The sequence below is a fragment of the Lygodium microphyllum genome, chromosome 14 (genome assembly GCF_053477565.2).
Source record: "Lygodium microphyllum isolate KBCC chromosome 14, Lygodium_microphyllum_v1.1.10, whole genome shotgun sequence".
NCBI lineage: Eukaryota > Viridiplantae > Streptophyta > Polypodiopsida > Schizaeales > Lygodiaceae > Lygodium > Lygodium microphyllum.
The window spans coordinates 1,227,002-1,299,090 of record NC_141148.1 but is presented as its reverse complement, the minus strand read 5'-3'; the positions used below and the strand labels follow the sequence as shown (position 1 = coordinate 1,299,090).

Genomic DNA, 72,089 nt, shown 5'->3' with positions numbered 1-72,089 from the left:
CAAAATATACGCTAGGTGTAATACATACTTGATATTTTGCATGCTTTATGGCCGTGTGCTAAGAAGAATTGCAAGTTGCTACATTTGATCTCTTGTGGTTCTTACTTTCACCAAAATATTGATGAAACTCATGGGATGGCTAAACACATCCCATACTATTGCTTGATTTCACAGAGATTTCATGTAAATGAAAAAAGCCAAAGGGATCCTTCAAATTTACTCTTCCTATAGACATATATCAACTATTCTATGCAACAAAATTGAAGTCCTAGACTATGTAGAGTGAGAGAGAGATATAGGAGAGTACAGAATGGTGATGAGTATAACCCATAGTCTCACCTTTGATTGTAGGTATACCAATGATGGTTGAGCTCCTTAGTGCTAGTTTCGAATTGGTGGATTAGTCCATCACTTGTATTTGGTAACCATAGCTACCCTTCTCTATTGAGTAAAGAACTTTATTACTACTATTACACTTTCAGACGTATTATTAGTACTATTGTCACTGTTTTGCTTGTCTCATTTCCTCTTTCTCACCAAATTTTCTCATGAATTCCTCAAATTTTAAGCAAATTGAGCATCAAATTTAAATGTGAATTTTGCCAATTTTGAGCCTGGGCTTGGATGTTCTCCTTGATGGTGGTGAGCTTGGTCTTTAATCTCAAATTATTTATCTAAGTTTCATTTTAGCTTAGTTACTTTGTCTTCTTCTTATTATTTGGGCGTTCTTTCTTCTTATTTGGGCATCCTTGGCTTAGAATTAAGAGAAATTGGATGTTGTTTTTGGTATAGGCCTCACAAGGATTTGTATACTACTCTATTTACGCTTGGGTATTTCAATTTCTTTTGATGGAGGAACATAAGCAACAACTGAGAGCTCCTATTGGTCTGGATCCTAGGTTATGGATTAGGTAACTTTGTTGATTTGGTGATTTGACTATGTTTTTTGAGCAAGAGACATGGGCTCTTATTACTTTGGTTGCATTGTCAATATTTACTTATGTTTGTATATTGCCATAGGCTTCATGGGCTTCTAAGGGGGTGTAGTTGAGTTTCATAGTTTTGGTCTTTATCCATGCTATCCCTTGGGAACACATTTGAATTTAGGCTCATACCACACAGATAATTTGGCAGTTTGGATGGGTTTGAATTTAGGTGATTCCCTTGGTAACATGAGTTTTGTGCTTGTATTTTATAGCATTGGGAGGTTCGGGTTTGATTTTTGTGTCAACTTTAAATCTCCTTTTGGTTTCTACTAGTATATAGCAATCTTTTTGTCCTTTTATATAGGTTTGGACTTACTTATCAATTGTAAGATTTTCTCCTACACATTGAGCAACTTTCATAGTTAGTTCTTGCTCCCCTTACTAGTTGAGGTTGTGGGTGTTAGGGCCAAGATTATTTCCTTCTTTTATCCTTTAGTCAGACCTAGATTTGAAAGCCAAGATGACTCTTTCTCTTGAAAATATTGAGTGAAAATGTTTGCCTACATAGTCAACTTTGCACTTCTCCTAATACTTAAAAGGTCATTCCAAGATAATCTCTTTGCCAATATCTTCCCTATTTAGAAGAATGTAGGAGAGTATAGAGATGCTTTCAATCTCCATAGGCATAATTATCAAGACATAATTAGCTTTTAGTCTCCATAGGCATAATTAGTTTACACTTTCCTAGCAAGGTACCTACAATGCCATGACACAAATTGAGTTTCGTGTCTTTAAGGGTACTAATTTTGATTTTTCAAATTGGTTCCAAAAATAGTAAAATAATGTATTGAAGTTGATAGTGAGATATTAGCATTGACTTTGTCTTTATAACTGATCTGACTCAAAGATATGCAAGTGGAAAGATTAATCCATCTTCTGAGTCAAGGTTGTTGATTGTCACAACCCTGAGGTGAAATTTTGATACTTTAGCTTGGGGCAAGTGGCTCGGTTGATTTGTGTCAGTTCAACTTATTGTTCCAATTACAGATATCGAGTTTGTTTTGCTATTACGATGGGTCTAACTATAATGTTAGGATCATCCATAAGAGGTTGCTATTTGAACTTTCCTAGGGGGTAACATTTTTTTTTTTTTTCCATTGAAGTGTCCAATGCTTTCCCTTTCAAGGGTCTCTAGCTCCACATTTCCTGATTTACAGATAATGCAGACACTGTAGAATATGAGGCCTCCAAATTTCATCTATTGTTTATTGTCCTTGATCAAGTAAGGTAACAGCAAATTGCCTCTTTTAAAGTTTATATACTATGAGAGAGAGAGAGAGAGAGAGAGAGAGAGAGAGAGAGAGAGAGAGAGAGAGAGAGAGTAAAAGCGCCATATAAAAAATAGACAAAGGATTGATTTATAGAGTCCCATTCAAATTAGATTTTTATACCTATCAGTGTTGCTGTAGACTAGGGATTGCTATACTATAGTAGAGCAAATTCTTAGATACACATTAAGCATGCATGCACAAATATAACATGTATTGTTTGTTGAATAGAATATATACATGCCACAAAACAAAATCATACTATAAAAGAAAAGAGTACATTATATCTAATGCCTAAGTGGATTGAGGAACACTTTATACTCCTAATGACTTTGGGGGGGGGGGGGGGGGGGGGGGGGGAAGGGGGGGAGGGTGAACACCATCGCTTTACAAGCACCCTAAAGCCTTGAGCTTGTGCTTAGAGGTTTGTGTGACGGTTAGTTTTGTCGTTTTGTAGTTGGATTTTCTGTGTTTGTCTAGCTTAGGATTTGTTTTTGTTATAAGTGTGGAAACTTGATAGGCTTTGGGGTTTTTTTTGGACAGGTTGGAAAAGGAGTTTGTTAGTGGCTGATGAACATAATTGAACATGTAAGTTTTCTCAACTTTTGCACATCAGAGGGATTATGGATTCACGTGCACTTCACGTTGCACTTGTCGGATGCACTACAGTTGGGGGTCGTCTCTTGATCTTTTCAAATACTTCCATGCCATGGGTTGGGTTAATGCATGTTTTGCACCATTGTTGAGCATTAGCATGGCATGAGGCCCGCTGCAACTATATGTAGTAAACCATAGTTGCATGCATTGAGTGAGCACCTTCAATGAGCACACACTATTACTTGCATGCACGAGATTTGGGATATTCATAATTGAGTTAGGAAACTCTGGTTGAATGGGAAAGGTGGTTGGGTGAGTTTGAGGGTCGTTAAGGACGTCACTAGTTGTGAGATGGGTTATTTTTCTAAGTTAACATCTTGAGGACAATTATTTTCTAGAGAGATTGTGAGATTTTGGGTGGGAGGAGCGGAGTACAATATTGTTTTCTTTGTTGAATGTTAAGAGGCGAGGTTAAGGCTTTATTTTAATCAAGGAACTGTGTTTGCATCTTGCATGATGCACAGTCACATGTAGATGGGCTAGGCACTCTATTTTCCAAGTGCATCTAATTTTTTTAATGGAGCATTGCTTGTATGATTCCATAGCATGGATTTAACTTTGCTTGTCTCGTTCAAATCATGTGTGGTTGGGCATGGCGTACATTTTTGAAGCATGTTTCTACTAGGTCGTATTGCATGGAAATTTGAAATCAGAAGGACAAAAGGAGGGTATAATCAGAAGAGCAATTACATGTGATATGAAGGCAACAAAAAATTGGATGATATATCAATGACAAGTTTGGAAGTTTGGGAGGGCATTTTTCCTTTGTGGATCTTGAAATTCAAAGGTGCAATTCATTGTTGTTAGTTGTGGGAGGCCATTTTATCGGGTTTAGAAAAACTTGGAATGGTTGCACCGACAAATGAAGTTGTGGGTATTTATGCAGAGAGCTTAATCAGTGAAAAGAATTATCAACAAGCAAGGCATTAATGAGATTGAAGATGCATAAGCATTTGATTAGGGACTTGATGAAACAAGTAAAGCATACATCACTATAGCTCCTCATCAGAAAGAAGGAGGAAGCCTTGCTGACCTTACCCAAAGTGTTCTGGTTGTCTTGAATCCGTAGGATTACCATGGGTTTTATCAGTATTTGGTTATTCTCCGCTTTATAAGAGTATTGGGGAAGAACTTATAATTCAAATATTTGGACTGTGGAAATACAAGCATACGATTCGCGGCTCTGGTTTCGAAGGTGTAGAAGAACTATTCAAAGGTAAATACGAGTTATGAGGGAAAGCTCATTTATTGTGAGTTGGTGGACATAATTTTTATGGTCGGCTGTTGCTGTTGATGTCTATGCAACCCTGCGACTCGGAGCAACGTTAAATTAGCAGCAATTCAAGAAGGCGAATGGAGAAATGCCGAAAGCAGTCAGAAGCACCAGAGTCGAGAGTCGAGAGAGAGCATAAGCAAACAAATAAGAAGGAAGACAAGACATGCAGTGAACTGTGTCAGGAATCTGTATGACTCATGAGTGTTAGCGGGTCCCGTTCAACACTTCAATGTTGAAATAAATGCAAAAGGATGGTGGAATCAAATTTTGGAACACTGAAAGCAAAAATGCACCTATGATTGGCAGCGTGTCGAAATCTTCAATAAACAGTGTGGATTCCGGAAGACGACGATTAATGTGAAGAATGATGGAAAAGCAATAAAGCTTTTCAATTTTTAAGAAGCATTGAACGATTCGAAAAGTTTTTAAGGTTTCAAGCCGAAGGCTTTCTAGTTTTTTAAAAAGCTTTTATGAAAAGCATGGAATGGATTGAAAAGCTTAGCTTTCAAAAAGCTTACACAAAGTGTATATGAATAGAAACCTATAAAAGGAGGGCGTGAGAAGTTCTAGGGGCCCTTACCCTTCCCTCACTATACAAGTTTGTATCTAATGTGAGGAGTGTTGAGGGTCGCATGCAAGAGAATGGAGTCTTGCCATGTTGGTCAAAGAGATCAAAGACTTGAACGTTGAAGTATGGAGTGGTGTGACAAGGTTTTAAAGAAGTATGAAGTGATTATTTATTTTTGGACTCAATATTTTCATGTTTATGTATACTCTACCCAAAAGTGTATTCGATGCTTTTTTGAGCTACAAGAGGAATTGCTGGTCAATTGGATTCGTCACTGGGTTTTTTGTAGTGTCCGTTAAACATTAAAATTTTTTGTTTTGAGTTATTCATCAACAAAGTCAATTTCACTACTGGCACCCCCTAATGTCTTGTTATTGGGTTCTGAGTGAGGCTTGTTCTCAATCGCTAATCGTTGAACATCTCTTTTTTGGTGCCGTGGTGACTGAGGAGTGCCGAAAAAGTTGACTTCATTTGTGATTTGTGGATTGATTTCTTGTTTGAGATTACTTTCTGATGGCTAGTTCTTTTCCTAAATTTTATGTTGAAAATAAAACATTTTGTTGACAAATTACACGAAGAGATGAGAACAAAATTGGAAATTAAGGAACCAAGTACTTTTGAGGAAGCTGCAATGATTGCCACAGAAAAGGAGAGAAAATTTGAGAAAATAAAAAAGAGAGAATCATTTAGAACACCTAATGTAGAAATGAGTGATCAAAATTGGCAAGGGGATGTAAAAAAATTTTAGATTCTAACGTGACAAAATGCTCAATCAGCACTGAAGGTTGAGGATCAAATGTTAGGACAAATACAAAATATGAGATTAGGAGCTTTGAAAGAAAGACCTTTGGGAAGAGAAAGTGGAAGACTAGTAGGACAAACTAGTCAGGTAGTTGGGTCATGTAAGCACAAATTGTCCTTATCCGCCTAGAGCAAGAGGGGATATGTATCCTTTACCTCAAAACTTGCCTAATAGACAAAATGATTTTGGAATAGAAATAAAAAATGATTCTACATCTCAAATTCCTAGGCTGACCAAAGAGGAGAAATGAAAAAGTGCCATTAATTGTATTCTTCTAGAAAATCAGAATGAGGAAAATAACAGAGTTGATGTAATACATGCAATAAAAAGGAGAGATGTTGAGAGAGATGAGCCTCAAACTAGTAAAGCTAGTGAGGAAAGAGGAAGAAAAACAAAATGAGAAGGGAAGAAAGAAGGAAATAAATCGAGAGTGTCTAGAAAACATTATCATGCTGCTCATATTCCATTGGGGAAGGAGAGAGTGACAATGACCTTAAAAGGGATATAATGGGTAAGAAAGCTAATGTATCTTTTGCTCAGTTTGATGGAGTTTTGCCATAAGATGAGAGGACAATGGAAGAAACTAGTGAATCCGAAGTATAAAGAAAAAAAGAAAGGAACAATGAGAGTTTTGAATGTAAAAAAGTACTTTTTGCCACCCAAGGGATTGGACAAGGCATGGTGCAACAAGCATCTAAATTCAAAAGAGCCAAAGGCTCAACACACATGTAGAATCAAACTTCTTATGCAACTTATGAGTCTACTTGCCATAAAAATAATGATGAATCAAATTAAGAATAATTCAAGGATAGAAGATATTGTAAATAAGTCAATACTTTCATTCCTTACAAACACATGTGCCCAAGGTGACGATGCCATAAAGTTACATGCGAAAGATTAGTCACATCTAAAACATGGTCAACATACCCAGAAACAAACAAAGGGTAGAGGCTACCAATGGTGACATCTCTAGAAAAAACAAGACTACCATGGGTGATCTTCCATGAAGAATCACCAAAAGATACATGATACATATATCCAGCTAAAATAAGGCTTTTTATCAAAGCCGAGATATGATGTATAACATGAAGCATAAAAGGAGCACTCATACCAAACAGTAGTCTAACATCACCTATGCCAATTATATCAAATGCAATGTCATCCCCCAATCTAACAGAACCTGTAAAACAATATGGTAGCTATTAAACCAATGGCAATGCAAGGTAACATGGAATGAAGCCCCCTGAATCAAGTAGCTAACATTGATAGTAAGTGGATGGAGTATCAATTAACTAAGCAACATCAAAATTGATGAAGAAATAAGAATGTAATCATCAAAAGTGTACTCCAAGGCATTTATCTCCTCTATCTTCACATTGGACTTAAGTACAATCTCAACAGACTTTGCATTTTCCTACACTTTCCCTTTGCATTCTCTCATTGCATCTATTATTGTGCATTTTATGGCACTATGGCCTCATGTGACCCTATTACTCACAATAATGATATTTTAAGGAGAACTTAAGACCATATGACTTATTATAGAATTGCCTATGAGATAAGACTTGCCCTTATTGGGTTGTGAGTCTCTACCATGGGTATTATTACTATTTCCACAATTTCTACCTCTAATAGTAAGTGCATGAGAACTGTGGGATGCATCAACATTCTTTCTGTTTACTTTTTTGTAAGTAAAGCACTCTCTACAACACTATATTTAAAACTCTCTTCAGGAGGATTGGCACTCATAGTAGTACAAAATGTATCCCATGACTCTAATAGTGTAACAAGCAAGAACAAATACTTTATGTTTTCCTTAAACTTAATGTCCTATGAGATAAGCGAGCTGAAAATAGAGTGGAACTCGTTCAAATGAGTAGACATAGGGGTACCCTCCTTCAAGCAAAGGTCCACAAGATTATTTAGCCAATATAATTGAGATGTAAGACTCTACATGTCATAAAGTTCAAGGATCTTCTCCCATAAATCATATGCATTATCCTCAGTAGAGATAATATTGAAATATATTTTCCTAAACAAAGATAATATGATAGTGGACTTGAATAACTCATCAAGCTCATCCCAATCATCTCTATCCCAACCTTCTAGCATTATACCCTTGGTTTTCAATGGCCTAACCTACTTCTTTTGCACCAGTACTTGCCACATTTGTGTGTTCCAATATTGGAAGTTATTACCATCAAGCTTTTCAATGTTGAAAATAGCACCATTAGTTGATGCATTGGAAGTACTTGCCATTATGACTATAAATGATTGCAAAGTACAAGGGTATGGGCTGTTATAATTATTCTAGAATGTAAAGTGAGCAAGCAAAGCTCAAGACATTAGTGTCATAGCATCCAAGAATCCCAACTACATCATAAATACATTTGGGAGTATATACATCCAATATGCCTTCAACCCGCAAGGGAATAATCACTAAAGCAATTGCCCAAAGCTCAAATACATCTGAAGATCAAAGTGCATCATAAGCATATCTGGGCACATACATTAATGCCAAGCATCCATGTAAGCATGTAGAGTACCTAAAGCACTTATAGCATCCAAAGCATAGACTTGCAACCTATAAGCTTGCTAGTTATTATGTATTCTAGTAATAAATCTTCAATGGACTAAGCAAAAGAACCTCAAATCAATCCAAAAGAGTATCCACAATTATCTACCATGATCCTAGCATAAATACATAGGTATATTAGTTATTGAAGCTCTACACAATGAATAATATGCTATCCATTGGTAGTATATAGCAAATTGTTTGCAACACTGAGGCTATGACTGAGTTCTCCTACTCTAAGTAGTGCCCAAGCTAAAGAAAATGAGATCTAATAATGTCCCAAAATATTTCCCAAGTTCTAGGAGACAATAGGTAGGAGAGTAGCAACTAACTGATGAAGTACAAGGTCTTGGAAAATAGGCTTAGTGTACGTGTTTGCTATTGGTTGCCTTGTAGCTAATGTTGAAACTCAACAAGCACTTGGTAGTGTTTAATGCACCCATAGAGAGGTCTTGGGGAAATGTAAACAAGGCAACATATGGAGAAACTCAATGCATACCTTGAATGAGTGAAGCAATGGTTGCCATGAAAAACTGAGTAGAAGCTTCTTTTCCAAGCTTAAGTAAGGACTGATGAAGCTCCTTGAATGCCCATTGTAATACTAGTTGAAAGGGGGAGTGGAAGTGGAAACACAAGTGGAAGTAAGAAGAGAGCAAGAGCTATGGAGGTTCAAGTAAGAAGAGAGAGACTGATGTGTGGGAACTCCAATACTCACAATGTGTGACCTACCTTCCCTTATTCTATTGCCATTAAAAGAATAAAGAATAAATTGATAGTGATGGGTGCTAGCTACGTGCAATGTATAGGTATACACATATTGTATACAAGTAAACTTAGGTGGCTAGGTATAGGTAGCCTTTAACCCCCAACATGGGACCTAACCCTAGAAGGATGTGTTGTGATAGTGTGTGTGACCAAGAGGGAACGTAAGGTTAAGTGTTTGCAACTACATGTGTCAGAGAAAGTCCCAATGTATTTATTAACCCTATCTAAGGCTGCATGTGAATGTGATAAAGGTAGTTTCCTAAGTTCTAGTGTCTAAGGTAAGTGTAGTATCCTATGTGACCTAGTGTATATGACCCAAGGCTAAAGGTCTATACTTACAAGACCTAGAAAATGATGTTAGACATTTAGTTGGAACCAAAATCCCACTAATCTAAGGGCAAAGCCTAAGGGATGAAGATGCAAAAATTTTGATAGAATGAAGTTTGCATTAGATGTAATTGTTTGGCATCCTTGCCATTGTCTTGGGAAGATGGATATCCCAATGTGGAAAATCAATGGTTTAACCCTTGTTTCTTATGCATACAAGCTCTTATGACCTTAAGGCAATAAGATTTGTGCCTTTAGCAAAAGGTTGTTGCACCTTAGGCAAGTGGTTTGAAATGTGACGTAAGTTGAAAGATTGATGTACCTACGAGAAGATGGATTTTTAAGTGACCAATGTTAGCCTAAAATCAAACTTCTAAAGTTCTCTACTAAGGTGCAAAGATCAGTAAATGTGGTATGTGGATTTTGTGACATGGGATGTATGCACAATTAAGTGTGAAAGTGGGTGACCTAAGGTGCAAAGGTGTTTTTCTTATGCAAAAAGGATGATGCTAGCTTTGTGCTCTAAACAAAGTGTGTATATGTGCCTAAGGAGTTGGGAAATTTGTACATACTATTATTAATTGCAGTATTGTCACACTTATAGATGCTTTTATGTACCAAAGATCAAGAAGAATTCACTGTTAGTTTCTACACCTACCAAGGTTGGTTCGATTGTGAAGTTTGTTGATCATAGATGCATAGTTCGTGATCTCTCTTGTGGTGATACAATCATTGTATCTTTGGTCCACTATGCTATGGGCTATATAAGCTCAATAATTGTGGGAATGTGTGTGGAAGACATGGCATGTGCAGTTGCAAATTTGCAAGCAGTTTCAGATGCAAGATTGGCATCAGAAATCTGATATGATATTTTCATTGCCTACACTTGAGGCACCTAGAAAACATATTTATGAAGGCTATATATTTGGTAAAATGCAACATGAAGATTTGTAGAACTTATATTTGAAATTCCAAGCCATGCTTTGGTGGTTCTTAGTCCTTAGATATTGTATACAAGCCAAACTTTTGCTTTAGGTAAACTCAAATTCCAATTATAATGCAAATAAGAATATTATTTTGCCAATCTCTTTTTTTTGTCCTTCAACATTTTGTTGTGTCAAGAAATGTTATTGTGAATATATTTTAATAAAAATTGGATTATGTTCATATAAACAATACACAATATCATGGAAGGAAGGGAAAAAATGGTTATTTAGTATGGTTCTTAGCCCACTCTGGCTAGAAGCTTGGTAGGGTAGCCACCAAAATCCCCCCCCCCTGTGGGAATGTGTGTGGAAGACATGGCATGTGCAGTTGCAAATTTGCAAGCAGTTTCACATGCAAGATTGGCATCAGAAATCTGATATGATATTTTCATTGCCTACACTTGAGGCACCTAGAAAACATATTTATGAAGGCTATATATTTGGTAAAATGCAACATGAAGATTTGTAGAACTTATATTTGAAATCCCAAGCCACGCTTTGGTGGTTCTTAGTCCTTAGATATTGTATACAAGCCAAACTTTTGCTTTAGGTAAACTCAAATTCCAATTATAATGCAAATAAGAATATTATTTTGCCAATCTCTTTTTTTTGTCCTTCAACATTTTGTTGTGTCAAGAAATGTTATTGTGCATATATTTTAATAAAAATTGGATTATGTTCATATAAACAATACACAATATCATGGAAGGAAGGGAAAAAATGGTTATTTAGTATGGTTCTTAGCCCACTATGGCTAGAAGCTTGGTAGGGTAGCCACCAAAATCCCCCCCCCCCCCCCCCCCCCCACAACCACAACTGTCACTATTTTTCCTTTGCAATCATCACTGTTTTTATTGCAACCATCACTATTTGTGTTGCTTTTAACATCACGATTTGTATTGCTATTAGCATTGTTTTATAGTGAGGCTAATAGTGACACTTTTAGTGACAATGACAGGATGCATTGACTTGTATCTAGTGACAACAAGGGGAGAAATGTGTCATAGGGTTATGACCTAACTTAGCATGATATATGTGGGATGCATTAAGCAAAGTGAGAAATAATGTGGACCAAGTAAAGTAATGTCATGTAAAGACTCCACTTCACTTGCAATGAAGCATTGCTCAACCAAGACATAGGGATCATGCACATCAAAACAAATTGCAAGACTTCAAGAAAGCAATTCAAGTAATGAAAGTATTGAACTTTTATAGAGAGTAGTAATTAATACCCTTTACTCCTTCAGCCTCCAAGTTGCATTCTACTTACACAAAAAGTACCATGTGGCTCTTGCTTTCGTTCATGCATGCAGGTGGAGGTAGCTATGCAAAAGCACCCTCCAAATCAGCATGGAGGTGAGTTGTAGAATGGGCAACAAGATTAAAGAGGTTATGGAGTTGGATTTCCTTCATGCCAAAAAGAATGATAACCTTGACATGCAAAAGTTTGGACAACACCTATGGAAGGATCTATCTTGCATAATGGTGTCCATAGGTCCAAGATTATTAAAAGTAAGAGGGACCTTAGGGCACCTATTGCCTTCTCTCTTTCTCTTACTAGTGTATGCATTTTTTCATGGGTAAGCCTCCTACTTAGAATGAGTTTTGGAGATATTTCATCAAAGACACCATGAAAAAGCTATCCTTTGACAATACCTCTTTGTTGGCCAAGGTCTCTATTTAGGTCTTGTTAGCTCTCAACAAGAGACATAGTGGATCCTTGGTTCCTCTATTGGGTACAAGGGGAAAATTTTTTATATCCTTATTTAGAGCTCCAATTTCATAATTGAGGATGTCCCCTAGTGGTTTGGGCCATCTTGCCACATTGGATAGACAATGAGTTAGGAAATAATTAGGAAGAGTACTTTGTGTCTCTTTGGTTTTCAACAACACTAGAGTCCTAATAGGTGAGAAAATGGTGTGTATCCTCTCAAATCAAAGGGAAAAAAATTTCTTGAGGGGTTGGATCTCTTTGACTATAATGGCATTGAGGTCTTTGTGGAATGCAAATTTTCCTATTTTCAAGGCACGTGCTTTGTGTGTACAAAGAGTGGCCCCTATGCACAACATCACTACATGAAGAAGATGGTTGTGGAGGAGGAGAGGAAGGATCTTCATAAGCATGACCTCAACACTTTTACAATAAGGTATTGGGCAAGCCTAGCCTTTAGGATAAGCAATCAACTCCCTTAGCTTCAAGGCAAGATAGTAAGGATGATAGGGATAAGAGTCTTCAACACATAGGAGTGCAACCAAAGCTTGATAAGAATTATAAAAATAATAATTCTTTACCAAAAAAAGGGAATCTAATCCCTTGCATGTACGAATCCAATCAACTGAAAGAGAAGGTGGAAATAGCAATCAAGAAACTTACATGGATCGTGCTCATTGATGAGAATTTCTACACTGTTACGAGGAGGCAAGGAGGAGGATGTTGGCTTAAACCTTTTTGCACATGGATAAAACTTCTAAGAAAGTCACTATGGTCTCTTAGAACATAGGTTCTCTATGAGCTAAATAGCAAGTGCAAAACTTGATGTAGCAATGCTACAAGAAATAAAACTAGGTGATAGCGAGAAAAAGTATCAACATGCCTAGATATTCTACATGTTTGAAGAGTACAAAGAGGGAAAAGGTGTACAATGTTGCTAGTCTCTAAGTTTTTGAAGATGTTCTAAATGTGGGAAAATGAATTTGTTAATGCTTTGGTAGTTGAAACATCTTTGAATAGAGTTGATGTAGTGGTTTGCTCAATGTATCTTTCAAACAACTCTTCTACATGTGCTAGTCTTTGGACAAGGCTAAGGGGTAAGATTAATGATAATCCCTCCCTCCTCTTAAGACGATTCTATCAAAAGGTGACCACTTGCATGCATTGCGCTCTATGATTCTTGAAGAAAGGAAGAGTAGGTGTTTATTTGCATTGGACTAGTAGCTCTAAAATTTGGCCATGATTGAACAATTTACCTAGCACAAAAATAAAAAGAGAAAGATCTAGGGGAGACCATGCTTAGATAAGATTTATGCCATGATTGAGGCTTGATGGCTTACCACAAGTACAAAGTTTAGATTGTTGGTGTAGGTTGTCAAATTTTTATCATTACCCTATCCTAGCCTCTTTTCTTATGGTTACTCCTTAAACTCAACTTCATCTTTCTTAGTGATCCTAAGATCATGCAAAAGGTTCTTTAGCATTGGACTAGCCCATGGGAGGTTATCATTTTGCCACATGAGTAGTGGATCCACCATGTTGAGGTTATAACCTATATCTTCATCGGCCACATCTCAAGGTCATTTAGAGTAGGATCATGGTAAACCTATGACGTGTAGATTGAATCTCTATATGCTTTTAGTATTTCATCCCCATAATGAGATTTTAATTAGGTAGTTGCAAAATCTACAAGATTTCCTTAATGTTTTCAAACAAGTTAGAGTTCAATTTTCTATACCACGATTGAGAGGCAAGCAGGAATTTTTCATGATGCTCTAATCTTTTTCCTATAGGACCTTAAATATTAGAGAAGTAGATAGAAACTATTATGAAGATTGAGGGTGAGGTAAGAAACTCCTTCACAAATGGCCATGGACTTCAAGAAGCACCTATTAGCCATTCTTAGCAAGGATGATCTAACTTGTTTACAATGAAAAATCAAAATTCTCTAAGGCTTGTTTACAAGGAAGAACCTTATTTACAATGAAAAATCAAAATTCTCTAAGGCTAGATGGGTTGAGTGCTAAATTTTTCCATGAAATTTGGTAGGTTTATAGAGATGATCTAACCCAAGTACCTAATTACTACTAGATAAGTGGTAAGTTATTAGGGAATATCATATTGGGTTTGATCAAATCAATATCAAAGTCTCTCAAAAGGATGAAATTGTCTGAAATAGGGATTCCTAAGTATGCTCAACTTGTCTTAATAGATCATTACTAAAGCTTAAGCCCTGAAATAAAGGAAATCATTGTGAGGAAGAAGGAACTTTGCAAACATCCATTGAATTTTTCTCTTCTTGGCAATGCCATTTCCTTCATTTTCAACCTCTTCTGGTACTCGTTGATGGCAAGTTTCCTCGGCTGCGCACAAAAAATATGGAGCCACAAGAGGAACACCAAGGAAAAGGGGATTCTACTGCAAGAAAATCTATCTTGTAACATCAATAAGATTTTATTTCATTCTTTTGATGGCCAAAACAAAGAAAACAGCAAATCTTCACGCAGCATCATAGTAGATATCTCCCACGGATTTGATAGAATCAACCATAATCTTCAACATCTTCATAGAATACTTCAATAGAACAAAGAACACAAAAGAATACACCATCTTTGAATGGAAATCAATCACATAGTATTCATCTTCAATGTCTTCATAGTTTTCTCTCTCAATCTCTCATATACAGTTACACTGTTTTGATAGAATTCGCTATCTTTGGCTCTCTCTCTCTCTCTCTCTATCAATAGTACATCATCTCCTCACTACAATACTCTCATAATAACTCTCAATAATCCTTCTTAGGTTGTGGATGTACCTCCCAAGAGGTATGTCTGATATGAAGAGTCACCAGAGCCACTACAGTGTCTTTTCACAGCTCACTACTGTCACTGTCACTTCAGTCTTCTCTTTAGTCTTCAGCAACTGCTTTTTCCATTTGTTTTAGCTCTTTTGGACTTAGATTCATCCTTTCCAAAAGCTAGATAACTTTCCCAAAGTCACACATACATTCTACAAAACACTTATAGAAGGTCTACAGAACAGTTACAGTACAGTACCAAAGCAGCTACAGTACAGTTAAGGTCATCAGAACCTCATAACTCATACTCAAACCATTCCAAACTAGGTCATCAGAACCTCATAACTCATACTCAAACCAATCCAAACTATCAAAAACTATTCAATAAGCTTTCAAAAGATCTCAATCTTCATCAATCATTAATCCATGCTTCATACATAAGAAAATCAAAACAAAACAGAAGCTATACAGAACCAATCAGAACCTCAACAGAACCTATAAGAACATTACAGAGCTTCATATCTCTACTGAAAATCATCATGATCTTCCAAAACATAATCAATATCATCCAAAACACTCTCAAATACTTTCATTAACAACCATACATCACTCTAAATCCATCAAAAATCAATCTTTCAGACCTCAAAAACAACAAAAATCAGTCAAAAATTCAGTCTTTTTCCACTCTCAATACTAACCTTCAAAGAAGCTAATAGGATATATATATATATATATATATATATATATATCTCTTAAAAGTTACTTTTTCAAAACTTATTAAAAAAACCCCAATCGCATGTGATGCCACATATGGTGCATTCAAGCAACTCTCTCTCTCTCTCTCTCTCTCTAAAGTTGTCTCGCCTTAAGGGGTGTTGTGCACCCTCCTCCCCCTTCTCCCAAGGCATGGCCACCTACATTTGGAAGGCTTGCACGCACGCACACACACACACAAGCTATGTCATGTACTCAAGGTAGCCCCTCTGTTCACGATTCACTACGTCCATGAAAGTTGAATTGGTGTTAAAACCCTCGAGAAGCCAATCTGTATAGTAAGTCCCTCTCTCCAAGGAGAACAAACCTTAATAGATTCTTAACAATGATACACACCAATCAAGGAAGACTATAATTCCAAGGCCTTCCCATGGCATCGCGAGAGAAAGAAGGAAAAATATCACATACCTTGATGAGTTGAGGAGTAGGATGTTCAACCAGTACCCTCAACTTCGAGTGTGTAGACATGAAGCTGGAAAGAGGATCATGCCACAATGTACATTGTAAAGAGTTGGTGCCAAAAGGCTCTCTCTTTGTCCCTTGGCTTCAAAGACAAGGTAGATGCACACACACACACACACACACACACACAGAGTGTGTGTCTCAGAGGAGATGGCTATCTATATTTGGAAAGCTTGTATCTCTCTCTCTCTCTGTCTCCCCACTTCTCAGATCAGCTTGCACATCTTTACACTCTCCAATGATAACTAAAGCTACTATACTCAAGATGCTTCCTCTTACATTTTCACTATGTCACAGGATGCTAGGAGAGATGGAGAGTTCAATGGATGTTGTGAGACTATGCGAGGAGACGAAGGAATGGACGTTTCTCATGGTAGGAAGTAGGTCACATGTGTGGAAAGTGCATAATGGTGATGTACTATTGCATCATTGCAATACTAAGGAGAATGTTTGTGACACTTTTACTAAAGCTCTAGGGAGAAAGCACTTCTTCAAACATAGAGAAGGACTTGGCATGATGGAGCTTCCTTGGAGAGAAGGTATTTGAGGGGTAAGGAAGGCTCATCATGAAAGGATTCAAAGTCCTCCTATCATTCATTACTTAGCTCTTTAGATTTTTTTTTCATCTTACATTTTTCGATTGTATTAAGAGATGTTGGTGAAATGGAGCAAAGGTATGGAGAGAAAGAGAGAGAAATGGTTATTGGAGGTGGTAGTGGGAGGAGGTGGTGGTCATGGTCATGGTTGCAACAAAGTGTGGGACAAGTGAACTATGTGGAACAAAAATTGGGAGGTTACCAAACTAAGCTCACTCCAAAAGCTTGCTTCTTGCACATGCTCCACTATGGATATATGTTCTAAGCGCTACCTTGATAGAATTAAAGGATATGTCACTCTTAAAAGCTTACCCAAATCTTTTTGTTAATGGATTCCACTCAATGAGACTACGGAAATGAAAAAAGATACATGGGCTACTTTTTTGGTATGTAGCAATGAGTGCATCACTAAGTTTCTACAACTAGAGTTGGGGGAAATGATGTGGCATTTGCAAACACTTTGGTAGAGATGAACCCCCTTTTTTCTCCAACTTAAAAGAAAGATGGAAGAAGCCCTTCTTGCTAGCTAAGTTAGAGACATGGGAAAGGAGATTTGGGAGTGCTTGGAAGACTCCACCTTTTGCCAGGCTAAATTTTATACTCTAGCACACACTGTAATTATATCTCCCCTTCATGCCCTCTTTGCAAGCTTGAAAAAGGATTAGTTAATAGACTTTTTTGGGATTGGTGAAAAACGAAAGCACTCTGGATAAGTAATGTATATTTTTCGAGACCAAATTCACCTTAGGCTCATCTTATTTGGAGAATTGCACAATATGGATGAGGAATCTTTGAGATCATGGCATGTGATCCAAGCTTGTGTTATTAAGTATGTTTGGCCTTTTTAGAAATTCCAAGCTTTTCAATCACCCCAAGAGCTTCATTACTTGGTAATTTGCAAATTTCTTTATTTCTCTCTCTCTCTCTCTCTCTCTCTCTCTCTCTCTGTGGAAATGCTTGCTAACGGTGTTTTTTTTCTTTAATTACATTTTTCTGAAAAGGTTGTGTGCTGTGCGGTAGGGTCCACACAAGTATCCAGATTCCACATGCTGTTTGCTGTGAGAATCCCTGCATACCAAGTCCATGTACTTAGGCGTGGTGGGGCTCTAAGAAAACAAACAGTAACTTGTAAGTCTTCTAAGCTTATCGCAAAGACTCGTAACTTGTAAGAAGCATGGATACGTCTTTTATTTATTCTCGAATGTGGCATAGGAAATTGGAATAACCGACTTCAAGAACGCTAGGCTGGCAGTGGGCTCCTACCGTAACGAACTCTAGTCTCTTAATGATTTGCAATCGCCATTTCAGCGGACACTGGCAGTGGCAAGAAATTGAGCAATGAGGCGTTGCTTTGTTTGTGCGTCGAGTTGCAGACAAGTTTCTTTTTGTCTTCTACTTCCCAACGATTCCTTCTGTCTTGTTGCCGTGGTACTACTATTACGTCTCACGCTTATTTTGCGCAGTTTCCTTCGCAAGGCTCAAGGTCGCATTAAAATTTCTGAACATCACGTTTCTGGTGACGGTGTTTCAATGACAATGGCTTGATTGTGAGTTGCAACTTGCAAGTCAACAGGCAAGATTTTGCATAGCTTTTTTGGATGTGTTTGTAACTTGTAAAAAAGAGAGAGAGAGAGAGAGAGAGAGTGTGTGTGTGTGTGTGTGTGTTGGATTCAGAAAAACTCCTACATTCATGATTCCGCACTGTTATTTAAAAAACGTGGGTCAGCAGGCTAATAAAACAATTGGCTTAAATGGTTGTTGCAACTAGGGCTGCTTACCCACCATGCAGACGGACAGTTTTAAGGAAAAGAAGGTGTCTGTACTCAGCCATGTGTCACAATCTTACAGGTCGTGCATTTCACGGTTGCCGAACTCTTTTGGGCGGGAGGATCTCCCCTGCCAAAAGACAGCACGTTCACATTAAAAAATAACCTTTACATCTTTTAAGAACCGAACCTTCACCAACATCAACCTCAATACACAGTCTACAGACTCTAAACCACCAGGCCATCCATTACTTATTTTATTAAGTGTGGATGCCATTAAATATGTAAAGGGATATGCGGACAGTTTGCAGCTGTGTATTTCTTTGTCGATAAAACAAACTCATAACAAAGAAAGTAGACTCATTTATATGTTCACTGCACGGTGACTCTACTATTATCTAAAATATCTAGCATGGGGCTACTATGAAGGATCTAAATACATCATAATGGCATCTCACACACACACACACACACACACACACACACACACAGACTCACAAGTGTTGCCCTACAGTCTATGTGCCTGTGTGTAATCCTTGTCGTGACCCTTTAGCCTTATGCCCTTGTTCTCCTGCCCTTGTAGTGTGTGCCAGTCCTGACACCTCTGTAGCCCGTATTGATGCTTCTGCACCCTACCTATATTGCTGGCTGCTGCCCAACACGCAACTTGCTCATCGCTTTTTGTACTTGCCTCACGTACTATGCCAGCTGTAGACTAGGTAGAATGAGCCATTAACAGCTTTCGCACTTTGATGGCGGGCTTGAAGATGGATGACATGGATCAGGTCGTTGAAGCCTTGGGTCAAGACATGGGTGTAGAAGAAAATGCAGTGGAAGAAGACATGGTGCCCTGCACCGACGAGATGGCTCCATCCCCACATGATGTTCAACCATCTGTCAAGCGCAGATTCTCCTTTGCAAGATTTGCAAGAACCAAATTGGAAACAGTTGCTCAAGTTTGTGAATACTCTCTTGGGTGAATATATTGAGCATAATCATTGAGCTACTCCTGTGTGCGCGCAGGAGGAGGTTTCGGATACACTCATGGCGTCGTCCATTGGCCGATTTCCAATGTTTATCCAAGTAGGAATGCTTTGTATGGGTCGAGGTGGAAAGTTTCTCGATTGTTTATTGGGCCCTTCTCAAAGATGCAATTGTTGCCATCGGCTATGTGTTGGCACCCCCAAGTTTGAAGGGGCAACCAATAGAAGCCTGTTGTGAATGCTATGGGATACTACCAAGAATAGACCTAATCGGTTGCACCTCAATCGTAGTGGAATGCAGGGTCATGGGGATGTGAAATTTGTAAAATGCTTTAATCTTACGAGTAACATTTGATTAATTTAATAATCACATGTTCCATGTTGTGAGCTACATGTGATGCTCATGGCAGTTATTTCATGGTAATAGACCAAGGACCTCGAGGATGCAGCGGGTGTCAAAGGCAAAAGTGATGACAAGTTATGTCAGCTTGGCTTTGGTTGTTAACTGGTGTTAGTTTTCAGCCGAGGACAATTAATTGACCATTAAGTGTCAATGGTAGCAATATAGGGACTAATGCTGGTCTAAGGGTCAATTGAGGTTGAACCACTTCAGGTTACAAATGACCTAGCCAATTTAATTATGGATGGGTACATTAAATTTTGGGCAGGGTTAGAAGGGTTGTAATGGGATTAGAAGGTTGCCACTTGGCAAAAATACCCATGTAAGTGAGAAAAAAGTTTTTCGGATTGGCAAGAGTCATTCAACACACTCTGCTTGTGGGAGAGAGGAAGGTGTGGCTATTGGTTTGGTTTTCCTCCATTGGAGGACCTTTTGGGGCAAAAAACAACATGAGAAGACTAAGCAAGGGCAAGTGATTGCAGTTTTGAAGCTCGCAAGTACAAGTGCCAGTAGCTAGGGGCTAGTGACAGCATTAAATGCTCCTTGTGGGAGTGGGCAATAGCATTTGGGGCTGATCCAAGTAGGCAACAGCCAATTTCAGGATTTTCGTATGAAGAAAATCAGGGATTTCTCTCTCTAGTATTCTTTCACCTTGTCTAGCCAATTCTTAGGTTATCTCAACATTTCTTAGCCATTTGGAGAACATCACCATGAAATTTGGTGGATAGCAAGATAATTTTGGTTGTAAACTCTAAATTTTTGCAGAAATTAGGATTTAGCAGTAACCTTGGAATTGTCAAGGATTTTAGATGCTAGCTTATCCATTGTAAATTGGGGCAGCATTTGGCCAATTGTGGGTCCAATTTGTACAAGTCCTAGGTGAAATTTAAGGGGAAAATTGCTCGAAATACTTGGTGATTAGTTTGGACAACAAGGTCTTTTGGATTAGTGGAGGTGATTGTATAATCTCTACTGTAGTCCATCCAATTGCAATATAAACTAAAGAAATACCACAACGGGCGCGAGTTTTGGGGCCAACACGGTGTCTATTGTCCAAGATTGTTAAGGTAAAGTGTGCACTTTAATTTATGCTCATTTATTGATTGCTATAATTAAGTGCCTAATTAGGTATTAGCACCCTATATGAGAAGAAAGGCTGGTTTCATGGTTCCATTGTCAGGATACTACTCAATCCTTTGATTTGGTGGACCCGAGGCACTTGATTCCAAGCCAAGCCTTTGTGCTAGTGCTGAATTAATTTGAGTATGGTTGGAAATGTGCATAATTCTATATATGGCAGCATTGGTTTGATGCTCCAAGCACAAAGTGGCATGTTTGGTAATGCAGCTGCATCCCCAAATGCTTATGGGACTCATGGAATTAGTACTGGTAATGTAAATGCTTCGTTTGGGCTTGGTTATGATATAAAATGCGCCCTTTTTGTAGTAGCCAGTGTATGACAACTTGACTCCGAAAGCGGTAGTAAAAGACCATGATGAGGGTGGAAAAGGAGTGAAGTTAGAGTCCTCTAGTGGTGCACAAGATAAGTTGAAAGCTTGGACTTCCATTCAACAGTTTGATGCAGCCTATCAGGGGGACACTTCACCGAATCCTCTAAGATTCGGAAAGTAGCCACTTTCTTGAAGGGGGAATGCATTGCAGTGGTAGTTTACACTCTTAATGTAAGGAAGAGTATTGTCAATATGGGTACAATTTAAGCAAATGTTTGCATCAAATTGGTTGACAAGTACTTTTAAGGTGGACATCATGACAACTTGGAATAACCTAGATTCAAAGGCACGGAAGAATTTAGAGCAGTGCTATAAGAAGTTTTGGAATGTATTATTGCCCGTCACTTCTTATCATCCATTTTGTCTTCATGAGCAAGTGAAAAAGTATATTTGTGGGCTTCTTAGAGGAATCAAAGAGTTTTACATAAACTCCATAGTGTCTAGAATGTCTCAACTCATAAGAGATTGTTGCTATAGCAGATACTTTGTTGCATGGAAAAGATTCGGGCTTCCAATAGAGTGGAGAGAAGTTGAATAAAAAGTTATCGAAGGTTAAGAAATGGGGCAGATTAGAAAATCAGCATGAAAAGAGGTCAAAACAGTAAAGAAAGGACTAGAAATCACTTGCACGTCGTACAAAATTTAAGGTTGTAAATAGATGTTGTATTTGTGAATAGGAGGGTCACATTGCAAGGGATTGTCCCAACAGGCAACAAGTTGGAAAATCACAAAATCAAGGAAATCTCGAGGATAAGAAGCCCAAAATATCAATTGGATTGGTGCTCAATGTTGTTAGTGATCAGTCCAATGCTGATTCTATTGAGTTATGCAGAGTAGGGACAAAATTAGAGATCCAGTATGATTTGATATTCTTTGATTATGGCACACGAGGAAACTTAATCTTTACAGATATGGTAGCGCATCTAGCATCAAAGAGAATGAGATGGGATCCATGGGAAAAGTTGGAATGGTATACAAAGGCCATTTAGAGCTTGTCACATTGTCCATTGGAAAGCTTCAGTTGCACATTCAGGGACATGTGGACAACGGAGAGTTCTTTATTGCTCCACTTGAGGATTGTGATGTATTGCTTTGTATCACAATCCTCAAGTAATGGAAAGTCACCTTTCAGTGTACTTGGTTTTTACTAAGAATAAGGTTGATAATGAGAATGTTGGGAACATATCAAAGTTAGAGAATGATCACATCTCATTTTTAAAAATGTATATTGATTGCTTCTCTCAGTCACTTTTACGATAGCTACCACTTGAAAGGCTTGAAGATCATGGCATAGGTCTTATCCTTAGAAATAGCCTACCGAATAAGCCACCCGTAGAGGTAGTGCAGCCTAGCAAGAGGAGATTGAGTCAATTGAATGAGTTGTTGGAAAAAGGGATGATTTAGCCTAGCTCTTGACTATTTTTTTCTCTAGTGCTTTTGGTGCAAAAGAATGATGGTTCATGGCGTATGTGTATTGGCTATCATGCTTTGAATAAAATTGTGATAAAGAATCAGTTTTCAATCACTTGGATCAATAATACTACGGATAGATTACAAGGGGCCGCCATATTTAGCCGTATAGATTTGAAAAGTGGATATTATCAGATATGCATTAGATCAGAGGATGTATCTAAGATAGCTTTTAGGACATCTTTTGGATTGTATGAGTTTTTTGTCATTTTTTTGGATATATGAATCCTCCTACCACTTTTAATTGTTGAGATATTTGCAATCACACCCACTATGACCTCTTTGTATGAGGTAGTTTTGAGGTTAGGACATGTAGGCAGACTGAATCCCGTATGCACCGAAAGGGAAACTACTACCCTTCCAACAACTATAAAGCATTGTACTTCAATACCACTTTTTGATATATGATGAATGCAATATCATGATGCTTTCCCATTTCAGTTAGTGTCTTGGTCATTGTCAGTCTTATACACAAGATTGTGTTTATGAGTCCAAGTCTCAATCTTGGAACCTAATTCATTTGTGTAGCAGGTCAAGTCGTGTCTATGTCATCATGAGCTTAATCTTTATCTTTGATCCACCATAGCCATTGCCATGATCTAGATTTCGTGTCTTTTCACATGGTATCAAAGTCCAGTCGGGCATGGCTCAGCTCGGTTTAGCTCTTCTTTGCTCTCTCTGAGTCCCTTCTCAACTCTGGCCAGCTCAGTTCCAGCCCATGACTTCATCTCTCAACTCTATCTTCACTTGAGCTTTCATGGTAGCCATAGCCAACTGCACCCTGTCAGCTTGAAGCTCTTATATCTCACTCCACAAGTCAAATCTCCTAGAGCTTCCTTCTAGAAAAGTGTTCTCGTACTTCCAGAGCTTCTTCTTGTCACCTCAATCATTGACATCAAGCTACCATAGGCTCAGCATTGTCAAAATTCTCAATCACTACCATAGCTTGCAACTTTGACCTGCAGGATATACCTTGCTTGGAGTTCCTGGATCTCTTTGTACAAAGTATATCTCCATGATCTTTCTTCTAGGGATCTGATCCTTGACTAAGGGCGCTTCACTATGTCACATAAAACCACAAGATTGCTACTTCGTCTCCCTAGCATTGCGCGAGATTCGCTACGTTGTTCAAAATTGCACCTGCCTGCTGTCGTACTGTTGGCGCGCTGCATGCATGCCACGATCTTGCCCAGAATCATAAGGCTTTGGTAGCCCATGAGACAAGCTTTATTCCCACATAAAAATTTTTAAAAATGATCAAGTATAGCTCTTACAATGTCAAAAAAACCAAGTCACTGTCAAAAACCCTAACTGTGACTCCATAGCCATTTTCATCTAAGCTCAAAAATCTTATCATTTCTCTCTATTGCCACCTAGAGCAACCTATTGTGACTTTGATCTAATGTCCCAGCATCAAATCAAGGAGAGGAAGGGCTTGGAAAGATTGAAGAAGGATCGATGACCCCGAACTAAGAAGATTCAAGTTTGACATCAACTCAAACATAGTCTTTACATAGTGTGTTTTCACACTGTCATTACTTGTGTCTCTTGACACAATGTAATCTGCTCTTTCATTGATAAAATCTGAGAATTTTGGAGTTGATTTGCTACTGATCCTTGGTCATGACAATGACGAACAAGAAGATCTTAATGCGGATGCAAAGCAACATTACTCTTGTTGCTTACTTGCAGTACATAGAAGTCTTCTTTACATCACTTGCAGGTAATGTCGGAGCTACCTACACCAAAGAGCAATCAATGATCTTATCTGAAGACCTTGAAGATGCTCTAGACACTCTACTCAACATGCCAAAGAATGAGATGTCTTTGCTTGAGGGGGATATGGACATGAAGGCTGAAGTTGCAAGCAAAGTAAAGAACAAGTACAAGATCAAAAAGAGGAAGCTGGACTACACCGACAAGAAGACCTGCAATGAATTGAAGATCTATGTAAAAAGAAATGCTGAAAACTGCAAGGATCTCACAGTCCTTGACCTAATTTTTTACTGACTTTTTTATCCTTGTATTATCTAGCCCAAAATGCTCTTATCATAAGCTTGTAAACTCCTCATATAGCCTTGTACTATAGCCTTTGTACACTTTATGAGGCCCCTGTTACAGCCTTTGGATGTCCATCATGTTTATGGTACCCACACTTAGCCTTTTCTGCGATAGCCTCTGGTGTTTTTCCATGTCTATGGTGTGCCCACACTTTACAGGTGATGCTCTCACTAAAGCCTCTACACACTTTGTACTTTCTGGTTTTGATTGAGGAGGGGTGTTAAGATATTTACAATCACATCCACTATGGTCTCTTTGTATGAGGCGGTTTTGGGCTTAGGACATACAGGCAGACTAAATTCCATATGCACAGAAAGGGAAACTGCTACCCATCCAACAACTATAAAGCATTATACTTGACTACCAACTTTTGGTATATGATGAATGCAATATCATGATGCTTTCCCATTTCAGTTAGTGTCTTGGTCATTGTCAGTCTTATACACAAGATTGTGTTTATGAGTCCAAGTCTCAATCTTGGAACCTAATTCACTTGTGTAACAGGTCAAGTCGTGTCTATGTCATCATGAGCTTAATCTTTCTCTTCGATCCACCATAGCCACTACCATGCTCTAGATCCTGCATCTTTTCACATTAATTAGATGACGCACTACAAGATACAGACCTTATACCGACGTTTGAAGCGACGAAAATACAAACAACAAAATTTGCCCCCGTCGTCGCAAAAAGCGTCGTTACTAATGATGCCATAGAAACGTCGCTATCAGCGTTGCTACGCCAATAGCGACGCTGATAGCGACGGCAATAGCGACACGAGCAGTAAAATTTGCGACGCTAATAGCAATGGTAACAGGGATTTAAAAAATTTTGTGGCAGGGCAGCGAGCTGCCCTGTCACATATAGCATTGTGTGCTGTATGAGAGCCATACAAAATAGTTTCTGCACTATTGTATACAAAGCACTTGCAAACAAAAAGAATGTATACTAAAATCATAAAACTGATACATAAAATAAATACATGATTGCATAAAAAGCGATTGGTATAATCATGACAGGATATCACTAATACATAGAAAATGTCTACATAGATCAGGTGACTAAAAAATAAAGGTGTGTGAGCTCCAAGGATCCAAGGGCGAGCTACAAATCCTCGTCCCCCGAAAGCTCGTCCCGCTGCAAAGGAGCATCGAACGGACTCTGCAGAAAAAAAAATAACACATCAATCCACATACAATAACGCATTCAAATATCTCATGGTAACTACGAACAAGAAAGATGAGTGACTTATAGGGCCGCCGCGTCTACACAATCGGTCGATCAATGCATTGAGACCGTGCCTGTCTATATATCGAGTCTCAAGGCCTATCGGATCTCGATTTGTAATGGAGTGCTGCAAATAAAACAAAATGCTAACTGTTAGAAACATGATTGTCAGTACAAAGAATATTTCAAAAAAACAAACAAGCAAAACAAAAGAAAAACTTACAAAGTTCTCCAAATATGTCATGTGGCAGCCACTCCCAAGATGATGAACCACTCTGGCCTTAAGTCGTTCCCTCGCCGCCTCATGCTACTGACTCCAACGTCCTGGAGAATCTATAGCCTCCTCCCTCAGTCGGCGCCAGTCGTCTCCATCTAACCACTCGAGCTTTGCAGCCCCATTCAATTGCCTTGCGTGTGTCGGATCGTCTGTGTGACATGTATGCATGCATGCAATCCATCATCCAGCCCGTAGAGAATCTATATGCTGCAGTTGACACCGAAAACTCCTCGTGCAAGGATCCTACTATATAGTCCTTGCTCCCCTCCGATACATTCTTCCAATGATCTAGGACATTGTGCTGAAAAACTTGTTGGCACAACTCTCTCATGCGAGCCATCACCCTCCTCCCCTCATCATTCATGATGGTGGCTCCTGACCTACTATCGACCAAATATCCATAATCCCTAGGAGTCTGCCTAAGATGGGTCCTCTCCCATATGCGTCCACGCTCCTGGGCATATCTAGGAGACCTCTCTACATCCGGTGTACCAACGGGGGTAATCTCTCTTGAAGTGGCACCCAAAGGGGTGGCACCCCACAGCGCAAAAGCCGGAGTAACTAGAGTAGACGTCCCCACAGGTGTGACAAATCCTGGAGATGACGCAGCTCCAGCTGAACGATGAGACGAAGACACCACATCCGTGTCTCCACAGCAGCATCCCCTTGATCCCGATGCACTCCCTCCCTCTAGCCCAAGTCGTGAGCGTCGAGATCGTCTGCTCAAAGTCGAAGCATCCGATCGCGCTGAAGCAGATCTAGCAGACTGCCCTGACGAAGAATGAGACAGCTCCTAGTCTGCCATCTCTCTAAATCTCGCGAGCTGGTCTGGAGACATGCATGCGAAGATGTCCTGCAACTTCTCATCGCTCATCCCTCAACTCATCTTGAAAATGTTACCTGCACAGATAAAAAATTATGTTAGAATAATCAATTTAAATCATACAAAGCACAGTAATATAAATCATTTTTAAAAAATCTATCTTAAAATGCATGTCTTATGTACGTTTATAAGAGATTGGTCAACAAATTGAGTAAGTGGATGCTCCAAGTATGAAGTATCCTATGGTCCCATGTTAATCTCCTGATACAACTCCACATACACTAGAAGGTCGATAGACATGTCACTACAAAAGAATGAGTCCGCCTCGTTCTCAAAAATTTCTTGGACTCTTGTATTTCCATCATTGTTAGCCGATGCTGGCTCCAAGCTTTCAACGGCCTCCACCCCTTGTAATATCGACCCCTCTATTTGCATATTATCTTCATCTATGCTCGGAACATCGCTTTGATCATATACTCTCGTACTTCGGGGAGTTGAAGGTATAACATACCACCATCGAGGTTGTCGAGGATTTGGATAGAAGATTACCTATTCACAAACACGTACAAGAGAGTTCAAACCATTGTGACATAAACCATGTCATAATACAATTACCAAGCAAATGACTCCATGCACCTGTTCACAATGGGCCGGCAACACAAAGGTGTCGCGCAAATCCGTTCATTTTTTTCGGAATCTATTTCGAGAAATCCAGATGGACCTCGTCGAACTGTTGCTCCAGCTCCTCCAAGTACCACTTTGAACCACTGCACATTGAATAGTAAGATGGAGAAGCTACGGTAATCTACCATAATAATACTTTGCAAGTTTCCAAAATACTCCATCTCATCCACAACCGTGTTTGGATCCGTTGCTCGTCGCCGGCTCTCTTGCTCGAACCTTGCCATGACACCACAGTCCATCGTGGAGCGCATTTTATCAATACGCTCCACGTGAAAATGCAGTCCCCGCGACCACGCTGCACTATATATTTTATACTGTACATTGAAACACTCAAATTAGATGTCACATATAAAATTTATATACGAAAGATTCTAAACCCCTTATCACCTTTGGACTACATCCCCTCGAGAATTCCCACTCCTCCATTGAGACTTCTGTCCCTTCGCGAGATGCTGCAGTCAAGGCTCCATGCAACCATCACGTTGACATAAACCGCGGCATCTCCTCCATGACTTTGGGATATCGAATCGGTCGATGACGTGTACTACGTTGGAATTCAGCTCGCACTTCCTCTCGATCTTGCCTTGCAGTCTGGTACTTGGCGAGCCACGTCTCCATGGAGGCATGGTGCAACATACAAAAGCGATTCACCTTCTCTTCCATTGAGGCATCCATTCTTTTTTCTACCCCATTTCCAACCACCACATCTCCAGTCAGTCTATCATCGTCCTTCAACGTCCATAGCATTTCATTGTCTGGTTCTACCGTTAGTAGCCATTATGAAATATGCACTAACGCCTCTGACACCAACCAACCTTCGGCCATGCTACTTTCTGGCCGAGCTCGTTGTCGCACAAAGCCTTTCAGGGTTTTCATGAAACGCTCCAGAAAAACATCCATCGCATATGGACATGTCCAGCAATCTCCACTTCGTCCACAAGATGCACAAGAAGGTGGATTTGTATCGTGAGCATGCTAGTGGGCAGGTATTTCTCAAAGAGATAGACCGTCTCCACTACTCCCCGCCTCGCAAATTCAATAGAGGATGTCTTAATCTCTTTCTGTGAGATCCATTGCACCAAAGTTGACAACTTGTAAATGGCCTCGCAAATTTCTGGAGTAAGGCATCCTACGATCGCGATCGGTAGGACAAACTGCCATAAATGGGAAAGCATTATGAATAATGGCCACTTTCCACATTGCAAAATGCCCACACTAATTACAATCCAATCGTAGCACAAACATGACATATCTTATGCCAATCATGGGATTTTAGCCCCGACAATTGGTCATCTTTAGAAAATGCGGACCTGAGAGAACGCATCATACCCGTCGGAGTGCGGATAGACTTGATTGCTTCCTTCACAATGCACTCTTCTTTAGTGGACAAAACCCAAGGAGCGCGAGGAAGCTGCACGCGACCATCAGCACTCGACTGTGGCCAAAGCCCCTCCATCTTACCTACCTCCTTCAAATCCATTCGTGCCCCTATAGTGTCTCTCTTTCCTGTGATGTGGTCCCATAGCAAGCTGCCCACATTCTTAAAAATATACATGGGATCCAACAAGTGGTTGACATATAAGTGGGTCCAATATGGCAACTCATAGAAAACTGAAAACCGTCGCATTCCATTTGGATGTGATTCCGCGTGGACCATTTTCAGCTCATACCAGCTTGCGGTGTTCATACGTGTTGGAGGTCGTCCAAGGAAACCTTCCCTGAGTTCATGATCCTCCGACAAGAAAGTGGCGTGTCCTTGATATACCATCTTCTTCATGGTTCGTGACCTTCGGGAGTCTAACTGTGGCCCGCACAATGGACATGCATGATAACCTGAGGTAACGAGACCTGTTCCAACACCACGACCTAGTGAATACTTGATTGAATGAGATAAAATATAGATATTACCAGTGAGAACGGAGGCATGCTCACCTGAGCACTCTCCCGATCCCGAAAAGTCATGCATCGTCCACATGAGAATGGCTCGAATATTGGCTGACCGCCGACCATCGCGCCTGCTCATATATTGCACAATGACCCCCTCCTCCCACAAAATATTAAGCTCATCAACTAATGGACGAAGATACACGTCATATATTTTTTACTTTGTAGCGGCCTGGGACGAGCAAGCTAAGGATGAGATGTCCTTTCTTCATAGAAAGCCATGGAGGGATGTTATAGTTGACAAGGACTATAGGCCACACACTGTAAGAAGTTGAGCGCAGACCGGATGGGTTCATGCCATCCATTGTGAGACCAAGCCGAAGATTCCTTGGCTCTCGCACAAAGCGTGGGAAGGTAGAGTCAATGTGGCTCCATGCGCGCGAATTCGCTGATATTTGTTGAACTCCCTCCGTGGAGCTATTCTGCACATGCCATGTTGTCAAGCTCGCCATGCCAGACGTACGAAACATGTGGTTTATGCGGGGGATGAGCGGAAAGTGTCTGAGAACTTTGAGGGATGGTTTGCCCTTGCAAGTCCTGTCGATACATGTGAGCACCACACTTTGGACATGTCTCCATAGTCTCGTATTCTCGTCGAAACAATATGCAATCGTTGATACATGCATGGATGTTATTGTAGTCCATGCCAAGCTTCTGTAAAACATGTCGTGCATCATCACGAGACTCAGGCATGGTATTTGCATGTGGTAATATATGATATTTCAATAACGTAAAAAAAATCATAAAACACCTTGAAAAAGCACAAATTTTTGTAATAATAGTGTCAAAAAAAAATCAATGAAGCCTATGTGCAAGGTACATGAATAACTCGGTCACACTCGTATCGCTCCATCCGTATTTTGCTTGCACACTTAAGAGTGCAAGCAGGGTCTTCAACCGAGATACTCGGCACCCATAATATAATGGTATGGATGCTTCCTCTCTAAGCGGATCAAAACTCTCGACATCCATGAGAATCAATGCATCGATCATTGCCTCCATCTCAGGCTCCAAGATTGTAGGTAGGTCTGGAAGGTTGTCTGTCTCCTCTGGCATTGACGGTATAGATTGGCCTTGAGAGTGGTGGATTGGCTCTTGCACTCCATCCATCGCATGCCCACGAACTCTTCTAATTGGCCACAAAGGGTGCACTCCCCCTTGGGATGAGACATCACCTCCCTGGATAGAAAATTTGCCAGCAAGACCCAATCTTATTGTATATGGTTTTCAATTAGCTTGCGAGTACAATGCATGATTGATATTAACTTTAAATTACCGTTTGCTGAAAATCCGCAATCGCCTAATCAATTATCTCAGATTGAAACTCGCCAAATCGCCGTACGTGTTCTATAGACAATCAGCGTTTTCGTCTAATTGCCAACTTGCATTGAGAGCAAGGACATGGGACACGCTAATTAAGATATGCCTCGTGATCTTGAACAACAAGACCTTCTTTGTTTTCCATCTTATCTACATTACAACAAACAATTTAATGACTTGTAATACAATTTGGGAAAACGAGGCTCAAATGGATAGCTTTATGGAGAAGTATGTCAAGTTGCAAGTTGACCATAAGCTCTTGCTTGAGACGTTTTAGTCTCTGCAAGAGATTGAGAAGCAAATTTTGTAAAACATTGAGGTTGATATTGATGCATCCATGGTGTTGAAATCTAAACTTCAAGATATAAGAAATGCTTTACTTATTGATGTAAAGAATGCATGGGACATAGTAGTTGAGAGATTTATTGATGTTATATCTCGGCCATATACCATGCTCAAGGATTTGTTTGTCTCGGTAGATAACTATTCATTATTGTAAAAAAAAAAAGCATTGGTTCATAAGGTTCATGAGTTGAAGACTAAATGTTTGGACTTGACTAAAAGATTGGATAATGCCTTAGATGCTAAAAGGAACAGTGATGAATATGTTACTTCATCATTGCAACAAAAAGATTGGTGACAAGGATGCTATGATTAATGAAGTTCTTCACGAGGTGAATATAGAGTTGAAGGGGATGGAACACGATTCTTCTTTGGGATTTAGTGGTGATCAGTCAATTATTGAGGTGTCTTCTTGTATTGCCATTATACCTTATATACCTAGCTACGGTCTCTAGGTTATGTACTTTGAGTATCTTAGGGGGGCTCTACTAGGATTACTTATACAACTGCACTAGAGGGCTTTGAGTATAAGTAATCTTAGTCAACAAAAATTATGAGCATCGTTGAGGATCTCTTAGTCTAATAATAAATCAGTCTCAACAAAAAGCATCTTAGTAATGTGGTTTTTTTGTCCTAGGTCCATGTATAAAAATTAATGTCATCTATGAAATTTATCAACTATAGTTATAAAATTTGTTCCAATCAATTCTACTCATAGTCATAACATTTGAAGAAAATATCCTATGCTCAATTTAAGGGATTCTTCTTCTATAGCAATACTTTTGGGTTCATTTTGATGAAGTACCATAATGACCATTAGCTGGGGTATCATTTTCTTTTAATCCTTCCGTTGACTAGTTGGCATGATTACTAATTTGTTATGCCTATAAAGTTAATACAAAAACAAGGAATTATGCATATCACAATTAGATCCCCTACTTGGACATTATGAAGGATATGACCAATTTTAAGCCATCTTAAAGAGCCACCAATGTACGTGGCCCATGGCAAAGCACATTGCATACCATTATCGATAAGTCTATTATCGTGCATCTTAAATCTCCTAATTAGACTTTATAAAGTGTATGACCAATTTTTAGCCCTCTTAAGGAGTCGATGTAATGGTACCCATAAAAAAAGAAAAGTGCATACCATTACCATAATCATGGATATGTTATCGTTCCAATATATACACACACAGGTGGACTACATCTTGGGTAGACAAAAGCTATCCATTTGAGTAGACATACATCTCCATAAAGCTATCCATTTGAGTATACATCTCTTTCTCTTTCTCTCCCTCTCTGTCCCTCTCCCTCTCTTTCTCTCTCATTTCCTCTCCCTCTCACAATATATCCTAACACTCTCCAAAAGCAAAAGGGAGAGGGAGAGAGAGAATGCACTCTCCCTCTCTCTCTCTTTCTCTTTCTCTCCCTCTCTCATTTCCTCCCCCTCCCTCTCCCTCTCCCTCTCCCTCTCTCTCTCTCTCTCTTTCTCTTTCTCTTTCTCCCTCTCTCTCTCTCTTTCTCTCCCTCCCTCTCCCTCTCTTTCTCTCTCATTTCCTCTCCCTCTCACAATATATCCTAACACTCTCCAAAAGCAAAAGGGAGAGGGAGAGAGAGAATGCACTCTCCCTCCCTCTCTTTCTCTTTCTCTCCCTCTCTCATTTCCTCCCCCTCCCTCTCCCTCTCCCTCTCTTTCTCTTTCTCTTTCTCTTTCTCTCTCTCCCTCTCCCTCTGTTTCTCTCTCATTTCCTCTCCTAAACAAGCAAAAGAGAAAGTGATTTAAACCTTAAACAAGCAAAAGAAGGAGAGAGGGAGACTCACCGATGAGATATGGCAAGTGTGGGGCGGCTCCTCTTTGCGATGAAGGCTCCTCCTCTCCTTCGCGAACAATGGTGGTGGCGGCGGCGGTGGCAAGTCTTCTTTCTCTCCTTCTCTCATGATGGTCGCTCTCTCCCTCGCTCTCGCTCTCAAAAGACAAAACGCGAAACGCCGCTACCCGCCGTTGCTATAAGCTTAAATCCTTGTAGTGATGGATCGCATCTTCAGGCCACATAGGGGATCTGTGAGCACTTTCTTTGATGACATGATTGTCTACTCAAGAAATGAGAATGCCTAATCTAAGGAAGTCATTTGTGATTCAATGTGATGTATGTGGAAACAACATTGGGACTATTTTAATGCAAGATGGTTGAGTTGTGGTTTATGAGAGCTGACTTCTCCACGATACAGAGAGGAATTTGCAAGTCCATGAGAAAGAGCTCTTGGCTGCAATTCATGAATCGTCTTTGTGGAAACTGTCAAGATTGTGGGAGAGAAGGAAGGAGTCTCACTTGAAGCTTTCTTGCTTGCACAATGGGGGAAGACACACAAGAGTGGAGGCTGAAAACAGTTTTCCTCTTCTTAGTTGTGTAAGCCAAAAGAACTCAAGTACAAAGAAATAGAAGAACCCTAGATATGGGTCTCAAACCAAACTCAACTAACTAAGGTAGCATACTAACTGAGCCACGAACTAGAGTAGATAAGGATAGCTATCATGTAGCTATTATTCAGGGGCGGTGTACCAACCGCATCTACAACTGACAAGTCGGTGACATAAATACACAACGGTCACCCTGGCGTATCACGAGTGGAGCTCGATATCTCAACACTCCCCCTCGAGCTCAATCCCAATTCCTGCACACCAAGCAGGTCTCTGAACTTGCGCAGCTTCTCTGCGCCCAATGCCTTCGTGAATATGTCAGCTACCTGATCCTCTGTGCTGACATAAACTAGATCAATAAGACCTAGTAAAACCCTCTCTCGCACATAGTGATAATGCACCTCAATGTGCTTTGTTCTAGCATGATAGACTGGGTTATTTGCCAAGTGTATACTACTCATGTTGTCACAATAAATGACAACTGGCCCATCTGTAGACTGATGCATATCATAAAGTAGCTTATGCAACCAAGCTACCTCACATGCAGCCATTGCTGCACCCCTGTACTCAGCCTCTGTGCTCGACAAGGCAACTGTAGGCTGTTTCTTGCTGCTCCAAGTGACTGCAGCACTCCTAAAAGAGAACACATATCCATTGGTAGATCGTCTATCAGAAATACTACCAGCCCAATCAGCATCAGTGTATCCATGCAACTGTATCTGAATCCCAGTCTCATAAAATAGTCCATACTGCAATGTGGACTTCACATACCTGAGTATGCGTCTAGCCGCATCCAAATGTGGTTTCCTTGGAGCCTGCATAAACTGACTTACCAATCCAACAGCATAGCTCAAATCTGGCCTGGTAATAGTCATATAAATCAAACTTCCTACTATGCGTCTGTACATAGTAGGGTCTTCTAGAAGCTCACCTGCATCTGTGCTCAGCTTCACATTCTGCTCCAAAGGAACTGAAATAGGCTTACAGCCTGTCATCCCATATTTGGACAGCATGTCCAATCCATACTGCCTCTGCAAGAGCTGTATCCCACTTGGTGATCTAATCACCTCAATGCCCAAGAAATAACGCAGCTCTCCCAAATCCTTCATCTCAAACTTCTGCTTCAATAGCATTTTCACATGAAGGATATCTTCATCACTGTCACCTGTCATGATCAAATCATCAACATAAATGACAAGTAGCATAATACATTTCTCTGTTTTTCTCACATAAAGTGAGAAATCTGCCTTGGAAATCTGAAAGCCAATAGTGACAAGATACTGTCCTATCTTGTCAGACCATGCTCTAGGTGCTTGCTTCAAGCCATACAAGGCTTTCTTCAACCTGCAAACAAACTCAGGATGAACAGCATGCACATAACCTGGTGGCTGCTCCATATAGACCTCTTCTTGCAAATCACCATGCAAGAAGGCATTCTTTACATCCATCTGATGTAAAGACCATCCCTTTGATGCAGCCATAGCAATGATTGCTCTTACAGTTGCCATCCTTGCAACTGGACTGAATGTTTCTTCATAGTCAATGCCATATGTTTGTGCATACCACTTGACTACTAATCTTGCCTTGTATCTGTTCACAGAACCATCTGCATTGTGCTTCACCTTATAAACCCACTTACAGCCAATTGCATTTTTACCTTTAGGCAAAGGTACCAATTCCCATGTAGTATTTGCTTCCAAGGCATCCATGGCTTTCTCCCATTTTTCTTTTCCCATGGCTTGCTCAAAAGATGTGGGTTCTGGTTCCTGTATCACTTTGACCATATATGCATAGTGAATGGCTGTAAATCCATCATATTTCAGCCTATCCACAGGATGCCTAGCTCTCGTAGACCTGCGCAAAGTAGGTTCACTCCCAGGTGCTCTCAAAACATCCCTGGTCTTCCTTACTCCAGGTGTAACAATAGAAGGAATACCCAACTCATCATCAATGCTCTGTTCTGAGCCACTGGATTCACCATCCACATAAGAGTGACCTGCATTCACATCAAACATGGGCTGATCAACCTTCTCTTTTCCTTTTCGTGATACCTGCATACCACTATCTGCATTGCTTTGAGAAGATTCTCCTGATCTCAATCTGCCTGTCCATGGCGAAGAATGTGAACCACTGCTAGAGGATGCTCCAGGTCCACTAATATTTTGTGACTGCTGCTGTGAATTCTGTGCAGCATTACCATTTTGTGCATCTACATCATCAATCACATTTACTGGTTTATACCAGCTACTCATCTCATCAAAAACAACATCTCTGCTCACTGTAAACTTACGAGTAGAAGGGTTATAGCATCTATACCCTTTTTGCTGCAGAGAGTAACCAATAAAGATGCACTTCTCAGCTTTTGGATCCAACTTGGATCTCAGCTCATCTGGCACATGTACATAGGATATGCAACAAAAAATTTTCAAATGAGAAATATCTGGTTTCCTACCAGTATACCTCTCCTCTGGAGTCATTCCATGTATTGCTGCAATGGGAGTCCTGTTCATTATGTAGACTGCTGTAGCAACTGCTTCAGCCCAATAAAAATCTGGCAAGTCTTTTTCATTGAGCATGGCACGAGATACCTCTCTAATATGCCTATTTTTTCTTTCTGCAATTCCATTTTGTTGTGGGGTATAACTGCATGAATATTGCTGCTTTATGCCATGCTCCTGCAAGAACTTTGCAAACTCATTTGAGAGGTACTCTCCCCCTCCATCTGACCTTAGGCATTTTATTTGCAGACCTGTTTCTTTTTCAGCCATAGCTTTAAGGGTTTTGAAATGCCCAAAAACTTCACTTTTCTTTTTCATAAAATACACCCAAACTTTTCTGCTATAGTCATCAATAAAAGTGACAAAATAATGATAGCCTCCAAGAGATACAGCTTTAGTCGTCCACACATCAGAGTGGATTAATTCCAATGGCTTCTCACTCTCTTGAACATGTCTAGGAAATGGTTTCCTTGCCTGTTTTCCAAACTGACAGGCTTCACATACCTTATGCATTTCTGCAACCTTGAATTTTGGCAATCCTGCAACAATATTTTGGGCCTGCATTGATTTAAGTCGCTGTACATTAACATGACCAATGCGTTTATGCCAGATATCAATATCTGCAACTACACCGGTTCCATGTGCAAACATTGCTGCACTCAATTCAGACATGTCTGCATCCAACGTAAACATTCTGCCCTTCTTCTTTCCTTTTGCTATCAAGCGACCTTTATTTTTCATATCCTCAACAAAGCATCCATGAGGATTAAATCTGACCTGCAAGCCCTGCTCAACCATTTGACCGACAGAAACCAGATTCTTGGTGATATTCGGGACATGAAATACATCGGACAGGTATTTCTTTTTCCCATCCTGCATAGACAAGGGAATTTTTCCAATCTGCACAATAGGATGTGCAGTATCATCACCAGTCTCCACAAATCCTGGTTTTTCCATTTTCCTTGCATCCTCCATCCATTCTGCATGACATGTCATGTGGTTTGATGCACCTAAGTCAACATACCATACATCATTGCTTTCTTCTACACTTGTCACAGAATTGTTCATGTGCTGCACCATGAACAAATGCTCATTTCTGTCATCACCCTGTCTGCTAGAAGATGCATAATTTCCTTGTTGCAGTTTTCCATTCATGATGTCATTCTGCTTTTTATAGCAGTCTTTAGCCATATGACCCATTTTACCACAGTAGTAGCATTCAACATTACTGCTTGCATTTTGACCTCTTTGCCATCCACCACGACCTCTTTGGCTCCCCCTGCCTCTAGAGTTACCACGTCCTCCTCCATAGGACTAGTTTTCTTGAGTTTGCTGCATATTCTGATTTCTACCACGGCCTCCAAATCGGCCTCCTCTACCTCTGCCTCTACCTCTTCCAGCATTTGAGTAGAAGACAGCTTCTTTTGAAGTTCCTCCTGAAGAAGATGCACCACCATTTCTCTGTTCCTCAAAATTTAGAAGAGCAATCAACTCCTCAAAATCAGGAAATCTTTCACGAACTGAAATGGACGTCCGAAACTGTGCATAATCCTTTCCTAGACCATTCAAGGTCACAGAGACTAAATCATCATCTTCCACTGGCGACCCAATGGAAGCAAGTGCATCTGCAATCTTCTTCACCTTCATGTGGTAGTCGTTGATGCTCATATTTTCTCTTTGCACATTGTGCAACTCTTGCTTGAGCTGCATTTTCCTAGCTTGCGTATTTGTGCTATACATTTTTGACAAAGTATCCCATGCCTCCTTTGGCGTACTTGCATCTTGTATATGCACAATCATAGAGTCTGAAATGCTAATAGACAGCCAGTACATAACTTTCCTGGCTCTCTCATGCCATGCTTTAAATGCCTGCATTTGCTGTTGATTGGGAACATCAGGAAGAACTGGTTCTTCTTCATTTCCTGCAACAAATTCCCAATATCCTTTTCCCATAAGGAAATTCGTCATTCTAAACTTCCATGCCTGGAAGTTGTTCTTGTCAAGCTTTTCAGTGACAATCTGTGAAAGAGAATCAGACGCCATTACAGAATACTACAAGAAATTCTGTCACTGCAAAAAAACACAGCTTCACCCTCACAAGGGCAAATCTGCAAAACTGGCGAAAGTGGTATTTGACCACACAGTCACTTCCTAGTGACGATTTTGCATAAACAAGAACCAAGGATGATTCTGAAACTCCCAATGTCTCTGCGCACAAGCATACGATGCAATTTCTACAGTAACTTTTCACCGACCTGTAGAATAGTGGCTGCACAGCATAAAACTGAGCCTTTTCCTGAGTGCGTGCAGAAAACTTCCGTCTGCAAAACAGGCCTCGAAATGGCCTCAAATCAAAAAAACAATGTCGCCAAGGCTAAAGCCCTATCCCGCAGCATATACTGCCCTCTTGCTTCACCGCGAAGGGCGTCTCAACCTGAGACAATGCACTCCTGCAATTTCCGGCTGTGCTACCTGCAGAGATCTGCTCCCAAAATAGAAAATGAAAGCAACACTGCTCCTCTTACCAGAACACCGCGAGCTTGGCTTGCTTTCTTGAGCTCCTTACCACGAACAAGGCTCTGATACCATGTCAAGATTGTGGGAGAGAAGGAAGGAGTCTCGCTTGAAGCTTTCTTGCTTGCACAATGGGGGAAGACACACAAGAGTGGAGGCTGAAAATAGTTTTCCTCTTCTTAGTTGTGTAAGCCAAAAGAACTCAAGTACAAAGAAATAGAAGAACCCTAGATATGGGTCTCAAACCAAACTCAACTAACTAAGGTGGCATACTAACTGAGCCACGAACTAGAGTAGATAAGGATAGCTATCATGTAGCTATTATTCAGGGGCGGTGTACCAACCGCATCTGCAACTGACAAGTCGGTGACATAAATACACAACGGTCACCCTGGCGTATCACGAGTGGAGCTCGATATCTCAACAGAAACATTATTTGTTAGGGGTTGATTTGACAGTGCAGACAGATCATTGGACATTGAGATACTTTCTAATGCAAAAAAAGTTGTCAGAGAAGCATATGAGATAGACAAATTTTCTCTCTATGTTTCATTTTCAGATTGTACATATTGATGGTAAAAAGAATGTTGTGGTTGATGCATTGTCACTTAAGCCTCAGATTTTAGTTGTCAGCATGGTTTATCACACTAAGTTGGATGCCATGAAGGAGCAGTATGCTATTGATTCAAATTTTGCGAGTGTTTATGATTAGCTTTGCAATGGCTAGAGGCATGAGTACTTTGTGCTTAGAGATGGGTTTTTGGTGATGCATGGACGCCTGTGTATCACAAAGCAGTTGAGACCTAGAGTGACCACTGAAAGTCATTCTCCTCCGCATGCAGGGCATAGAGGTATTGATGCCATAGTCAAAGCAAGGGAGCATTTTTCTTACTGGTCAGCTTTGATGCATGATGTAGAGCAGTTTGTGAGGATATGTATCATATATGAGAAAGTAAAGTATAATAGGCAAAAGAATCCGGTTTCATTACAACCCTTGTCTATTCCAAAAAAGCGTTGGTAGAGCATTATGGATTTCACTTTTGAGATTCATAGGACACCTACAAGGAATGATGGGATATGGACTATCATTTGCAGGTTTAGCAAACATACCCATTTCATTCCGGTGAGAAAGAAGATAAAGACTGATCATATGACACATTTATTCTTGCAGTATATATTTAAGTATCATGGTATACCAGAGTTGATCGTCAGTGATCGAGGTCCTTGGATAACAAGCTTATTTTGGAAGGGGGTTTGAGAATATGGATACCACGCTAAATTCTCATCATCCTTCCATCCGTAGACAGATGGTTAGTTTAAAGAGGCAATTAGTGTTACATCTTTTGAGGTGTTATATATTGGATCATAAGACACATTGAGAGTAGTATTTGCCATTGGTTGAGTTTGCATATAGCAATACGTTGCATAGTTCCATTGGCAAAGCTCCATTGGAGATTGTTGAGGGTGGCAAGAAGGTACCATCTATTTTGCACACTCAAGATATGATCTTTGAGGCTGATCACTATGTGAAAAGCTTGGATGCAGCCTATGCAAAGAAGTTATGCACTTACGAGATCTCATGAAAGCAAAAGAAGATAGTTAATCACCATAGATGTGCATTGCAGTTCGGAGAGGGTGATTATGTATTGCTATGTTTTGAAAAGGCAAGGCTGAAAAGGATGAAACAAAGAGAGAAATTAAATCTGAAGTTGAGTATGAGATACTATGCGCGCTTCCAAGTGTTGGAGAAAATTAGTGATGTTGCATATCGATTGAAATTACTTCCACGTTGATGGATACATAATGGCTTTTATGTCGATTTGTTGAGGCCTTTTCGTAGTGATGTGCTAGAGGATATATTTGCTAAAATTGAGCCTAAGGTTGAGGACCTGGATGAGATATCAGTGCTCGAGTAGATTTTGGCATATAAGGAAAGAAAGGTCAAAGGTAAAGTTTCTAGGATATATTTGATGAAGTTTCAGAACTATTCACCAATGGATGCTAAACGGATGGAAGCAATTGACTTGGCAAACCATCCTCGATTGTTGTAGTTTTACCTAAATGCCTTATAGTTAGAACTCACGTTGGTAAAGGCTCAGTCGGGTTCAGTAGAGAAGGGGTTTGGAGCAATGTCTAATGCTGCTCAAGGGGGAGGTAGCATTTCCACTCCTTTAGTTATGGACAACTCTTGTATGTAGTGGATCTCGGACGTATCCAACATGCATCCAAGGGTTTGTGCTGGCAGTATGTTTGCCATGAGGTCACTAATAAGTGTACTAGTCACTATGGGATGTATGTAGATGAGTATGGTTGTTGCCTCGGCTCTAAGAATATACTTTTGCATCGGTTTGGGATCAATTTTTTTGTATAAGTTTTGTGATCAGCTTGGGATCAATTTTGCATCAATTTTTGCATTCAGTTTATGATCAGTGTGGGATCACATGTGCAGCAGTATGTGATTTGTTTTCAGATCAGCATATGGCCAATTTATGTTCAATTTTCAATGGTTTTTAGCTGGTTCCATGGATAGTAGCATGTTTAGTGAATGCCATTGATAATTCCAGCCATGGTTTATGTTGAGTATATGCTCTATTATGGTTGGGTAGTCAAAATAGTTGAGAAACAAGATTAATGGATGCATCCGATGAGTTTCCAGCAACCATTTTGGATCATTTTTCAGTTTTATGTTGGCTGGAAATTTTCAGCAAGTTTTGGGCATATGGCATGGTTAGACAATAGTAGCCAATGTTGTGATTGTGATGCCTTATGAAAATTCTTGTATGGTATACTTTTGCTTTGGCACATTGTAGTGCAATCAAGGACGATTGCAAGGATTTCAAGGGGGAGGTCTACCATGGGGATGTGAAAATTTTGAGATAATTTATGCCTGTCCAAGGGTCAATTAGGGTTGAGGACCACTTGAGATTGCAAATGGCCTAGCCAATTAAAGTTTGAATGGACACATTTAATTTTGGGCAGGGTCAAAAGGGTTGGAATTAATTTTTAGAACTAATTAATTAATTGGTTGGAAATTGTTGGAAAATAGGATTAGAATGTTGACACTTGGCAAAAATGCCCATACAATGGGAGAGAAGGCTGTTTGGGGCTAGTGGAGAGCCCTTCGGCATATTTAGCTTGGGAAAGCGAGAAGGGAGATGTGGTTGACCAGATTTTGGACTAGTTGGAGGCCATTGGGCAGTAGGCGATAGCAATCTAGAGGTACCAAGAAGCGGGCGACAACAGATTTGAGGTGCCTAGGTGCTGGTGACAACAGCAGGAGGCTGAATAAATTGGCTCCAGGCAGCATGCAACAACATTTAATGATGTCCAAGTCAAAGTAGCACGCAGATTTGGGGGCTTCCCTTTGAGGAAGCTTTGATTTCTCTCTCTTCTCAGCATTCTTTCACCTTCTCCAGCCCATTCTTTGAATATCTTAGCATTTCCTAGCCAATTGGTGTTCTTAGATAGTTTTGGTGGGCAGCAGTGAGATTCTTCTTGCTATAAGCCCTAATTCTCAGAAGAAATTAGGGTTTTGACAACAAGGGGAATTTGGATCAGCAAAGGAGATCAAGAAATCTCAAGAAATCAATGTGGTGTCCAATGTCCAAGGTTATTATGGTAAAATGTGCATTTTGCAGTTTTGTTGCTGTATTAATTCTTGTAATTAAGTGCTTGATCAAGATTCCACCACCCTCTCCGAGAAGGAAGGTTGGTTTCAGATTGTAGGGGGCATCCATATTTAGCCGCATTGATTTGAAAAGTGGGTATCATCAGATATGTATTAGGCTACATGATGTATCTAGGACAACTTTCAAGCCATCTTTTGGATTGTATCAGTTTCTTGTCATGCTATTTGGGCTTACGAATGCTCCTACCACATTTAATCAGATGATGGATTCCATCTTTAGACCACATAGAGCATTTGCGGGGATGTTCTTGGATGACATGATTGTCTTTTCAAAGAATGAGGCAGAGTGTAGGAAACACCTGACAATAATGTTTAATAAGCTGCATAAGCATATGAGTCTAATCAGCTCAACATCCAGTGTAGTCCTTTTGCCACAGTTGTGGAGGTTAGACTTGAAGCTTAGTTTTAGTTGCAGCTTGCTCCCCACTCCAGTTTGAGTTTTCTGTTATCCAGCAATCTAAATAGGCAAATAATAAACACATTGGGGGGGGGGGGGGGGGGGTGTTTGGTTTACTAGATATATGATCTCTTAGTTTAGAGTTTGTTTTTTACTTGTTTCTCGTCGTTTCTTATTACAAGTTCATTGGAGAGACCTGGATTGCCAGCAAGGCTTCTGCATGTCACATTGTTTATTTGATGACTTCATAAGGTGCAGTTTACAGATTTGCTACCAAAGAAGAGAGTATAGCCTTCATTCAGGCATGACTTTTGGATCGTGATGCAACATTGTTGCACCTCAACTAGAGTTTATGTGAATCCACATGCAAAGTAGTATGAAATATTGTTTAGATGAATCATGACACGTAGGGTGACTCTAGATATCCTAGGTTGATAAAGAAGCTGTGTATGTTACTGACCTTGGAAGTACGACATGAGGTAACCTGACAGATTACTGCCATGGATATGATACAGACACAGTTCTCTTCGCTTTTTGGGCTGTCTTGATACTTTGTATCATTTATCATGTTACCATGGTCAGGTTTTGTTTCAAAGAGTTTTACTACAAATCGAGACCAGAGCTTCTACGTATTAAATGCAACATTTATCGGAAAGAGGGAGGCGGGTAGATGTCCTACTGGACCTCTTATGCTGAGGATGATTATATTCCATCTTCTGCTTGCTTTTGAGGTAAGGTAAGTCATGTTGTTTTGAATTCGGTGGCCATTGCCAGTGAATAGATTCATAGATGCTATCACATGAAGACTTGAAGTGCCTTATTTATTGCATTTCGTTCAGTTGGTGGTTCTCACTAATAGCAGGCTTATTACATGCATAAGCAAAATTTCAAGTGCAACAGTGGTCCTCATCTCTGCTGAACGAGACAAGGCGAATCTCTGTTATGTTGTGCTTAAAGATGCCACCGTAAGATTTTACATGAGTGGAAGGTTGCTTGGTCTCCTAGCAGATGATGATATCATTTGATGTGTTTCAAAGGTGTATTATCTTAATAATTTTGACACGGACACTGTTCTGTATTTTGAATTGTCTTCAGTTTGTAGTATTGGTCTTTAATTTTTGTATCCAGAACGAAAAAAATGGTTGATCTTGTTTTCATTTTAGTCAGTTCAATGATGGTAATTTTGTGCAGTAATTCATGAAGGTTGAGTTGTGATGAAGATTCTTCACGTAGAGAAGTCTGTCACTAGGTGCCTGGCAGTCGGGGATGAAAATGAAGACAAATCGTCCCTCCAATGCGTTGAGGAATCGGCACAGCATCAGCAACACAAAACTGCTGAGGCTGCTGCTGCAGCAGCTTTTGACGGTGCCTTGTTGCAACTCATGGGTGAACTCGGGGAAGCTTTGGCTCGTTTGAAATCTGCGGAGGCAGTTGAAAGTTATGTTTGTGAGCAATACTCTACCACGATTGATTTTGTTCAGACATGCTGTTTGCCTCTCGACACCGATCTCTTTGGTTAGAAGGTGATGAAATGCGTGTCTCAAGCTGCATGTGGCTCACTCCGTCCTGATTTCTCGAAGTGGGGTGATGGGTTTTTAAGGGGAACTTGTTTCGGGGGGGGGGGGGGATGTTGAAGGTGAGCTTTCCCTGCGATTGGGTGAACGCTTTACTGGACGTGCACGTTCGTGCACCCAAGGTGAAGTTATGCCGTCAACCCTAATGATTGATTTCTGATACGATGCTGCTGCCAAAGGCAAACCATAGCACAGCCATTTCCTTGGATGATACCATGGGAAAATACGTAACGCTAGAAGTTGCATTCTCTGTGTTTGCCATGGCATTGGTTTTGTGGGAAAATATTTGGACCTAGAAGTTGCAGTCTTTGTGTTTGCCATAGCATCAGTTTTGTGGGTCGGTGAATTTCTAATAGCATTTTTGAAACTTTGCAAATTGATGATGCCGTGTGTCAAAAAGTCATCAGAAGAAGCATATTGCATAATGAATAATGGAAATTTGGAAGGCTCGATAAATCTTGATAATTCAGCTGATAAGCTTCATCAAAAGCTTTAATTACAACCTCTATGAAGTGTAGAAATTCCTTGAATTTTGTTATTTTTTGTTAGTTGAGGCACACAGCGACTCTTGCAACTATTTACTTTATCAACTTCGGCAAATGATGTTCTCTTTCTAAATGTTTGTATGGATTCAATTTGTGTCATCCTAGGCAAACTTTGTTTTGAGGCTTTTAAGGCTTTTGAGATTAGAAAGTAATAAGCGTTTGCTTCCTCGGCCTTGCTTTCAAGTCCTTGCTTGAAAATACACATATAAACTGAATTACAGATTACAAATGGTCTTTAAACTAGAATCACCTTGAATGGAACTGTAGCATTAAGAACATTTGGAGCTCCAACATCTAAGCTAATCATGCCACCTTTCCCTAAGTTGATTCTGCTTAAGGCTATTTGGAGTGGGGAGAGCTATGAAAATAGTGGTGGAATTTGACCTTTGTGTTCAATGTAATAAGGAAAATTTGAGTCACTTTATTACTTTTTCATCAGTTGCAGCTGTAATAGTGAAGCTTTGAACTTTCTTCAAAACATCATTGGGTGCCACCACTTCACAAGTGAGTTGGAAGGATACATTAAACCACCTCCCCTCCTTGTAAGGGTATGGGCTTTGTAGCTATACCATGGTGTTAGAGCTAGAAACATCTATATAGGGACATCTATATAGGGAGTAGTAGTGACTTTGAGCTTTACTTAGTTTTCACTCTACGTGTGATTTTCTATACTCAGTGGTAAACTATCGCATGTGAAACGTCACAAGGGTGTAGTCTTGAGATGTGTCTCAATGTTGTATCTTTTGATATCATGAATATAAATATTCCTTATTGATATTTGTTGTGTGCCATTTTGATGTGCCTTTTTGTGCCTCATGATAGGTTATGACTTGAAGTCCTATGAAGGTGCGTAACACTTGGTATCATAGCAACTCTAGTGTGGAGTATACTAGCTTGAAAGGGGATTGGGCTTATGGATGTAGAGGAGATCCTACCATAACATGTCGCGCAATGCAACGACCCCAACATGATGCCACATGACACAACACGATACAATGCCCCACGTCACAACACCCTTACCAAGTGTGTTACTTACTACAAATTAGAAGATGACCTAAAGTGCTAAGAAAGTTGAGAGGGATCCGCAGCATACCATTCAAAGATGACTTGGAGAGAGCTGAGATTGTGGGAGGACACTTTCTTCGAAGAGAAATACGAGCCTTATCGCTAGCTCAAAATCTCATACAAGAAGAAAACCTGCAGCTCAAAGTGTTTGAGCAAATAAAGAAGACCATCAAAGTGCTAAGGAAGACCCAACAAGAAATAGATGTGTTGCATAATCTCGAAGAGAAGGTTGAAGAGCTGGATGAAGACTTGGAGGAGGTTGACTACTAGTTGATCATGGTAAGAAGGAGCTAGGCTGTGGCAAGTGAAGATGGCTCGAGACCTCGACATGGAGTTGCAAGAGAAAATCATGCTGAGGTGGGACTGGGAGATTGCCTCTAGATTTGAAAGAGCCAAAGAGAGGGCCAAACCATACTTGAAGCATATGCGAGTCGAAAGAGTCCAAGATTTGAAGAGTAGAGTGCAACCAACCAAAGAAGAACTAAGGAACCAAGTAGAAGGAGCAATAGGTGAAAGAAGAAGAAGAAATATGGTTAGATGAAGATGAAGATGAAGACCAGTGAGTGGATGAGCTCAACCTAGATTTTGGAATACATTGTCCTCAGCAAGGTGCCAACGGCTACTACTCTGACTACTACCTTAAAGAGTACTACCAAGAAGGCTACCCCAAAGGAAGAATATAGGCTAGAACAAGAAGAGTAAGAAAAGATGGATCAAGGTTGGAAGGTCAAAGAAGAAAAGGAAGAAACGAGCAAAAGACAAAGAAGGAAGAGAATGAGAATGAAATGAAGCAAAAAGTGAAACCAAACACCAAGAAACAGAGGCAAGCTGCTAGAGCCAAGGTGAGAGATGAGAATGAAGATGCCTCCCAAAACCCCCAAGCTAAACTTGTGAATAAGGACAAAGCAAACCAAGCTTTTGATCCAAAGCCACATCACATCCCAGCCAACTTGGATCAAAGTAGGAACCAAGTGCGCTTAAGAAATGGAGTCATTGGCTACACCTTTGAGCCCGAAGAGGCAAACTCTTTGGAGTTTGGATAGAATGAGTCAGAGGACAAAGCCTCAAAGAAGGAAGAGCATGAGGGAGCACTCGCAATATGGTCCAATCAAGGTAACTTAGTGCCATGGAAGGGAACCTAGTTGAGCCTTGGAGAACTCTCCACCTCACTCTTAAGGTGAATGTCTTTGGACTATGGAACCCGTAGGGACCATACTCAATGCTCGTAAAGATTGAGATCTTGGCATTCAGGCCGCAAGCAATGCAAGGAGTTGTCATCCCGATCTTATGGATCCTGTGACAAGCCAAGCACCACACATATGGGCGCCACCCCAAGAACTTCAAAGATGCCTCTACTTTCGCAAATTGAAATCTGGTCTAGGTGTGACGACTTAGTCCATTCCCCTCCAAGAACTTCCACTCCAAATGAGGCTAAGAAGAGCCAAAGATATACCATGCACCAAGACCGCACCTTCTGTGTGAGAAGGCCAAGGAAAACAACCCAAGTTCTTGACTTGGCGATGAGGGCAAAGTGTCTTGGAAAATGAACCAAGAGATCCAAGTCCCCAAGGCCCAAGGTGATGGCACAAAGAAAGGGAGGAACAATGTAAGGAGCAACTCAATGGACTGCCTTCCTTAAGGTGTGGCACAACATGGCTACAACCGCGCCACCACACCTTGACCCCAACAATGCAACAACTTAGGATCGTGACTACAAAGCTTGGTATGCAAAGCCATAGGCACCAAGTCACATCGAGTTAGGACTATGAAGCCTCTACTCCTCAAATGTAATTGAGTCGAGGGTGGATTGGATTGCAAAAGAATAAAAAGAACTAAGTCTAGATGGGTAGACCTTAGCCAGCTTGATAGAATAAGCTATGTTAAGACACCCAAGTTGTAGTTGTGACTTGGAGCTAACTTTTGTAGTCCATATGGATTAAAAGAAGTGAAGAGTTTGTTGAGTCAATAGAGTGTGCTTAGAATGCTTTTCACTCACACTTCTTATTATTCTCTTACTACTTGTGACTTATTAAGTCCACATTTTGAAAGGAAAAGTCCTTGATCACAATATATTGTTTAATCTATTCTTCTTCATTGCACACACACACACGGTAGCATTATAACCAATCCTTCACTCTTTTTTTCAAGGTGATATTATGATTGCAACACCTTTGGCCTTTGTGATCTACTGTGTTGTCATGATCCTCTTCTTTTCTTCTTTTAGTCTTCTTTAAAGCTATATATTTCTAGCAACTTGGAATGAATTGGTGTGCATGGATTGGATATGTACAACACTCCTTAAAGTTGGATATCATGGGCTTTCTTGTGCTTTTTTGGCTTTGGGACATTGTCCATACTCTTCTTTGTTGGATAGCCTTCTTCCATATATAAGCTATGCATGCAAGTTGGATCTTGTTTTGGCCTCCTAAAATATTCATGGGCCTAACTAGTTGCAGGTCCAAAGTCTCATATTTCAAGGCCAATCTACCAAAAAATTTAAGTTGATATTCTTGTGCAATGGACAATCCTCAATGGTTGTTGACCTTAATAAGTGAAGGTAGCATGTGGGATGGATCTTGCTTCAATCATTACAAGTTTTCTTGCATGCTAACATGTGTGGAGGTCCTTCATACTTTGTTGTTAGGGGAAAGGGGCTATCAATTGGAATTCCCTTGATGTTATAGTTTTAAAAGTTTCTTTGATGTGGTTTTGACTATTACAACCTTCCAAAGGGCTTTACAATGGTGGTTGTAAAACTTGTGTACTCACAATTGTATGTGTTCTACCATGATATATGTAAAGCATGTAGTTAAACAAGATGTTAGAGGTTTGAATGCTACTTTTTGTTTCCATTGCTAAGGTTTTGTACATGCATGGTAGAGGAAAGGAAAAGAAAGTTCAAGATTGAAAAAGCTTTTTCCCAACATGACTATTGCTACATGTTAGAGCCTAAATTCAAATTTCATTATGTACTTTAGCATCTTATAGCTATTGTGTGTTATCCACGTCTTCCTTAGATGACATTCTAGTGTGGCTGTGAACTCTACTTCTTGTTAGTCACTCCTACAGGTTGACTATTTATCACTCTTCCTTTCTTAAATTCACTTATTTTTTCTTTCCTATTCAAGTTTAGTTGCCTCATTTCTCTTTCTTTTCCCCCCTTCTTTTCTTTCTCTCTTTGGATGTATCTTCTCCTCCTTTCTCATGTTGAGATGGTAAGCTTAACATGTGTGGACATTGATGATTGACTGCCTAGTTAGATGGTTCCGTAAGTCTACACTTAGCATGTCGGTGGTTATTATGATCCTCACATGGTCATTGACTCATCACTGATTATATTTAGTTTGTTGCACCTACTTACACTTGGTGTAGTTATAGTGCTAGTCGATTTGTCAATTAATATAGTTAGTTATGCATAGTTTGACTTAATAGGCCACTTTTCTTTATGCCATATTCTTATCTATACTTTGTGTACATTGTATTGTATGAGGAAGAAGAAGAAAAAACCAACAAAAAAACGTTTTGGTCTCCATCTCTTTTCTTGTGTACTTGAGTGAGCTTCTTGTTATATGTATGGTGTGTGTTCGGCGTAGTAACACAACCAAGTCCACCTACCACACGATTCATGACATCTCAGAAGAGATGGAGTTAGAAACCTCTGCAGATGAGCTCTCATGGTGAAATTGGAATCCTCTTGGTTTCTTTCTTTGTTGGGATGGTCTTGATGGATGATGGGACATTTGATCTTACCAAGGCTATGTCGATAACCTTGGTCAAAGTGTTGCCACATACCATTATGACTCCTCTGGAATATGTGCATGTTAGCTTGTCATATGGGTTCTTATGGAGAATATTTTGGGCCATTATTATGACTTCATGGGCTATCGGTAGGTTATTTAAATTTGCATGTTAATCCCTCCGGTGAGTATACCTTTCATGAACCACTTCAAAATCTTGGTGGTGTATGAAGTAGACCAGGTGTGAGTGTGATGCCATAAGTTGTATCTCCAATATTGGTGTGAAGTTTGATCAACCCGATCTTTACATGTGGTGGTAAGATCTAATTAACTCTTTATATCTAGCATAATTGATGGGTCTGTATATAATTCTTATGTAGGTTGGTAGACCATAGTACAAAAATGCCTAGACCTTAGACATCCACTAGTCACAAAAGTATCAGTTATTTTGTAGTTTTGCTAGAAAGTCTAGGTCAAATATTTGGCACACTAATACACAAATATAGGTTCTCATGTCTTATGGAAAATTAGGTGTATCTTGAATTAGAACATTGTCTAGTAAAGGACGGTATTAAAGTTCTAGTGGAGAGTTGAGATTATGAGCAAGAATAAGCGATCTCAGAGAAGTGGTTAAACAAAATGTGGGCTCATATTGGAGCATCTTCAAGTCAAGATTATGAGTGAGGATAATCAATCTCAAAGAAGTGGTTGTTCAAAAGGTGGGGTCATATTGGAGCATCTTAACGGACCTTTGCTACTCAACATTGTTCATGAGACGACTACTTGCATAAGCAATTTCTATCTAATGTTTGTACCACTCTCTTAGGAAGGGGTTTTCTACATTTTCTTTTTGTTTGAGCTTATTGATTAGACTCATCTTTAAACTTCATCACATGTGCATACAATTGTATGAGTTGAAGAGTCCATGCATCCTTCTCAATTAAGGTCTTTAGAAGTTCTTCTTGAATGAGCATGCCTTTAAGCAAACATGCTCAGTCTTCTCAAGGTCATACACTAGTGTGACATGACCTTGACAATATTGTTGTTTGCAATCTCACTAGGGTACCAAATCTTGTAGCAACTTGGGGGAAGCATTATGTTGCTATGAGCTCTATTTCTTCTACAAGCTATTAAAGAGTACAAGCTCACACCATCTCTTCATTAAGGTGTGAACAATACTTTTGGTTTAATAAAGGTCAAGTAACAATGGTCATATTAGATAAAAATATGTACCTAAGGTCATAAAATTTATGAGCGTGTTTTTAATAGTACACACTATGTGGGGTAAGGATGGTGGAAAAGTCTCCTTTCAATTGAGGAGTAAATTTCTAATTATAATATTTATTACATAAAATTTTTTGGAGCTGATATCTCTTAATCTAACCATTAATCTTTGAAGCAATAAATATGGAACATTTTTTTGTGTACTACAATTTTATCACTGGGATACTCCACATAAGATTTCTAGATCATTTTATGCAATCACAATCGGTTGGTCTCCTATTGACAAGAATTTGAGGTACACCTACTACTTGGGGAGTTGAATAATTGTAGCGAGAGATATATGAATTGGTCTAGATAACCATTGTATGTATCATCATATCAAAGCCAGTCGAGCTCCTTAGGGTTAGTTTTGGGTTTGGGGATTAGCCCATTACTTGTACTTGGTAGCTATAGTTATTGTTCTCTATTGAATAAACAATTTTATTAGTATTATTACATGGATTAAAGTACTTGTTAAAAGTGCTATTAGTACTATTGACACCGTATTGTTGGTCATTAATTGTGTCTTATTTCTTCTTCCTCACTAATTTTTCTCACGGTATCAAAGCATGCCTTAGGAACTTGCTTTGGTATGGAAGAATAGGTGACCATATCTAGTGTCAAGGATTGCAAAAAAAAAAAGTTGAATGTACTCCATATTACAACATTAAAGGGAACGATATTGTACATTTTTTGCATTTTATGGACAATTTGATTTTAACAGGAAGTAATGATGCTTTGGTAAAGAATGTTAAGTCCAAAATCTCCCATTAGTTTGAAAGAAAATACCTTGGATACTTTCATTATATCTTAGGTATTAAAATTTGTAGGATCAAGTTAGATGTTATTTTCATTTCTTAGTATAAGTATCTTTAGTTCATCCTTGAAAGATTTGGTATGGATAGTTCCAAAGCTTTTTTTACACCCATTGAATCAACACCTAAGCTAATTAAGGATGAAAATAATGCTTCCTTTCATGCTACAATATATAAAAAACTTAGTGTTTTCCTTCTCTATTTGACTATCACAAGGCTTGATATTTGTTATCTAGTCAATTCACTTGCTCAGTTATTTTAGAGTCCAAGAATGTCTCATTGGATGGTAGCCAAAACGGTATTGCGATGCTTGAAAGGCACTCATCATTGGGGTGCCTTGTCTATAGTTCATAAGTCGAATCTACATGGATTTAATGACTTTGATTATGTAGCCAATTTCATTGATAGAAAAAGCATTAGTGGTAATGCTTTCTTCCTTGGAAGTGGAGTAGTATCTTGGTGCTCTAAGAAGCAAAACATAGTTAGTCTCTCATCTACAAAGGTTGGATACAAATCCTTAACTATAGTAGCTTTTGAAGCTATATGGCTAAAGATATGCTTGCAACAACTTGGTGTTCTATGGATCCTCTGATCCACTACTATCTTTTGTGATAACATTTTAGCTGAACCTCTAGCAAAGCATCTAGTTATGCATGCAAGGCCTAGGCATAATAATGAATTGTAATGATGATGTTGGCTTAAACAATGAAAGACAGAGAGAAGACACATTAAAGATACAGGGCGAGGGGGGGATGTTACAATGGTGGTCTACTTGCATAAGTATATACATGGTTGCCTAGGTAGTTACATACCATAAATACCCAATTGCATTGAAACATCTTATACTACCTTTCAAGAATTTTTAAAGAGTCGTATGTTTCACTTATTATGTGATTAAAAAAACACACTACTATTTATGAGAAATTTGTGAGTGCATGTGTTTTTTTTAAAAACCATGTGACTTTGAAAGAGACATGTGCATGTGTATCTATGATATGTTGTACCTTGGCATCCATGCATGCCTAGCATGGGTGTGCTATTTATATATTATAAGCATTAAGTTATAACTCAACTTGTACCACACATAGGGAAAGATCAATGATACTATCAAGAGGGGGTGATCTTGACTTTGGACATGCACCATCCTGTAGGTCTTTCTCTAAATATAAGGGTAAAAAAGTGTAAAATTTTGTATTTTTGTAAATCACTAGATTTAAGAAAGGGCCAAAGAGAGTTTGTCACGTGTACAATATTATGGTATTTTTATCTCCTATTCTTTGGAGATATTAAAGTCCATTTTGTGAATTTCTCCTCCTTTTTAGTTGAAATCTTTAAAATACCATTAGAGGATAAAGTTTGGGCATTCCTTTAAAGTTTAATTTGAAGAAATTGAAATGAGAGGATATCAAATATTAATGGAAGGGACGTATCATTGGTAGAGACATTGTAAGTTTTATTTTGAGTTGAATAATATATGTGATATTTTTTTGGTCAAAGCATGTGCTAAATAGTGGATTATTGGTGTTAGATATCTTTCCATCGACATGTTTTGAATTAAAGCTTGTGGAGATCCTTAATTTGTACGTTCTATGCAATTCATAAAAATGCATTTCATGTGAGCAAGAACAAAAGATTTCATTATGTCTGGATTTCAAAATTGAAGTACAAATGTACAAAGGCAATGAAACTATAGTACAAATGTAGAAATGGATAATTACAAGGTTATTATTTAGCTTCTTTTTTATTATTAATTTTACCTTTCTTTGGACCTTTCTCCTTCTCTGACATAGTTGCTTCTTCATCACTTCCATTAATCATAACTAGTTTCTGTACAATATGTTGTTGAAAGATTTGAATTTCATTAGCATCCTTTTCTCTTGAGGATTTAGAGGAGATGGATCAAACTTTAAAGGATAAAGTTTGGGTATTCCTTTCTTTGAAGAAGCTATGATGGTCTTCTTGATGGATGAATTGCCCTTGCCTTTGTCCTTGCTTGTTGCCTTTACCTGTCCCTTGCATTTTCCCTTGTGTAGGGGTGAAAGAGGGGAGTCAGGGTCCATTGGTGTAACTGCTTTGTCCAAAACTAATTCATATACCTCTCCCTTATCCTTTACATGTATGACTCATGATAATCTTTTCATTGTAATAAAGCATATAGTTGAAATTACAAGAGACTTTCAATTTAAAAGCAAAAGATAGAAGACTTACATTCACCCCATCTATGTTCAATAACTTTCAATCTATTGTCATGCAAACATTTGAAACAACTCTCCAACAGCAACTCTGTGAGTCATTCTGTAATGGGACCTCTTGAAGGAGAAACTTGAAAGGTCTTTGAGGATTGACAATGCCTTCGAAGCTTGTGTCCAATTGAATAATAACAAGTCCAACAAGACTGCAAATAAAAACTCGTTAGCCCACACTAAAGATCCTAATTGCAACAAAACTAGAAAACAAGGAAAACACATAAAATGAAGGAAAACCATTGATGATACATTTTTTTCTCACTGTGAAATTCAAAAAGAGAATTCATAAGGATAACCTCTCTAGCAAGAGTGTTGATGTAGATTAGACTCATGTAAAGTAAATATCAGTCAACAAAAAATATAAAAATAAATTACCAAGAGTAGGTATGTATAAGGGACATACCTTTCAACATCCGAAAAAAAGATATGGAAGTATGTTACACTATCCAAAAATTTAAAAGCCTTCATTATTTGAACTAGAATTTAAAAATGGATCTATAGAGAGAAGTGGATAAACAGTAAATATACTCTTAGTGATATCATTGCTAAGAGAAGCAATTATGCCCTATGCACAAAATAAGAAGAGAATGAAGGCTCGATGATCCTTGAAAAAGTTAGTATATAAAAAGATAGACAAAAGGCCTTACCTCAAAAAACAATAAACCATATAAATGATAGTTGAATATTCTTTTTTTCCAACATGCTCATGTCTTCAAGAGATATGCTAAGGTAATTCTCTTTCTTTGGATTATGAGAAACATTTACAATCTAGCTAAATACTTTGCCTATCCTCTTAGTTAATTGGACCAAGAGACTCAATATTCTTCTTGCAAATCACATCCTCACTTTCAACTCCTCTTTCATTTTCTCCTCTAGGATAGTCTCTTGCTCAGCTACACCTCTTGTAGGATATAAGTGAGTAACATCCTCAACAATGGGTTTTTTCTCATTTCTAAAAAATTTTGGGGAAACATTTAGGATCTCAAAGGCTCTATGATTAATAGAGGATAAGGGCTTTAAAACTTTGTCAAATTTGCACCTTAGCGTGCTCACCATAGTGAAGTCATTGTTCATCAATGTAATCTTATGTGCACGGGCATCAACAATGTGCATGTGCATGGGCATTAAGGAGCCGAAAATGGGTGCAAAAACATGGACAGAGAGAATATCACAACTGACAGTGACCTATATAGAGACAAAGAGAGAGGTCATTTGGTTTGACAGTTCATTCACCTCACTAAATTTCTCTGTGTTAAGCCATGTGCTTATTGGTTCTTTCAACCAATCCTTTGACTAGCATCTTGAGTGCTACAACAGTAGCAAAGTTATCTTTGTTATATGTCTTGAGTCATGACTTCAGGTAGTAATACTACCATAGTTCTTCTATCACTACTTATCTTATGTCTATGAGATTATGTTGACCTTGTTCCTGAGCATTGTGTCACTATTATTTCTATCTCTGTTGAGACTATTGTACAAGTTTCATATAGCAATATACATTTGAGGATTTCCTTGTTTGAGTATCTTGGTATGTGTTTTCATTGTTTTGAGCATGTCAAATTCTGTACTTTGGAGGCCAACTATAGAGTACTATGTCGATGTCCACTTGTGTCTATTCTAAGTACGACCTTTGTTCCTTTGCGCACTAAGCTAAATGCATACATATTCAAAAGGTCTGCCCAATGTAGGTCTAGCTCTAGGCCAAGCATGGCGGTCCACGTCTAGTCATTGCCAAAGGGAACCATCTCCTAAGGCCCCTTCTATCCTTAGTGGTGATGCGTCATGTGTGCAACAGTCATCTCACTCATTGCGAAAGTGCCATTCGTGCTCTACTTCTCAAAATGGAAGTGAATCCATACACCCACCCATAATTCCTACTACTCCACTAAATCTAGAAGGTCAGTTCTTTGCTTCTGCTAATCTAGTTGTTATCCCACCCATCCCTCCTCCCCAATCTTCACTTATTAGAATGGCCCACCACCCTAACATCCCGTTTCCAAAGTTCAGTGGATCTTATAATGAGGATTTGGATGCTTTCATCCACCAATTTGATATTGCCTACATTGTGAACTTTGTTGATCATGTCAATGAGCCTCACAAGGTAGTTGTATTTGTATCTTCGATGCAAAAAAAGGCCACAACCTAGCTAGCGGCAAAAAATGGATGGCACACCCAAAATGTTGCATTGACCACATTTTGGAATAGATTTCAACTAGACCGAATAGATGCACAGAATCTCAGATGACTTTGTAGTCTAAAGCAAGGAGCTAAGTTAGTCCAAGCCTACACAACCAAGTTTACAACCTTACACAGTAGAATTGACCCAAATGCCCAACCATGGGATGAAATGTTAAACTCCATGTATGTTCAAGGCTTCAACAAGCCAATCTTAAAAGCTTTTGCCTTTGATGAATTGGCTAGCAATGGCATAGATCCCTTTTACAAGAAAGCCCTTAAATCAAAATAGTTTCTATTGAAGGAAAAGTCAGAAAAAGGAAAGAAATCCACCAAGTCAACTCCAAATAATCAAAATGATGACACTAGTGATTCTGATTCTGATTCCAATCTAGAGACAAAATCAAGTAGTGAGAAAATTGACTTCAAAGAGGAGTAGAAAAAGCAAAGAAAGAGTAAGAAGAAATACAAGGGTAAGAAAACCTTGGATAACACTAGAAAAAATGAGGTAAAAAATATATGGTGCACACAATGAAATAACCCTGGCCATGTATAGGCCGAATGCAGCCTAAATTAGAAGTGGTGTAGTATTTGTAACATGGCCACTCATAACACCAAGTACTATCGGTACAATCACAGGTACCAGATGGCCTACCTTCTTGGGGGATGGTAAGGTACCCATCTGCTGTCCATGGACTACCATTCTAACCAACCAAACTCATACACTTGCAATTACTTGTGCAAATTAGGAGTACCAACAACTTGGCATAGTGGCCATGGCATGTGTGGTAGAGTTTTCTAAACATTGTTTCTTATGTATGTAGAAAGGACACCAGAGATCAGAGTGTCCAAAAGCTTAGGTATATGATGCCCAAAAAAGGCAAGGACGAGGCCCGATACCTATGCCCAAAGTAAACACTATTGAAATCAAGGAAGTGACCCAAATGTTCATGTGGTAACTTGGTTTGGGAAAACATACAAGGAAGTTGCATTGAGACCCACAAGCACTTCATGGGTAGAGCAATCAAAAATCTACAATCAAGTGGTAGGATGGTGAGCAAGGAAGATGGCTATGATGAAATATCTACCACTAAGATCTAGTCAAAATGTTAAACCCAAAAGTTGGTTTGGTAGCTCATGCGCGAGGAACAAGCCTCCACAACAAAAGGATAATCAAGATGATAAAACCCTATAGGAATGAAAGGTAGCCACACTACGATGGATTATTTGCAGTCTAGCTAGCAATGGGATGCACCCCACTAGCTCAAGGAATACAACAAGGTGTGAAGATACATCCACACCCAGGATGGAGTCACCCAACCTCAAAAACATTCATAGGCCTATAGTCTATGAAGCCAAAATCACAGCAGGAATATAGACAAAAAATACCCACCACAAAGTAGGAGAAGGAAAAACAAGTTGTGAGAGAAGATCTGCAACTTAGTGGAGTTAAGAATCTAGATGGTCACCCTGGAATTCACAAAAGGAAGAAACCAAAGGTTTATCCTGGCAAATAGACGAGTTACATATTGGACGATCATCCTAGTAGGGAGCATAAGAAGAATTTGGAAGTTCACCCTAGACAAAGACATGGTAAGACCCTAGAGGCTAATCCCAAAAACAATAAGAGCCACAATATTGATGCTCATCCTTTGCACTAGCAGAAGGGAACACGCCTGGATTTTTTGGATATTTTGGACTCATATGAAGAATCAACTGATTGGGGGCCAACAAATATTATGGTTCTATTAGGAGATATATTGAATCTTGTACCAACTTTCAAGGATCACCTATTGACAATGATTTAGCAAGAGCGACTAGTGTTACTAGAACTTGAGGTGGGAGCTATGACCGCGAATGCTCTGAAGATCACATTTAAGAGAATTTAGTAAGAGCTAGTGCCACTAGTCCCATTGTCTGATCCGACCATTCCAATAATTTCTCTTCGGTTCAAGACCAAATAATCCTAAACATCTTGCTTGACAATGATCCAGTGTCAATATCATCACAATGGCAACATGTCAACAATTCGAATTGATGGATTGGGAGCCGGCCCCATTCCTAGTAAGAATAGAAAATCAATAAAGGGTGAGACCACTTGGTATTATATGGTCTGTACTTTTGGAAATTGCTACTATTCAATTCTTGGTTTCCCTACTTGTGTTAAATATGGAGCATGCAAGCAAAAATTACGGCCTATTATTGGGAAGGCCTTGACTCTGCCAAGGAAGAGTCACCCAAAATTAGGATAAAGATAAACTCACAATCCATCGGAATCAACATAAAGTAATTGTATTCTTGAAGAATGTTACCTCTCTCCCTCACTATAATATAGACCGGATGAGGTAGAAATAGGCAACACAGTTGAAGGCTTGAGTGATGATGATGAGTAGAAATTTTTAAAGGCTAATGTAGATTTACAATCATGGTTTTTAATTAATGTGTTGTAGATTAGTGAAAAGTATATGAAGCCATAGATCCAACTTGACATAATCCTAGAGAAGGAAGAGAAGGACAACAATTCCAGTAGTTTCGGAATCTAAAACCTAGAATATGAGAAAGAAGATACTGATATGAATGAGATTGCTAAAGCCAAAATAAAAGAAGTACCAAGACATGAGTGAGAGTGTGAGGCCCAAATGCAGAAGGTCACTAGAGTGAAGGAAGATGACCTAGACATGGTGTTTCTTGGTTTGAAAAAAAACCAAACTAGTGAAGATTAGTGCCTAGTTGGAGCCACAATTCTAAGAGCAATGCATCAGTTTTTATGAACTGAGTTTAAAGATGTGTTCTCTTGGGAGTACTCAGAGATGAAAGGACTAGACCTGAGATTCTACCAACACTCGATTCCCTTGAAAAGTTGGATGCTATTTTAGTCTGGATGCAATGATACCACATGAACCCTCACATAGCAAAACATGTTTAGATCTACTACTATAAGTTGGCTTTATAGCCCCAATAGATTGAGCTAATTAGATTTCCCAGATTGTCATGGTCCCTAAGAAGAACAAGAAGCTGTGAATCTGTGTGGACTATAGAAAGCTCAATGCAGCCATTGTTCCAGGCCCTTTTTCATTCCCTACTTGGATATTGTCCTAGATGAAGTGGTTGGAGATGAGATGTACTCCTTTCTTGATGGCTTTAGTGGCTACAACCAAGTTTGACTTACCCTAGAAGATCTATCTAAAACTGCTTTCATCACAACATGGGGTGTGTATATCTGTACAGTGATGTGGTTTGGCCTCAAGAATGCTTCCGTCTCTTTTCAAAGAGACATGCAGGAGATCTTTGAGCCTTATCTGACTAACTTTATGCAAGTATTTCTAGATGATTTTAGTGTGTTTGGAAGAGCATTGCTGCATTTAATGCACCTCGGACTCTTTTTAACACACTATCAAGAGCTAAGCTTAAGTTTAAATCCTTTGAAATGTGTGTTTACAATTCGTGGTGCCATTTTACCATGCCACATTCTTTCCTAGTACGGTATTGCCATGGACCCCACCGAGACGGTAGTAATCATGCATGCTGTAGTGCCAGATTCACCAACCATGCTACTTCGATTTTTGGGAAAAATCGGGTGGCATGGTTGCCACGTGTGACTTTTAGCGCAGTTGGCTACCCCCTTGAACAAATTGGCACATGTGGTGAAGCCTATCTTTTAGTGGAATGAAGAGACATACTTAGCATTTCAGAGACATTTCATCACCTCGGATTATTACTTTCCCAAGCCTCAATCATGATCCCATCAGATTGGAAGCAATCATCTCATGTATTTGTGGATGTCTTTGATATGGCTATTAGTAGTATGGGAAGGTCTCACCGATTGCACAAGGCAATGGCAATGCTAATCCTTTACAAGGTGGCCAATAAGAGTGGAAGTAAATGACGCTTGCACCACCAGATATTAGGTTGAAAGTGATGAAGTGATCTAGGTGTTTATAGCATACACTGAGCCTTACAAAAGGAAGACAATGCTTTAGTCAAGCACTTAGTAAATGTACTTAAGGGCTAAAAATACATGTATATTTTTTAATAACCAGCTAAATGATGCTTTGGATTACTGCATGCTTATACTCTTGCATAGCTTTTACAATGGTATAGAAAAAGTGATGAAATATAGTTTTAGAGGTTTGAGATGGATTCCAAAGGTGGTTAGTCAGTGATTAGAATCATTGTTAGTGACTTTCAGGATGATTAAAGTGGAAATGAAGAAAGCTTAAGCTTCTTAGCTATGGCTACCTGCTAGACCCACTATTAGGTCTTTGTTGTGTGTGGCTAGTAGAGAGGAAATTAGACCAACCCATTTTATGGTTAAATAACCCATTTGGGGCATTAACAAAGCCCCATGGAAGCTTGAGTGATTGCATTATCCACATCATACAGCAACATGCTAAACTCCATGTTACCAAATTTGCACATGTTTTTGCTATTTTTGCAATGACAAGCTATATGACAGGCAATGTTGAGGTTTCACGTCCCAAGCCTATGCGGCTTGAGCGGGGGAAGAGGTCTCCATAGGAAAACAGGCCAAGATATTCCCTCTTTTAGCCACACTAGCTCCTCGAATGTTTGTAGGTCCATTTTGGCTATGGAGGTTAAGGGATATGGTTGAGAAATGAACTTCTCATGTGCACTGAGGACGAGATCGAGTTAGAGGAATCTTATTGAATCAAAGATGCTCTGATACCATATTAAATATTAGAGTGACAACATGGAAATGTGTGCAAAAGAGGGAGAAGAGAGCTCAAAGTACAATAACAGAATCTTACTTACCAAGCTGCTTATGGAGTATAATTTACACTCTATCATCTACATTGAGAATGACCTTTAGGCTCCCACTAGAAGCTAAGGTTAGGGTTTTCCCTATCCTCTAGTTCATTCACACCCTACCTTCCCTCATGCACCTTTTCTTATGCTAGGTTCCCATGCTATAAGCTAGGGTTACATGTCCTCTAGTCCATTCACGCCTCACCTTCTCTCATGCACCCTTGCTTACATTGGGTTCCCATGCTATACTTTTAACACATAAGCCACCAATCTTGGTGACATGGTGTTCATTTATGAACCCCACTCATTTGATGACAACCCCAATGATGGCATGGTATCTCAGAAAACCCATTTTCATCATATCTTGTTATGTCTTGTTTTATTGACATGGCGTACATGCATTGGCCACAGTCCCTTTGCATTAAATCAATGGCCTTTTAAGAAAGACTTTCTCTTTCAGCACCATTATTTGGCATCTAACATGTGTTTGTCACCTCATTTCTCAAATTTGCTTTCTCTCAATTCTTTGTGTATCACCTTTCTTCATTCTTCCTTCCATGGCTACCTTTTAGATTACTTTTCCCACCCCCTATTGAGGCCCTCACCAATGCATAGCCATGGATTGACTCTCTATAGCTAACCAACTTTGTAAACCTACCATGGAGCTCTAAGCTAGTTCACCCCGACACTTAGGAGCAACTCCTCTTAGGCTCCACAATCCACATTCAGGGTCATATGTATACCTTGTCTTCCAAGCGAGTGGTGCAAGAAGAGTTGTGTCTACCTACTCGTGGCAAGTCTAGCCCACCAACGCTCTCCACCTTGACCATCAAAGAAGCCTTCGACCCCATTGTGAGCAAGAAGTACTGGCTGAGAAACCTCCTCGAACCCTACAAATCTAAGCAAGACACCCTGAAGTTCCTAGTTGAAGCCCTATATGTGCAAGTCAAAGTGTTCAACATCTCCAAAAAGGTAACATCTCTCTTCTTCTCACCTTCAACTTCTCCCATTGCCTGGGCCCATGTCCTTCATGACTATCTCTTTGTTGAGGCAAAACGCCTAGCCCATTGGCCGTCCACTGCCAAAACCATAAAGGTGATGTGTAGACAACACTTTACTCTACTATTTCACCCACCTACTCTCCTTGACCCACCCCCGGTTAGCTCTCATCATAGGAAATGGATGTTGACCATTCTCAACCTAAGACTAGAATTTTACATGAGCCCAGTCCCAACCCTCACCAAGACATGGAGGAACAAAAACCTGAAGACTAAGCCCTAAAAAAGGAGGACCAAACAACCTTAACAAACAGGTCCCCACAAAAGTCAGCCTACCCTAGGAAAGCCAAACCCCCAAATCACCTAACAAGTCCACTTCTACCACCAATCTCTTTGCCAAACTTTCCCTACTCAAGTCTAAGGGCAAAAAAGTGCTAGTCAGAGGAGGAGCCTCAAGAAGAACACAAGCCCTTCCACCCACACTTTGATGACCCTCACAAGTTAGGTTGGCACCTCCTCTACTGCCTCCCCACAAATATATCCCAACAACTTGTTCTTATACCGCTCGATTTTAGGTAGGAAATTTCTCACCAGTCATTGAAATTCATCAATGGGTTCTTGACCTAGCAACATCACTAGTAGTAGGAACTCATTGCTTAAGTGAACTGCCTCAAGCAAGCCAATACTGCCCTCTTTGAGTAGCTTTGGTAGAAGGATGCTGCCCTCTGCAAACATCGCAACAAAGGTTGGAGGCATGCCATGCCAATAGGCCTAGCAGCTGGCCTTTACAAATGACATCTAGAGTAGCAAAGCCCATCAACAAGAAAGAGAGAGAGAGAGAGAGAGAGAGAGAGAGAGAGAGAGAGAGAGAGAGAGAGAGAGAGAGAGAGAATGTATTTCTCCAAGCATGTGTAGCTAGAGCAGAGCACCCGGACGATGGGACCTCACTCTACTACTTGGAGATCATTGAAGAACTCTAGTGCAACTATGAGGAATGGCTCAACTATTGGGAAAAGCTTAAATGGGAACTCTTGAATGCCATGACAAACTCTTGCTCTAAGATTCCATCTCTGCCTGATAAGCTGAATGAGCCAGACTTAGATGCCAAGTTTGCTCCCTCTACCCATACCATAACCCTGTACCTTCCCCAACAGCAATGCAAGAGCACCCCTATTGGCTCCGCCCTTTCCCACTCCCACTCTGTATATAGCTCTATGGCCAAGTTCAAGTCTAGTAGACTTGAACTAGGATTGGAAGGTGGAATCTGACCTTCTTTAGCAGCACATCCCAGAGGAACAACATGCCAGAGTAAACCAAGACATGAAGAAGGTGGGTATTCCCCATCCCGCTCAGGATCCACACCCTCCACTGAAATGCTGTTGGAGCACTTGCCTCTAGCCCAAAGCTAGAGTCAAGAAGGAACCTTTGGATTAAGGAGAAGAATCCCCAAATCTTGATGATCCAAGAAAGGATTTGGGAGGTGGAGATCCTAATCTTGATGATCCACTCTCTAAAGACCCCTTCATTCCAATGTCAAGAATCATGAAGTTGGCTAATATTAACTAGCTCTGGGTCTACCTAACCAAAGACCATGCACAAACAGGAACTAGATGGCATGCACGCTTGTCTCGCCTAAATTACATTTGAGTAGGACTAGCTCCAATAGCAAATCTAGCTGGATGCCATCTACCTAGAAAAGCTTGCGGCCGTGAGCTTATCTTCCACAACGTCCCATAGACCCCCTTGTGGACCCAACTGGATCTATGGCTTCAATAGTACCACTTGCAGTATAACTTGCTCCCTTCACTACGATCCCAACTACCTAGCCTAGTAGCACCCCACCTTTGGCCTCCACCAAACCCCAACCCAACCCACCCCTTACTTCCACCCATCCCCCCTCTGGATCTAGTCCTCATTGCTACACCTCTCTGGAACAGGACCAAATCTAGCAAGATTATGTGGCCGACCCACAAGATGAAGGCAACCTCAGTGAGTGATTCTATGGGTCCGAGTCCACTGTGTGTGCCTGTGTTAAAGGCAGCATGATAGATCAGTGGCATTTAAAGCAAGGGTTGCCAATGGTGCATTAAGGAGAAGGCAAGCGTAGAAGTACTTAAGACCATTGGCATGGCACATGGATAGAGACAATATCACAACTAACGATGGGCTATATATATAGATAAGTTGGTTCGATTGTTCATTCACCTTACTAGATTTCTTAGTATATTAGTCGTGTGCTTATTGGGTCTTTTGACCAATTAGCATCCTAAGTGCTACAACAGTAGTAGAGTTATCTCTGTTGTATTTCCCGAGTCATGATTTTTGGCAATAGTAATGCCATAGGTATTATACCATTGCTTATCTTGTGTCTATGAGATTATGTTGTCCTTCCATCAATTGTTCTTGAGTATTCTGTCACTGTTATTTCTGTCTTGGTTGAGACTATTATATGGGTTTCATCTAGCAATATACATTTGAGGATTTCCTTGTTTGAGTATCTTGGCATCTATTTTCATTGTTTTGAGCATGTGAAACTTTGTACTCCGGACACTGACTGTAGAGTAGTATGTTGGTGTCCACATGTGTCAATTCTGAGTATGATCACCTTCTACCTTGTGGCAGTGGTGCTTGGACCCAATTACAATCGTGAGTTAAATAGAAGCTACCTAATGTAAGTTAGGGCTTGTACTAAAATACATTTATTTAATTGGTATGGATCATAAGTTACTATTAGTTGTACTCTATATTCTCTATAACCACTCTAGGGTAAAGTAGTGGAGCATGGGGCTAGAAGGGTGCTTTTGTCATATTAATGTTAAACCCGTGGTTTCCTAAAATAAGAGAAGAATCCTTAATGGGCATGATGTAAGGGAATTGGAGAGATCTTGATTCTAAAAAGGGGTACGGGAGGGATTTGGGAGGAGGTTGGAATATCCAATGATGGGATTTTAGCCTCAACTAGTTACAATTTAGGCTTTCTTGAAGTTTGACTCCTTTCCCAAGGCAACAATAATATATGTCCTATGCACAGACAAAAGACTAGGACTCTTTAGTAGTAGGAAGTCAATGAATATGACGTTTACATTGTAGGTATAAAAGTTTATGGAGACTCATGCACCATCAATTCTACTCCAATCTCAAATCTTCTATCTCCTATAACCTCTTATTCCCTTTTGGTGACCATTCAAGCTCTATCCAACAAGAAGGAACACTAATCAAGCATATTGCCATCCACAATCCCATCTTCTATAAGTTGTGTCACTAATAATCATCTCAATTGCCATCTACCCTAGTACAACAACATCATCTATACCATTAGCAAGATATTATCAATCTACCACCATAGTTCTTCATTAGCCACAAACTCATTACTTCTCCATCAATACCATTACTTCTTTAGGGCTTCTTCATTAGCCATCCCAACATTTCATGTCTACCTTTGATATGAGTGCCATGGGACTGGCACTTATCTCAAAGGGGCATAATGTTATCAATATTTGGTGAAGGCTAAAGTCAAGGAAAGTCAAAGATAGTTAAAGCACAAGTGCTAGAATTATATTTGGAAGGATATTATTTTTCCACCCTTCAATGGTTATTTTTGGACATGCATTATTTTCAAACATCATGAACACATCATTATCATGCATGTATTATGTCATGAGAGTCAAGATCACTCTCATGCACACGATATTATTTTCCACAATTGTATTTGTCATACCCACAACTTTCTACCACATGGCAAAAGCTTCAAACCAAGAAAGCACCAAGTAAAAGAGCTACGACTAAAGCCCCCATGACAAGCATAATTGGAGAATAGGAAGCAACTTAGCATGGGCCCATAATAGCTAATGTTTAGACTCAATCCATGGCACTAGACTAACCAACTTAGTTAAGGAGTAAGGGGTTCCAAGATCCATAGTACAAGAGGCTGGAAAGCTAGCAACAGCAACAAAAGCCATAATCCATATCTATCAAAAGAAAAGAAGGGAAAATTTTGTCATTAGAGGGTCAACCAAACAAGAAAAGGGCATGCTGGAGGAGGAGAAAGAACTCAAAAAGTCAAAAGAAGCCTCCAAAAGATAGAAAGAGGAAAGAAGGAAAAAACAATAGGAGGCAGAGAAGGAGAACCTAAGAAAGCAAGAATAAGAAGACATAGCATTAGTGATTAGAAGATCAATACAGCAACACCCAAGGGTAGAAGAGTTGGCTCTAATGAACCTCAACCTAGGAGGGTCTTTAGATGTAGACACTAATGCAACAAGTCCTGCAATTAGGCCACCAATCATCTTGGGTAAAGTTTAGGCTCCATTAGAAACACCTTCCCCTTCACTTGTAGCCACAATATCACCCATCCTAGCCCCCACAACATATGAGTTGGCTAGAAGTAGACTAGAGAGCATTGTCTATCAACTTGCTACATAGGTTTCTGCTCTCTCATAGGCAAGATTAGAAGAAGCCACAGCCACTCATATCAAATAGTTGGAAATTGTTACAAATACGAAGTCTGGTTAGAAGGTGTCTAAAATGCCAAGACTAGAAGGGTATTAAGGTTCTTTGTCCATGACTACACTAAGCCCAGCACCACATTTTAAAGAGTTGTTAAAAGAGCTTCAAGGGCAAAGGGATTAGCTAGATGAGAAGAGGAAGTCATCCTTGGAAGCTTTAGAAAATGAAAAGAGATCCCATCCTACTTATCGACACAACAGAAAACAAGAGAGATTTTTAGTCTAAAGAAAGAACTGGCTGCAATAAGGGAAGGTAATGACAAAGAAAAAGGATATGAAGAGTTGCAACAATGTGAAGTAAAAAAAGAAAACCATGTGCAACTCAAAGGCTAGTATACCCAAGCCATGAAAGACAAAGCTAAGCTAGAAGCAAAACTAGAGAAGATGAAGTAGGTCCACAAACAATGAATAAGGGAGATGGAGGAGGCAAAGCGAGCCAAAGATGAGGTGCAACAAAAAACCCAACAACTAGTGGAGTTGGAAAATGAGATAGAAAAACTCACACATAGCTATGCCCCATTCCAAAAGCAATTAGACCATGAAGTGCAACAAAGAAATATCCTTTCCCAAACTTGGCAAGAATAGCAAGCAAGCTAGAAATCCTTGCTAAATGGAAAAACCCAGAGCTAGACATAGCAAAGGAAAGGGTGAGTTAGTGGGAAGAAAAGAATGTAGATGTGTTGCAAAACATGGCCATCTATTTTGCGCAAATAGTATCTGAAAGAAGCTTGGTAGTGGAAAGGTAATTGAAGCCGTGTTGTTGAAAATTTAGGAGCAATGCTTCATCAATACACTACTTGAGGTGTGGAAGCCATGTGAGGATGACACAATGAACAATCTTAAGAAAAAACTACAACTCACTAGGTAGGCACTCAAGCATCATCTAGAGGTGACAATTCCCTAGCAAGAGTACAACATGACAAAGGAAGAACAAGTGCAAAGGCTCAAGGAAATGGGTCTCTCCATATATGAACTAAAGATGATTGAAATAGCCATCATTGAAGAATCCACCAAAACCATGGAAACACCATCATCATCACCCCTTGCATTTGAAGAAGATTGGCAATAGGAAGAATATGATCAGTCAGCATCCCCATGCCTAGAAGCCACCACATAGAAATAGAAAAAGCACTCACCCCTTCAAGAAATATTGCAGAAGCCATGCACAGAAGAAAAGAATGGGTGAAAGAAGTAGAAGGAAGCTCATTGTGCCACTACTCAACTACTACCAAAAATACAATTTCCACATAGAGGGGAGTACTTATCAATCACTTGAGATAGAGAACTCATCACTTGGGAACAATTGGCGGCTCAAAAATCACCTATGCAATTTGTTTTTAACTTTCCACATGGGATCAAAAGGTGCCACCTTTGACACTTGTGCAAAATGTAATTTAGGTGCCATTAAGGCTAGGGAAAGATTGCTACAACAAAAGATTCACGACCCTAGATTGTGGCAATGCAAATTGAAACATTATTGGTATAACAAGGTGTTTGAGGTACCACAGATTGTGAAAGTTATGAGTCAGAGCATGCTACCTAGAGAAGGAACATCTTGGATGACAACATGGAAGCATGGGTGGCCTTCTACAACTCACTACTATATTTGAAAGAGGGAACCCCACTTACATGCCTTATCCCAAGCAACATGCAGTTGACTATATCTCTGTAAGGCATAGCAAGCACAATTTCCCTTTGATATAAAATGTCAACACAAAAAGGCTAGACCACAACACTCACGTTTTGACAGAAGGACTTGATCCCCCATTCCTTCAAAAGATTCATAGAATATTTCACTTCCTACCCAGACCCCACTTTCATTTACAATGTGCAATTATTTAAGATTGCTTCTATAGCTACTCAACCAAAAGAAGGTGGTAGAAGGTGGGTCTCTACCCATTATTCTTCAATGTGAATGTAACAATAGAGAGGTATGCCATGGTGAGATTACTCCTTCATGGTACACTACTACCAACATACTATTTTGAGCTACTAGAAGACATGAATGTTAGCCAATTCACCAATTTTAGCCACCCTTTTGTCCCAACAACACCCTTGGCAGCAAGGTCTACACTAAAGGCCTATATGATGAAGAAAGCATGCCTAGAAAGATTGTTGTGGCCACTACCTCGACCACCATCCAAGGATCACAGAGAGGCTTAATGAAGCCCTCCTCATTTACTTGTACATAATGCTTTCCACCAAAAAACAAACAAAAAAACTAATTTTTAAAAAATAAAAATATTGATGACCACACAAAATCACAACACCTAGGGGATTGTAACCCGTAGCCATTTCCCACTTCACTTAACTCAAGGCACCTCAAGGGCAAGACATCCTGAGAACATTAGTAGACTTGTCACCCTGAGTTTTGCACCGCATTGCCCCCTAACACTAACTAGGCCCTCAAGTGTGAGACAACACTCCAGGCCTTCAACTCATCTTTTAGTTACACCCCCATGAGCACAAAAGTCATAACATTGTGAGATAGACACCTCCCTAGATAGTGCACAAACCCTTCTATAGTGGGAACATAGTTTGAAGAGCAACTTGATAAAATTGACGATATCGGTGATCCACATCATCTTGATCCTTCCCCTTTCTACTTTGATAGTGAGCCTATCCTCAAAGACTAATCCAAAGCTAATCCCATTCCCACCACACACTAGCCTCAAGCACAAGGATACTAGTTACTCTCTACACCTCCTAACCGGTACGGACTGTACATGGTTCCCAATGGACCTCGGAGTACCATAGGACTAGCACATGGCTAGGAGGGGGTAATGTGTAACCCCTTTGAGGATGGAAGTAGTGAAAGAAAGAAAAAAAGCAATAAAATTTTTTAAAGAGCAAGCAAGTGTAGGAGCAAGAGCTTGAATTGGACTGAACAAGAAATATAATTCATGTTGTACGAGTATCGGGCTCCCTCATGTGCACGTTATAAAAGTAGAAAGTTCACAACAACATATAGAATGAATTGTGCTTTATATGGTTAGAAAGAATATGTGTTGAGAAAGGGCCATTGTTGGACCAAAGGGTGGGTGGATGCCCAAAAAAGAGGACATGTATGGAAGGCAAAAAAATAAGAGAATAAGGTCATTCTTGGAGTGTACAAACTTGTGGCTCTCTTCTTGCTCTTGTGTTTATCTTGTTGTGTGTGAGAGGGAGAGAGGGATTGAGAGTGAGGGATTGGCTTGGAGAAGCTCTTGCTTCTCTTCTCTTCTCTTCTTCTTCTTCTTCTTCTTCTTCTTCTTCTTCTTCTTCTTCTTCTTCTTCTTCTTCTTCTTCTCGTGCAATGAGCACAATGGGTGGAGCATCAAGATGGAGCTTGTGTGAGTACATCCCTTGGATCATGCCAATTTGTGTGGCTAGATAACAATGAATGGATCGGTTAGTAAGCTCACTATATTTGATTGGAGAGTTCACATTGGCTATGTGAGAGATAGCCATAGTTTGGTAGCTTGAAACCTTGAATCAATAAGTGATCCATAGGCTCGATGGTGTTGTTCGTGAGAGCAGACTCACATCCCCCCCTCCCCCTCCCAAAAACATAAACCCTATTCTCTATCCATTCTCCCATTTCTTGCATCATGCATCCCTTCCCTCACAACCCACAAAACCCTCTTTTTTCTCTTCATTCTTCATAAGAAAAAATCTCTAAAGTACTTTAGCATTTCATTGGCTCCCCATACACAACATATATTTTGGACCCCAAATTTAGCAAGACTGATGGATTGGGGAGCAAAGAATGCAAGTATAGATGGGATTATGTGAATTCCCTTGGATTGTGTTGCCTTCAAGCATATCAATTCAAAATGGCCATAATTTGAACAAGATCCACAACTCATTAAGATGGATGTTGGCTTGGATGGTGCAAATCCATTCTCTATGCATTCAAGTGGATGGTCTACTTGGCCATTAGTTCTGATTAACTACAACTTTCTATATTTATTTTCATTAAGAAAGAGCACTAATTTTTGTCTCTCATAATTCCAAGAAAAAACCAAGTTAAATACATAGATGTATATTTGGCACCTCTTATTAATAACGAACTCTGGAGAGACATAGATGTGTTTGACATGTCAAAATAAGGCAATGAAAGAATATTTAAAGTTCATGGAATTCTAGCATGGACTATATATGACTTCCTTGACTATGGATTCTGTGCAAGTACTAAATTTTCATTAAGTATTATGAACATATTTTATTTTTTTATGCTCATGCTAAACGTTTTACATAGTACATGTGGTGATTGGTTGAAATTTGTACATAGTAAGCACTTAGAAAAAAAACCATTTATATTCACCATAGATGATTCTTTCCCAAATATCATATACTACATCATAGCACACAAGCTAGACATTTCAATGGAAAGATCAAGAATGGGCGATGTCCAGTACGGATGATTGCAATGGATTGGTACAAAAAGTGGATTGAAGGCCTGATCACATCGATCCAAATTCAAAGCTTACGAGTGATGGTGATAATGAGCACCACTGAGGATGATCCACTCTAGCTCCCTTAATCTCTATATGGTTTTCTCTAGAGTATTGGAAGGATTTGAAAATCTCTCATCTTCTTGATTTATGCATATATGCAAGAACATAGGTCACTCTTTGTGGAAACACATCGTTGGATTGAAGAAGAGGTTGCCAGAAATGACTTAGATACATGTCAAAAAGTATATGCACTTGCACCATGGGTGCTAACATCAAAGGAGATTAATACAATTAATTGTTAATATGATCTATCCACACACCACAAGATATAATGGTGCTACATTGCAAAACACATTTACTATGGATGACACAAGTCTCTCTAAGTTAAAAACACATCAATGCCGTAATTTCATCAAGGTAACCAAAAATTTTCTTGTCACAACACTACGTTGTTCTAAGATTATAACTAATCTAATTGTAAATTAGTAAATGTAGCATGTTCTTCCTCTTTTTATTGATGGTTGCCTGAAGAGTGGTATTCGAGACGTTATCTATCGTCTAAGAAGCTAGCAAGATATGTATGCCGCTCACACATGTTTATGTATGTGCTTTTAATAAAGGTTTCGCACTATTCACTTCTTTTTTAAATTTATGGATCACCTCTAAGGAGATCGATACAAAGTCAATACCACAAAAGAAAAAGGAGTGCATTGAGCTCCTTTGCTTGGTAGAGAAGGAGCTGTGAACTTATTTTTTTGATATTCAAGTCCATTTACTCACCCGTCTAGTGGTTGAGATAGAGATTGTCACCATTGTTAGCACTTGTTGGATGTTTTGGGTTGAGAGATTCATGGAAGCTTTGAAGGGCCTTATTTGCTAAAGAGTGTGGCCAGAGGATTTGATGTTTGATGGATGGGTGCTTGGAGAGTGCATATACTACCTTACAAAGTACTTTAAGTCTATTGATGAGGATGCTCCCCCTGGATGGACATTAGAAGAGTCTCTTACACTTTCAAATGAGGTCTTATGTGGTAAGGGCATTCCTCACAAGGTCCCAGCCATAGAATCGAAGAAGTTGTCGATG

The 72,089-nt window shown here is 39.6% G+C and overlaps 1 protein-coding gene across 1 annotated transcript; it reads left to right on the top strand.

Moving 5' to 3' along the window:
- Positions 1-17,788: 17,788 nt before the first annotated feature.
- Positions 17,789-44,934, top strand: LOC148025256 (uncharacterized). Its single transcript, XM_087692067.1, has 2 exons — positions 17,789-18,123; positions 44,068-44,934. The coding sequence occupies exon 2, from the start codon at positions 44,091-44,093 to the stop codon at positions 44,394-44,396; it is 306 nt and encodes a 101-aa protein (XP_087548193.1). The 5' UTR covers positions 17,789-18,123; positions 44,068-44,090; the 3' UTR covers positions 44,397-44,934.
- Positions 44,935-72,089: the final 27,155 nt, after the last annotated feature.

Coding starts and splice junctions, on each gene's coding strand:
- LOC148025256 (XM_087692067.1), top strand. CDS start 44,091: ATGAAGATTCTTCACGTAGAGAAGTCTGTCACTAGGTGCCTGGCAGTC.